The 51,076-nt window shown below is 42.4% G+C and overlaps 1 protein-coding gene and 1 pseudogene across 3 annotated transcripts; one reads left to right on the forward strand and one right to left on the reverse strand.

Moving 5' to 3' along the window:
* Nucleotides 1–129: 129 nt before the first annotated feature.
* LOC115834337 lies at nucleotides 130–8,711 on the reverse strand (annotated as a pseudogene).
* Nucleotides 8,712–17,410: 8,699 nt separating this feature from the next.
* LOC115834336 (RNA/RNP complex-1-interacting phosphatase-like) lies at nucleotides 17,411–37,077 on the forward strand. Of its 3 annotated transcripts, XM_030809089.1 has the most exons (9): nucleotides 17,411–17,811; nucleotides 19,247–19,322; nucleotides 22,576–22,707; nucleotides 25,092–25,215; nucleotides 29,674–29,734; nucleotides 32,073–32,119; nucleotides 32,373–32,448; nucleotides 32,677–32,853; nucleotides 36,417–37,077. In XM_030809089.1, the coding sequence occupies exons 1-9, from the start codon at nucleotides 17,570–17,572 to the stop codon at nucleotides 36,613–36,615; spliced, it is 1,134 nt and encodes a 377-aa protein (XP_030664949.1). In that variant the 5' UTR covers nucleotides 17,411–17,569; the 3' UTR covers nucleotides 36,616–37,077. The 3 variants fall into 3 exon arrangements, with proteins under 3 accessions (XP_030664949.1, XP_030664951.1, XP_030664950.1); XM_030809091.1 differs by lacking the exon at nucleotides 32,677–32,853; XM_030809090.1 differs by lacking the exons at nucleotides 32,073–32,119; nucleotides 32,373–32,448.
* Nucleotides 37,078–51,076: the final 13,999 nt, after the last annotated feature.

The following is a 51,076-nucleotide window of genomic DNA, read 5'->3' on the forward strand; positions in this document are numbered from 1 at the left end:
TGCTGGGATTACAAGCGTGAGCCACCGCGCCCGGCCTATAGTTCCTTCTTTCTAATGCAGCCTTTGATCCCCACCCCCACCAAAGAAAACCCACAGTCAACAGCATCTCAAAACTCAAAAGCCCTTTTTATTACTTATCTATTAATCAATTCTATTACATTTCTTTATTATGTTTTAAAAATATATCAGAATAAATAAATTAGTATCTATCTATGTATGTGGAAAACCAGCGGTATCCAAAGTAAAACCAACAATCTCAGCTCTTAGATTGTGTAGCCATAGTATTTAGCAATTTCCATATCTCTTTCCCTTTCAACGAGAAACTGCACTTTCCCCAAAGAGGTGTATTTGGCAGCATTCTCACGCTCTTGTTGAGCCTTTCTCTTCATGGCCTCACGCTCTGGCCTCTGCTCTTCTGTGATGGGCATTGACATTACTGGCTCAGGAACAGTGGGTTTCCTCCATGGACGGGGTTGGGGGCCGAAGTCTTGGATTAGAAATCGATTTTGAGGCTTGGGCAGTGAACAGAGACTGGTCACAGCAGTGGGAAACAGCCTCCTGCTGCAGAGAAGAACAAAGATGATGTTTTGTAGGGTGATGGCCTAGAAGCAGCAGATTGAGGGACAGTAGGCTGGTAGGGTTGGCTGAACTGGGTTGGGTTGCTTTGGTTGAAATTGGCTGAGCTGGTGTGGCAGGACCTGTCAAAGAATGTGTTGTAGGAGCTGGTTGGGATGGATTGACTGCAGTTGATTTAGCTGAGTTAGTAGAATCAGGTTGAGCACGGTAAGCCACAGCAGGCCTACGTGAGGCCAGACGGTTTGGACGCCGAGAAACAGGTTGAGCTTGAGGTTTGTCCAGGGTCAGAAAGGGCAAAGGTATCAACTTGACCTTCCCCAGGTGGTGGCAACTCAGAGTGGGATGGAGATGGACACTCCTTTTCAGCACTACCATGCTAGTTTCTGGGCCTTGACCTCAAGTTTCTCCGGGCCTTTACCCTCACGTCGGGTATCCAGCCCATGGTTGGAGAGCTGGGAATGGCTGGCGGTTTTGGGTGTTGCTTCCCAGGATCCTGGAGGAAGAGAATCCAGTTTTCTTATCGATCTTTTTCCCCGAGTGCATGGAAAACTTGCACGGACTCTAGCAGGTGCGTGCCTAGGGAGCTTCGGGGCTTTTTAAAGATCTCTTGGCTAAGCTGAGGTTGATTTTTCTTCCGTTTCCTATGGGGAATGGTTTGCTTCTCTTCTACCTTGACTTTGTTCCCTGACTGCTTACTCTCTTCAGATTTCTTGGAGCTGTTCTTTCTGTTCCCTTTGGTCTCTTCCTGCCCATGGCTCTTAGTTTTGCTGATCCTGCTGGATGCAGCTTTGTGAGGTTTGTTGCTAGAATGCTTGGCCTTGTTCACAGAAGCGCTGTCACTGATTGTAGCCTGCAAACAACCACTTCTCCCTCTAATGGAACTCTGGGTTTTTGGCTGGATTTTGGCCTTGGGAGCACCCTGGATAGGCTCGGAAGCTTTATGCTTGTTCTTCCTGACTTGATCAGAGTGACCTTTTATGACATATGACTTTTCCTGTGCCTGATTTACCTTGATTGCACTGGTATCTTTGGCTTTCTTTGCCGAGGGAACTTCGGGTTGGTCAAGATCTTGTAAGGAACTGAAGATCGGGGGGAGGTAAGTATTCTCCACCCATGTAGTGATGTCTGCCAAATCACTGCTAGACTCAATCCCATTTTCAAATATCCCTTGGTTCTCAAGACTCAGGCTGTTATTTCTTAGATTGGCATTTTCAGAACCAGGCTGGTCCTCTTGGCCATGAGGATCAATGCAGCCCAGAAGCGGGTGAATATCGGGGATTTCTAAAAGAGGTAGTGGAGGATCTTGATTTCCTATTAGGATCTGGTAGACATCTAGAGGCTTTGAAAGGTTGGTTTTAATCTTATCCAAATTCTCATTCTCATTTTTTTCCTGGCTTGGAGCTGGAGACAGTGTCAAGAGATTAGTAGGACTCTGGACTGGAGTTATAATTGAAATGTCCCCAAGCTCAGGTGATGGGTTACTCTCAAGTGTCTGGGTATTTCTGCTACTGAAGGACTTGGAGAATTCTGGAGTTTGTGGCAGACAAAAGTCTGGCTTGGAGGTTGCAATCTCAGGGAAGTATCCATCCCCAGGGAAGTTTCCATCGCTACAAAGGAATCAAGGAAGAAATCAGTCCCTGGTAAGTGAGATGCCTCCCCCTATACACCAATGCAGCGATCGGATACCTTTCCAACATGGGCAAGGCATTTCTACTAGCCCATCTTAAGGACCATGGACAAGACCCTGTATTAGGAGACTGACAGTGACTGTTCTCTTACTGGTTATCATTTGATGTGATTGTTTCTTGGTTTTCTTTGTATTTCATAGGGTTGTTGTAAGTCAAAAAGTGAAAGTGATTTTTAAAATAGGAGATGTTTTATAAAGCCTCACATTCTTACAGGGTCCTTTCAATTCTCTCCACTCTCCTGAGAGAATAAGAACACTTTACACCATGGACTAGGGTAGAGAGCGGAGCCCTTCCTCATGAAATAGATAAGCAAGCACAGATTCTGAGCCTGTTTGTTTTGGAGAGGATCTCTGAACACAAGGTCTTAAATCCTATTGTAAGTTAAGGAAAATCAAAATGTCACTGCCAAAATAAGAGTTCCGAAGTGCCTTCCAAAGAGACTAAAGTAATAGATTAAGGAAGGACATTACAGCGTGGTAGTGCGGGGGAAGTGATCAGCCAGGGCACTAAAAAGTGTGTCCGTCAGTATGCTCTTGCGACTCTCTTACATGTAGCATAGATAGCCATTATAGTGTTCCACTTTCCCACTTATAAGGTGTTCTTATATAGAGTCTGAAAATGGAGAGCACTGCCCAAGAATAGTGGTTGAAGTCTCAGGACTTAAATTCTACCTACCCATGGACTCACCACTCAGCTACAGATTTGACCCTCCTTTTCAGTGCTGACATTATTCCTCTCCTTTCTTGATGTTTGTACTCACCTTGAACGCCGGTTTCTGTGATGGGTTGGGCAGACACAGAGTAATACATCCCAGAAGTAGAGGCTGGTGGTAGGACATTTGTGGGCTGAACCTCCTTTAGCACCATCACCATTTCTGGTTGATGGGCAGAAGCCCTATATCCTGTGTATGACACAGAGCCATAGGATTGCAGGCAGGATAGTGGAGGCCCCATTGTGCCTTGATTATGGTAATAGACCTGGCTTCCTATCTGGTAGGGAAGTGACAGGTTATGGCCCTGCTGATTTGGAATTTGAGTTAGTGTCCCCTGAACAAGGCTGGCAGATAGTGATGGATACAGAAGGACCACAGTATTGGTATCTGAAGTTTTATCATACTGGGCTGTCATAGACATGGAAGAGACAGCTGTGTTCTGATCAATGGCAGTCACGGTGAAGTCCCTGAGTGAGGATGACTTCTTTACTGTGCTTGCTATACTATCCCACTCAAAAACGCCTGGATAAGAGGCAGCTGAAGTACAGATATGGCTCTGGCCAGTAACCCCAGACAACATAGTTGTGCTAGAATGTTGGTAAAGGTAGGCACTGCCCATGAGTGGCTGGAAGGAGGTACCAGAGGCTGATGGCTGTAGCCATGCTGAGCTGATGTCTGGAGCAGAGGCTCTGGAGAAGTTGGAGATGCTTCCTGTCAAGAAAGCTGCATTGTTCACCACAGGAAGAGAGAGCTGCAGAGAATGTGCAGTTCCAGGTAAAGATGTATTTTGGAAATCTTCTGTAGGTAACAAGAGAGAGATGAAAAAACCGATGAGATTGAAAAAATTCTCACCTTATTTGAAGAACAGCATTATCTTAAGGTTGTTGCAATCAGGAAGCCTCTAATACCAATACTCACTGAGATACTAAAAGCCAAACAGTTTATGATGGCCTCGAGTGCTGAAGCAGTTTGGTCCTCTTCTGATGAACTGTCTTTGTGTCCAACTTGGACACAGATGTGAAGACCCAAGTGGTCTGGTTTCGTATATTATTTCCTAGGCTAGAAGCAACCTTCTCCCTTCCCTATCTATCCCTTGAATCTGGGCTAGTATAGACTCAAACTATTTCCTAGAATTGGAGCATTTTAGAACTAGGAGGTCCTTAGAGAAGTTCTAACATTTCATTTTATGAGTCTGAGAGGTCAGATTGACCTGTTTAAGTTTTACCATTATGTTAATATCATTACCAGGTTACAGAACCTGACTTCCTTGCCAGGAGTCTTTTCTCTGAGCATAGACCAGAAACCAGGAATTAGAACTTTTAATATGGCATTTTTTTGGTCTACTGGAATATAGTACAGCTATTACCTTTATAATCCCTGGTGTCACATTTTGCTTCTGCAGGTCTTATGATATGTCCTAGAGTTTATATTTAACCTAGGCCATTGGTAAATCTAAAAGGTCATTCTTTGCACTCTTCAAGCCTGGCTTTTTATCATAAGTCAAAATAACTACCTGATAGAAATGCGTTTTTTTTTCTTTTTTTAAATTTTATTTTATTGAGACAGAGTCTTACTCTGTCACGCAGGCTGGAGTGCAGTGGCTTGATCTCAGCTCACTGCAACCTCCGCCTCCTGGGCTCAAGCAATTCTCATGCCTCAGCCTCCTGAGTAGCTGGGATTATAGGCGCATGCCACTCTGCCTGGCTAATTTTTGCATTTTTAATAGAGACGGGGTTTTGCCATGTTTACCAGGCTGGTCTCGAACTCCCGACATCAGATTATCTGCCTGCCTCGGTCTCCCAAAGTGCTAGGATTACAGGCGTGAGCCACAACGCCCGGCCAAGAAATGCTTTTTGAAAGAAAATGTGCAGTTAAACTCTGAGCTTCAGGCTGCTTGTCTATAAAGAAGTTATAAAATAATAACAGTGATAATTCATACATGAATAAAAGTGATAGATTACATATGACTTATAATGAGGAAGATATAGTAAATTCTGAAAAAACACAAAATAATTAAAAACATAAAATCATGGAACTAAAACAATATATAGATATTAATGAAAATTGGGGTATGTAGCTAGCATCAAAACATAGCAAATTACTAACTAAAGCTGTTACCATACATGCAACATTAGGAAACTGAATAGTATCTACTCTTTCTTAGTGAATACTATTAACCAAGAAACAGCCCATAATAGAATGAATTTCTAATCAACATATATAGACAGAGAAACTGTATCAGCAAAAAGTGTGTAACAAACAGAAAAATGCAGTAAATGTGAATGTAAAATAGCCATAATATATGTGGGTACATATTTCAATAAAAACTGGTACAAAATAGAATGCAAAAAATAAGTGTAAAGGAATTCCATTATTATGCTCATTCATATTTCTATGAATATTACGCAGCAAATGACAGGTATTAATCCTAGTATAATATTTAAATTATTATAGCCACATAACAGGCAGAAAAGAACCCTTAAAAAGTATCATGAGAGCTTTAATATTTATCCTCAAAACCTAGATTATAATCATCTCCGACTTCCAGGAAAGTGACATCCCCATAGCTTAAAAAAAAAAACGCTAGAATCCAATTGAAAAATGTTTTGAATGTAGGAAAATTCAAAGGACTCCAGAAAATTTGGCTTAGATAGATATGGAATTAGAGATATGTGGCTGATATGTGGCTTGACTTTTTATTCTTAGGTCTAAAAGCAGTCCATTGTACATCAGTATGTACTCTGTTTTTGGAAGAAAGTATTAAGATATAAAAAGCAGCTTTTACTTGAAATCTACTTTTCACACAAAGGTATTGTTCTTCTGATGCAAATAACGATATTCTTTTTTCCGAAAACTTAATTTTATTGTTAATAGGAGAAACATCCATATAATTTCAAAATTAGAAACAGGACACTGCAAATTACATGTCCTCCAGCTCTCTAGGTAACCACTTATTAGTTTCTTGTTTGTAGGAAGCATCATTTCTTTTCTTTTCTTTTGAGATGGAGTCTTGCTCTGTCATACAGACTGGAGTGCAGTGGCAAGATCTCGGCTCACTGCAACCTCTGCCTCCCAGATTCCAGAGATTCTCCTGCCTAAGCCTCCTGAGTAGCTGGGATTACAGGCACCTGTCACCACACCCAGCTAATTTTTGTATTTTTAGTAGAGATGGGGTTTCACCATGTTGGTCAGGCTGATCTCGAACTCCTGACCTCAGGTGATCCACCCGCCTCAGCCTCCCAAAGTGCTGGGATTATAGGTGTGAGCCACCGAGCTCGGCCTGGAGGCATCATTTCTAAAACATATATATATATTCTTTTTGAGACAGAGTTTTGCTCTTGTTGCCCATGCTGGAGTGCAATGGCATGGTCTAGGCTCTCTGCAACCTACACCTCCCAGGTTCAAATGATTCTCCTGCCTCAGCCTCCCAAGTAGCTGGGATTACAGGCAGGTGCCAACATGCCCGGCTAATTTTGTATTTTTAGTAGAGACAGGGTTTCTCCATGTTGGTCAGGCTGGCCTCGAAATGACCTCAGGTGATCAGCCCACCTCGGCCTCCCAAAGTGCTGGGATTACAGGTGTGAATCATCCTGCCCGGCCTCTAAAGCATATTTCTAAAATATTTATGTCAAAAACTGTCAAGTGTCATCTATGTTCAAAAAGGCAATGGAAAAAAGTAACTGCATGTGACTTCTGATAAGCTGCTTTTCCTAGGGATACTGTATTCTAGCCTGTTTCCTTCCTAGTCCATTGATCTAAGCATTTGCTAAAACCAACTTCATTTTGCCCTACTCTGAATAGATTTCACTCTGTTGTCCTTATGCTTCTTTTTTTCCTTATGCTTCTTTTTTTTTCAAATTTAAAATATATTTTTTTCTTTTAAAATCATTTCGTCATTCTCCAGGGCATATCCCAAGGGAAGAGGAGGGGATCCTGTTTTCTGCTTTAATTAAACTACCAAATTCCTTACTCTAGAATACCTGCCTCCTTATAACCCAGTACTCTCCATTTTCTCTTTCCATCTAGTTTAGATAGGAATGTCCAAACCTTAGTATTACTTTTCTTTGTTTGTTTGTTTGTTTGTTTGTTTGCTACAGGGTTTCACTTTGTCACTCAGGCTGAAGTCCAGTGGTGTGAACACGACTCACTGCAGCCTCAACCTCCTGGGCTCAAGCAGTCCTCTGATCCTCCCACCTCAGCCTCCTGAGTAGCTGGCATACCCCCAATCCTGGCTGAGTTTTAAAAAGTTTTTGTAGAGATGGAGTCTTGCCATGTTGCCCAGACTGCCTGGGAAATCCTAGGCCCAAAGCGATCCTCCTACCTCAGGCTCCCAAGGCATTGAGACTGCAGGCATGGGCTACCACACCCAACTGAATATTAAAAACATCATTACACATCAGTAAACATCACTAAATTTAAAATAGTAAAGTTGAAATATTAGTGAGGGAGATGGCCTCCCAAAGTGCTGAGATTACAGGTGTGAGCCACTGTGCCTGGCTGAATATTATTTAAAACATCACTAAACATCACTAAATTTAAAATAGGAAAGTTGAAATATTAGTGGAGGGAGACCATTACACATGAAACATCTCAGAATATATTGCTAGCTTTCTAGGCCACTTCGGTTTTTTCTCTGTTTCAGTTGAAATGAACACTCTCAGAAAGTCTCTGATTTCATTTTCTATACGCCTACCCTTTAAGACTCAGTATTAGAAAAGAAAAGGGCCAGGGGGAATAACCAATCTATTATCCTAATGTAACAGATGAGGAAACAGAATTTGTGAGAGAAGAAAAGTTATCTAAAGTCACACAGCCAGTAAATGTCAAAGCCAAAACTGAAACGAGGTCTCCAGATTTCTACTTCAATAGTTTCCCTGTTATTCCAAGCTGTTTGGGACTATAGGGGGAAAGAAATCTAAATTTAGGGGCAAAGAAATCTCATGAAAACCGTTTGAAAAAGTTTCTTTCTTTACCTGACATGGTCAGAGAAGAAGAAACATCAACTGCAGATACAACGGAAGAAGAGACGATACTAGCAGATGTCTGGGTGGCTGACGCCAACGAGTGCATGTGTCCAGTATGAAGGCCACTGGCAACTGATTACTGGTCACTGGCCACTTGCGATGATACAAATTTACAGGCCACAGCCAGGAAGCCCCAAGATGCTACCAGGTGGCGGTAGGTTAGGTGGGAGAATGATGTCACAAAGCAGGCAGTTTAAAGGTCTGCGATAGCCAATAGGGAGGTCCGATTCTCAACAAGACGGGATTGGCTGGCAGAGGTGGTCGGTTTAAAGTTCTGCGATAGCCAATAGGGAGGTCAGATTCCCAACAAGACAGGATTGGCTGGCAGAGGTGGTAGGAAAGCTGTAACAGCACCTCTGGGGAGGTGAAATCTACCAGACAGACATGATAGTCCCACTTTCCCCCAGGCTCTCATGTTAGGGAGATCATCTCAATGTTTCTCATAAATGTTCATTAATATAATTAACTAACATTTATATTTTATACGTTATGTTTCATATTATATAATAGTATGCATTTATGATTATACAGTACATATACGATATCCTTGGGGAGAAACGAAAGGGACGTCTAAGTTGAGCAATTATAGTTGTTCTGAAACCATTTCAGTGAATCTGATTAATGAATTTACTGCTGCATTTTAATTTAATTTTATTTTTTTTGAGATGGAATCTCGCTCTGTCACCCAGGCTGGAAGGCAGTGGCGTGATCTCGGCTCACTGCAAGCTCCACCTCCCAGGCTCACGCCATTCTCCCGCCTCAGCCTCCTGAGTAGCTGGGACTACAGGTGCCCGCTACTTCAGCCAGCTAAGTTTTTGTATTTTTAGTAGAGACGGTTTCACCCTTTTAGCCAGGATGGTCTCGATCACCTGACCTCGTGATCCGCCCGCCTCAGCCTCCCAAAGTGCTGGGATTACAGGGGTGAGCCACCGCGCCCAGCCCTACTGCCACTTTCAAGGGCCAAAGGAAGGGATTAAAGAACCCTCTTTTGTAACTTGGTTGAACAGCAAAGTTCGTTGACTGCCCCTTATAGGAGATGATGTGGTCCAAGGCTCTTCTCTTTTAGTTTCCTCTCCTCGAATCCTACCTTCTTGGGCTGGGCCAGGTTGGACTTGGATCTCTCTTCTGCTCTCCTTTTTTTACCCCTTGATTTTAGGCATTGTTTCTGGGCCAAGCCTTGATCTTGCATTTTTACATTCGTGGATATTCCTTCTTGTCAACTTTCAGAGCAGGAGTCTTCTTTCAGTGTCCCGATGTTTGGAAAACGGACTCTGCTCATGAGAGGCAAACACCAGAGAGGTAGAAGACAAGGCTGCCTACAGCCCATCCCTCTTCTAGCCTTTGGTCACAATTCTTTTGCCCACAGTTTGCTACCTCTGGCTCCTTGGGCCACACAGACACCCTGCCATCCTGCTCTTTTATACGTGAGAGGCATTCAGGATACCGTGTTTCTTCTCACATAAGAGGATCCCTTGTGGCAGTTACTGATAGCCTCCTCTCCCTTCCAAACAGCCACTATAGAATCTTGGGCCTTTAGGATTTCCTGTCAGCCATGCTTGGGTGCAAGGGCCAGGGAAAATGAAGAGTTAAAGCATTTAGTGGAGAATAGGAAACAGGTAAGGTGAGGGTACAGGAAAAAAGAGATTTGTGTGGATTTTTTGGTTTCTGTAACAAGCAATTGGACATACCTATTTTGTATTAACAGAATAGACGATTAAATTTTTTTCTTTCTTTCTTTTTTTTTTTTTTTTTGAGAGAGAGTCTCTCTCTGTCGCCCAGGCTGTAGGGCAGCGGCCGATCTCTGCTCACTTCAAGCTTCGCTTCCCAGGTTCACGCCATTCTCCTGCCTCAGCCTCCCGAGTACCTGGGATTACAGGTACTCACCACCATGCCCGGCTAAATTTTTGTATTTTTAGTAGAGACAGGGTTTCACCGTGTTAGCCAGGATGGCCTCCTGACCTTGTGATCTGCCTGCCTCGGCCTCCCCAAGTGCTGTGATTACAGGCGTGAGCCACTGTGCCCGGCCCAATATTTTTTATGTAGCTAGATAGTCCAGCACTTCCATGACTTCTGTACACTGAAGAAAATAATCATAATGTATTTTTTCCATTTTGTTTTATACCATATTAGCTCATTTATGTCATTCACTAGTATGTCTGTAGAATGTAAATTGCTTTTGTTTTATTAATTTTATTTTATTTATAAGAGTGAGACAGAATTTCACTCTTTTGCCCAGGCTGGAGTGCAGTGGCACGATCTTGGCTCACTGCAAACTCTGCCTCCCGGGTCCAAGTGATTCTCCTGCCTCAGCCTCCCAAGTAGCTGGGATTACGGGCGCCTGCCGCCATCCCTGGCTAATTTTTGTATTTTCAGTGAGGACAATGTTTCACCATGTTGGCCAGGCTGGTCTCAAACTCCTGACCTCAGGTGATCTTCCGCCTCAGCCTCGCAAGTGCTGGGATTACAGGCGTGAGCCACCGTACCCGGCCTGTAGATTGCTTTTAAATGCTCTGGTTTTTCTACATGTTTTTTCCTTGTCATAATTTTAAGAAATACAACATTGTAAGACATACTGCATGTTTTTCTCATGATGGTTGTTTATTTTGAAACATCATGAACTATGGTGACCTGATAGGTTTTGTGGAGGAAATTAAAGAGGGGTCTGTGAAAAAGGCACTGTTGTGAGTTGTGCTGTGTGCCCAAGCATAAGGAACAGTGAGCCCAAGTTGACCTGGATTGCTTTGGTTTTCATTTTCCTAGTTAGTGCTTTTCTCACTAACTTCTCTTGTAACTGTGATAAAATGAGTTAGGGCTGAGTTGCTAATGATTTACGTGTGGACTAAGCTGGTTTGGTGGAGGAAATCTATGGATATAATCATTTTCCTTGGTGGTAAGCTTTTAGAGATACCTGCATTGATCATTTGTTTATTTGTTTGTTTTTAGATGGAGTCTCGCTCTGTCGCCGAGGCTGAAGGGCAGTGGCACGATCTCGGCTCGCTGCATCATGTGCCTCCCTGGTTCAAGCAATTCTCATGCCTGAGCCTCCCGAGTAGGTAGGATTACAGGTGCATGCCACCACACCCAGCTAATTCTTATATTTTTAGTAGAAATGGGGTTTCATCATGTTGCCTAGGCTGGTCTCCAACTCCTGACCTCAGGCAGTCTGCCTGCCTCAGCCTTGCAAAGTGCTGTGATTCCAGGCGTGAGCCACCGCACCCCGCCTGGAAGCATCATTTCTAAAACATATTTCTTTCTTCCTTTTTTTTTTCTTTTTGAAGCGGAGTTTCGCTCTTATTGCCCAGGCTGGAGTGCAATGGTGCAATCTTGGCTCACCGCACCCTTCGCCTCCCGGGTTCAAGTGATTCTCCTGCTTCAGGCTCCCAAGTAGCTGGGATTACAGGCATGTGCCACCACCGCCCAGCTAATATTGTATTTTTAGTAGAGATGGGGTTTCTCCATGTTGGTCAGGCTTGTTCACACTCCTGACCTCAGGTGATCAGCCCACCTCGGCCTCCCACAGTGCTGGGATTACAGGCGTAAGCCACCGTGCCCGGCCTCTAAAACATATTCCTGAAATGTTTATATTAAAAACTGTCAAGTGGCCGGGCGCGGTGGCTCAAGCCTGTAATCCCAGCACTTTGAGAGGCCGAGGCGGGTGGATCACGAGGTCAGGAGATCGAGACCATCCTGGCTAACACGGTGAAACCCCGTCTCTACTAAAAAATACAAAAAAACTAGCCGGGCGTGTTGGCGGGCGCCTGTGGTCCCAGCTACTCGGGAGGCTGAGGCAGGAGAATGGCGTGAACCCAGGAGGTGGAGGTTGCGGTGAGCCGAGATCACGCCACCGCACTCCAGCCTGGGGAACAGAGAAAGACTCCGTCTCAAAAAAAAAAAAAAAAAAAAAAAATCTGTCAAGTGTCATCTATGTTCAAAAAGGCAGCAGAAAAAAGTGACTGAATATGACTTCTGATAAGCTGCTTTTCCTAGGGATGTGTATTGTAGCCTGTTTCCTTCCTAGTCCATTCATCTAAGCATTTGCTAAAACCAACTTCATTTTGCCCTACTCTGAATAGATTTCACTCTGTTGTCCTCCTGCTTTTTTTTTTTTTTTTCAAATTTAAAATATATTTTTTTCTTTTAAAGTCGTTTTGTCATTCTCCTTGGCATATCCCAAGGGGAAGAGGAGGGGACCCTGTCTTTCTGCTTTAATTAAAATACCAAATTCCTTACCCTAGAATACCAGCCTCTTTATAACCCAGAACTCTCCATTTTCTCTTTCCACCTAGTTTAGATAGGAATGTCCAAAACGTGAATATTACTTTTCTTTGTTTGTTTGTGACAGATTCTCACTTTGTCACCCAGGCTGAAGTCCAGTGGTGTGAACATGACTCACTGCAGCCTCAACCTCCTGGGCTCAAGCAGTCCTCTGATCCTCCCACCTCAGCCTCCTGAGTAGCTGGCATACCGCCAACCCTGGCTGAGTTTTAAAAAGTTTTTGTAGAGATGGGGTCTTGCCATGTTGCCCAGACTGCCCGGGAAATCCTAGGCCCAAAGCGATCCTCCCACCTCAGGTTCCCAAAGCATTGAGACTGCAGGCATGGGCTACGACGCCCAACTGAATATTAAAAACATCACTACACATCAGTAAACATCACTAAACCTAAAATAGTAAAGTTGAAATATTAGTGAGGGAGATGGCCTCCCAAAGTGCTGAGATTACCGGTGTGAGCCACTGTGCCTGGCTGAATATTATTTAAAACATCACTAAACATCACTAAATTTAAAATAGGAAAGTTGAAATATTAGTGGAGGGAGACCATTACACATGAAACATCTCAGAATATATTGCTAGCTTTCTAGGCCACTTCGGTTTTTTCTCTGTTTCGGGTGAAATGAACACTCTCAGAAAGTCTCTGATTTCATTTTCTATACGCCTACCCTTTAAGACTCAGTATTAGAAAAGAAAAGGGCCAGGGGAAATAACCAATCTATTATCCTAATGTAACAGATGAGGAAACAGAATTTGCGAGAGAAGAAAAGTTATCTAAAGTCACACAGCCAGTAAATGTCAAAGCCAAAACTGAAACGAGGTCTCCAGATTTCTACTTCAATAGTTTCCCTGTTATTCCAAGCTGTTTGGGACTATAGGGGGAAAGAAATCTAAATTTAGGGGCAAAGAAATCTCATGAAAACCGTTTGAAAAAGTTTCTTTCTTTACCTGACATGGTCAGAGAAGAAGAAACATCAACTGCAGATACAACGGAAGAAGAGACGATACTAGCGGATGTCTGGGTGGCTGACGCCAACGAGTGCATGTGTCCAGTATGAAGGCCACTGGTAACTGATTACTGGTCACTGGCCACTTGCGATGAAACAAATTTACAGGCCACACCCAGGATGCCCCAAGATGCTACCAGGTGGCGGTAGGTTAGGTGGGAGAATGATGTCACAAAGCAGGCAGTTTAAAGGTCTGCGATAGCCAATAGGGAGGTCCGATTCTCAACAAGACAGGATTGGCTGGCAGAGGTGGTCGGTTTAAAGGTCTGCGATAGCCAATAGGGAGGTCAGATTCCCAACAAGACAGGATTGGCTGGCAGAGGTGGTAGGAAAGCTGTAACAGCACCTCTGGGGAGGTGAAATCTACCAGACAGACATGATAGTCCCACTTTCCCCCAGGCTCTCATGTTAGGGAGATCATCTCAATGTTTCTCATAAATGTTCACTAATATAATTAACATTTATATTTTATACGTTATGTTTCATATAATAGTATGCATTTATGATACATACACGATATCCTTGGGGAGAAAGGAAAGGGACGTCTAAGTTGAGCAATTACAGTTGTTCTGAAACCATTTCAGTGAATCTGATTAATGAATTTACTGCTGCTTTTTAATTTAATTTAATTTTTTTTGAGATGGAATCTCGCTCTGTCACCCAGGCTGGAGGGCAGTGGCGTGATCTCGGCTCACTGCAAGCTCCACCTCCCAGGTTCACGCCATTCTCCCGCCTCAGCCTCCTGAGTAGCTGGGACTACGGGTGCCCGCTACTTCAGCCAGCTAAGTTTTTGTATTTTTAGTAGAGACAGGGTTTCACCCTTTTAGCCAGGATGGTCTTGATCACCTGACCTCGTGATCCGCCCACCTCAGCCTCCCAAAGTGCTGGGATTACAGGGGTGAGCCACCGCGCCCGGCCCTACTGCCACTTTCAAGGGCCAAAGGAAGGGATTAAAGAACTCTCTTTTGTAACTTGGTTGAACAGCAAACTTCGTTGACTGCCCCTTATAGGAGATGATGTGGTCCAAGGCTCTTCTCTTTTAGTTTCCTCTCCTCGAATCCTACCTTCTTGGGCTGGGCCAGGTTGGACTTGGATCTCTCTTCTGCTCCCCTTTTTTTACCCCTTGATTTTAGGCATTGTTTCTGGGCCAAGCCTTGATCTTGCATTTTTACATTCGTGGATATTCCTTCTTGTCAACTTTCAGAGCAGGAGTCTTCTTTCAGTGTCCCGATGTTTGGAAAACGGACTCTGCTCATGAGAGGCAAACACCAGAGAGGTAGAAGACAAGGCTGCCTGCAGACCTTCCCTCTTCTAGCCTTTGGTCACAATTCTTTTGCCCACAGTTTGCTACCTCTGGCTCCTTGGGCCACACAGACACCCTGCCATCCTGCTCTTTTATACGTGAGAGGCATTCAGGATACCGTGTTTCTTCTCACATAAGAGGATCCAGTGTGGCAGTTACTGATAGCCTCCTCTCCCTTCCAAACAGCCACTATAGAATCTTGGGCCTTTAGGATTTCCTGTCAGCCATGCTTGGGTGCAAGGGCCAGGGAAAATGAAGAGTTAAAGCATTTAGTGGAGAATAGGAAACAGGTAAGGTGAGGGTACAGGAAAAAAGAGATTTGTGTGGATTTTTTGGTTTCTGTGACAAACAATTTGACACACTTATTTTGTATTAATAGAATAGATAATTTATGTTTTTTATGTAGCTCATCCAGAACTTCCATTACTTCTGTACACTGAAGAAAATAATTATAATATTCTTTTTCCGTTTTTTTTTATGTCATATTACCTCATTTATGTTATTCATTAGTATGTCTGGTTACTTTCTATAAACCCCATTCTGCCAAGGTCTGGATTTTCTTGTGTCAACCCTAATGAATTTGTTCTCACCCCAGTGTTGTGTCTTTTAGTGAATTGAAAGTGTAAGCCCAATACAGCTTTTCTAGCTTCTGAAAGATTATGTCACATTTTGTATCTTGTCTTGTCTATAGACATTTGTACCATTTGTAGTTTTGGCTACTATACACCTATTGGAATTTTTCATAAATTCCAAAAGAACCTTGTATTATTTATTTATTTATTTATTTAATTAATTTATTTTGTGATACAGAGTCTCACTCTGTTGCCCAGGCTGGTGTGCAGTGGCACAATCTTGCCTCATTGCAACCTCTGCCTCCCACATTCAAGCCATTCTCTTGCCTCAGACTCCCATGTACCCTAGACTGCAGGTATGAGCCACCATGCCCAGCTAATTTTTGTATTTTTAGTAGAGATAGGATTTTACCATGTTGGCCAGGTTGATCTCAAACTCCTGACCTCAAGTGATCTGCCCGCCTCGGCCACCCAAAGTGCTGGAATTACAGGCATGAGCCACCATGCCCGGCCACAATATTTTATAATTTAATGTCAAATTTGAATGTGGGCTGGGCACGGGGGCTCGTGCCTGTCATCCCAGTACTTTGGGAGGCCGAAGAGGGCAGATGACTTGTGGTCAGGAGTTCTAGACCAGCCTGGCCAACTTGGTGAAACCCTGTCTCTACTAAAAATACAAAAATTAGCCGGGCATGGTGGCACATGCCTGTAGTCCCAGCTACTCAAGAGGCTGAGGCAGGAGAATTGCTTGAAACCTGGAGGCAGAGGTTGCAGTGAGCCGATATCACGCACTGCACTCCAGCCTGGGTGACAGAGAGAGACTCCATCTCAACAACAACAACAAATGCTTAAATGTTCCTAATTGTAGGTTTGTTATGTTCTGCTAACCTGTCTTTTTGTTTTTCCAATGAACAATTTATGAATATTGACACATTTTTAATGATGTGGAAATTTTCAGAATCGTAAATGTTTATGTATTTAAGACTGGTTGGAAAAGTACTGTCTCAAAAATGTTAATAAAGCTAGCAGTCTAGCTTTATTAATATTCATTTATTCAATAGCTCTGATCTTTCTCATCCTTGGTTTACCCAGCTCTAAAATGGTTGCAAAGATTACTAAAAATATAGTTAAGTTACTTTCATAAATTAGAAACTAAAAAGTAAAAATTACTTTCAAAAATCTGCCATTGGCCAGGTGCGGTGGCTCCAGCCTGTAATCTCAGCACTTTTGGAGGTCGAGGAGTGCTGATCATGAGGTCAAGAGATCGAGACCATCCTGGCCAACATGGAGAAACCCTGTCTCTACTAAAATACAAAAAATTGACTGGGAGTGGTGGCACGCACCTGTAGTCCCAGCTATTCGGGAGGCTGAGGCAGGGAGAATTGCTTGAACCCGGGAGGTGGAGGTTGCAGTGAGCCGAGATGGGACCACTGCACTCCAGCCTGGTGGTAAAGTGAAACTGGGTCTCAAAAAAAAAAGTCTGCAATCATAATTACTTACCGTTTAATCTGGAATTCAGTACTCTATTCTATTTTCAAAGCTACTATAGGGTATGCTGTCCTTTGTAGTTCCACTTTTAGCAGAATTCAACGTTTTTCTAACGGGTATAGATCTTTATGCTTGAAACTGTGTGGAAACCTTGGACTTGAGCTCCACTCTCAGTTATTTTTTGTATTTGCTAAAACTTAAATACATTCTGTCCACCTATAACATGATAGCTGGTATGTGATAGGAACCCAATAAAAGTTTGGCTGTGATGGGAATGTATGTTTCTACATTATTTTTGGAGGGTAATTAGGTAGTATCTTTCAAAATTTTAAGTTTGTATGTTTCATTCCAGACATTCTACTTCTAGGAATTTAGATATAGTTGTATATATGTATAAGGATGTTCACATTGCAGCATTGTCTGTAACAAGATTTGAAAAGAACCTGAAACCAACTAAAGGTCCATTAATATTGAACTGGCTAAATACGTTATGGTACTTTTAATTATGTTATTCATAAGCAATTAAATTGCCTATAGCCATTAAAAAATAGGATCTATGTATGCATAAATTGACTGGGAAAATCAGTGTTCAAGGTATATTGTAGAATATGTACAGTTACTCCTTTTGTATAAAAATAGAGGATATACATATATGTGAAAGTAAATATGTATACACAATATGCAAAATATGAATGTAAACACTGGTAAATATCTGGAAGAACACACAAGGAACCGGGGCTGGGGGCGGATCGGGCAGAGGGACTTCCCTGTGCCTCGCTGTTTGAATTCTGAAGGGTGCATACACGCCCTTATTGATCTGTGCTACCGGCCTCTGGCTAAAGAGGGCGCTGTAGCCAACAAAGTCCTGTTTACAAATCAGGAGTCTCAGTAAGCCAGCGTGGTTACGCCATCACGACAGGCGGTGGCACATGCGCAATAGCGAGATGCTGGAGCGCGGCGTAGGTGGCTGTCGAGTCTCTTCCGGTCTCGGGTCTTATCTTGGCACTGAGGGCGCCCGACTGGCGCTTTCGGCCGGCTTGGCATTGGGTGGGCGGCTTCTTGGAACCCACATGAGCCAGTGGCATCATCCCCGCAGTGGCTGGGGCCGGAGACGCGACTTTTCAGGGCGCTCCTCGGCCAAGAAGAAGGGCGGAAACCACATCCCCGAAAGGTAGTATGTTTGGTCCCTTGGCGTGGCCTTTCCAGCTCGTGGCTTCTGGGTCTGGGCTTCATGTTGTGTGGTCTCTGCCTCTCGCTGTTGCCGTCGCAAGCTTGACCTGTCCGCCCGTTGCTTTGAGGCTTTGACCCTCTGCGCCACCCGCTGTAGCCGAAAGGGGGACATCTGTGATGTCCTGTGATTTCTCCGTATTCTTGTGAAAGGGAGGTTCTGGCCATTGCTCTTAGGTAAAATACGGAAGGATTGCTTTAAGGTGGGACTGTTACTGTTGGGGACGCTCCTTAATTCCCAGAATGGAACCTCCTCAATTCCTTGTTACGTTGGCACGGCAAGTGTAATGGTTTGAGTTAGGAACGCAGCAGTAGTAGCGCCCTGAGATCTCACATGGCAAGTTGGTTTGTATTGTTTCCAGAAATCACAAAGAGCATACTTTGTTACTTCCTAACAGGCCTCGTTTGAAAGATACTCCTTTATACGTACAAATGATTAATTTTGAGACTTTGCACGTAGGTGCAGTGAACTGTTTTTACTCTTTGAGACCATCCTCCACCATCTCATACCTCAATAAGTCCTCTTCATTTTATCCACTATCTTTTGACTGTCACTTTCTGTCAGTACCTTAATACAGGTCTTGCCTGACCTATTGCAGTTGGGTTCTAATTAGTGAATCTCCTGTTTTCTTCCAATCCGTTTTTTTTGTTTTTGTTTTTGTTTTTGGGGTGGATTTTCACTCTTGTGCACCAGGCTGGAGTGCAATGGTCCGATCTCGGCTCACTGCACAGGCGCCCGCCATCACACCCGGCTAATTTTGTTTGTATTTTTAGTAGAGACGGGGTTTCACCATGTGGGTCAGGCTGGTGTCGAACTCCTGACCTCAGGTGATCCACCTGCCTCAGCCTCCCAAAGTGCTGGGATTACAGACGTGAGCCACCGCGCCCAGGCAATTCCTAGCATTATTAAGTGAAGTTCACAGTCCCTCTTCTAGCAGGTTTTCTCTTAAAATATGAACTTGAAGTTTCCTACTAATTGAAATTGATGGCATGAGTCGTATGAAAACTAAAACCGTGAAGTGAAATAGTTGAATTTAAATTATTTCAGTGAATATGTTTGTATTAATGGCACTTTAGTATCTGGTACTGGGCCAAGTTTAACAGAGATACAGAAGTTCTGGGTATCTCCGGTTTTATATAGGCCTTATTTGAGTTGTACTGTTGTGTTGGCTTGTGTTCGTTTTCATGATGGGGAAACAGGAGAGGACAGTATAGGTCGTTACTTGGTGGGGTTTAATAAGTGGAGTGGCAAAATGCAAAGCAAAGAGAGAAGAGAGGACATGTTGTGCGGGCTGTGATTCCCATTTTCAAAAAGTCTTATTCTATGCAAGGAAACAAGGCTAACATACAATTTGGCTAACAAAAAATACATCTAATAGGTGGAAATACTATCTCCCAGTTGGACAGCGGATGCCTGGGACTCATTTCATTGCTTTCAAAGTTCCTTTGCAAAAGGTAAGCAAAAGTTAATTCAGTATTCTTTCAGGCATCTGAGTTCACCATGCAGAATACTGTTCTCCACTCTATCACATTCCATTTTCTCTTTTTATAGCAAATACTTTGTAATGACCGCTTTACTATTCTGAAATGAAGTTCATAGGTACATACAACCTACTTCATATTTTAAACAGAAGTACCAGTGAACACCCTAACTATAATATAAAAAATAAAATAAAAGTAATTTATAATAAAATAATGTTCATTTCAATATAGAAATGTTTGGACATGACTGCATTAAAAGACATAGAGTCATAGTTGCCTGCGCCATGAATTCAAGAATTACAAATGTAGACTGGTCTAGGTGGCTTATATTGCTTTAGTGGTAGGAGTTTCTATAATAGATTTCCAAACAGAACAAAGTATAATCTTCATTTGGTTGATAAGGTGATTATTATCCTGGAAAATTCAATAGATATTAGTATTGTACAAAAAATACTTTGTGTTTATTTGTGAAATGGAGTTAGGTTCTAAGGCCAAGCTAAATATGAACAGCTTTTTATCTATATTAATGTTGAATAGGACATCCAAAAGCCATTCAGGATGTGGGACACATTTGTAGGACTGTCTTGAATTCGGCAAGTTGTTTAGAATTTGCAACCGTTACCCACTGAATGCCAGTGGGACTCCTTTCCTTCCATGGTCACAATCAAAAATATCCCCTGGGTCATCAAGGTCAGGATTTCAGTGGGGAAAATCTGAAGATTGTGTTTTTGTTTAAACTAGGAAAGGAATAGGAGCAATAGGAGGGGAAAGCTTTTGACAGCCATAAAAAAGATGAGAAGGTGAAGACAAATAATTGTTTTCTAGATTCCATGTCTTTCTTATTAGACTTCCCCAGCATAGCTCAGATTAGTATCAGGAGAAGCCTACTTGAAACGTTTTGGGAATTTAATTTGTGACTCATAGATCAGATTTCCTTTTTCAACTGCTGTGTCAGCTTCTCTGCATGTCTGGGCTTAAAAATGAGTCATTTCAGGCCAGACCTGTTGGATCATGTTTGTAATCCCGTACTTTGGGAGGCAAGGTGGGTGTATCGCTTGAGCCCAGGAGTTTTAGACCAGCCTGGGCAACATTGCGAAACCGTGTCTCTACAAAAAATACAAGAATTAACCAGGTGTGGTGGTGTGTGCTTGTAGTCTTAGCTGCTCAGGAGGCTGAAGTGGGAGGATCGATTGAGCCCAGGAGGTGAAGGCTGCAGTGAGCCGTGGTCATGCCACTGTACTCCAGCCTGGGCAACAGAGCAAGACACTGTCTCCAAAAAGAAGGTGTTGGAGACACAGGGAATTTTTAGGGAAGTGAAACTATTCTGTGTGATACTGTAAGGGTGGATACATGTTGTTATATATTGATCAAAACCTATAAGAGGGCTTCACGTATATTAACACATTTCACAACAATCCTGTGCTGATGAAGTAGCAGTAGTACTAATATCTCTTATTGAGTGCTTATTCTGCACTAAGCTCAGAGGATAGATGATTACATCTAATAAATGATTTTGTAGATAATCAAACAGGCTCAGAAAAGGAAGAATCAAAACTTGAACTTAGTTCTTTCTCTCATTTTTTTTGTGGCAAAATATATATAACATAATATGTACATACAATGCGTAACATAGAATGAACCATGCACACCTAACCTGTAGGCTTTGGTGATAACGATGTGTCAGAGTTGGTTCTTCATTTGTAACAAATGGACCACACTAGTATGGAATGTGGATAGTGGGGGAGTCTGGGTGGGGTGGGGAAGGCAAAGTACGTGTGGGAACTGTCTGTCCTTTTGGCTCAGTTTTCCTGTGAACCTAAAACTGCTCTGAAAACTAGTCTATTTTTTTTGTTTTTAAAGATGGCATCTGGCTCTGTCGCCCAGGCTGGAGTGCAGTGGTGTGATCTTGGCTCAGTGTAAGCTCTGCCTCCTGGGTTCACGCCATTCTCCTTCCTCCGCCTCCTGAGTAGCTGTAACTACAGGCGCCCGCCACCTCACCGGGCTAATTTTTCTGTTTTTTTAGTAGAGACGGGGTTTCACCGTGTTAGCCAGGATGGTCTCGATCTCCTGACCTCGTGATCCTCCTGCCTCGGCCTCCCAAAGTTCTGGGATTGCAGGCGTGAGCCACTGCACCCAGCCAAACTAGTCTATTTTTTAAAAAGTACATTGCTGGCACCTAAGTAGCCAGACAGATTGAAGGAACAGAGCATAAAGTTCAAAAATAAACCACATACATAAAAGAATATTCAGCAATGAAAGCCATCCTTTATATGTGTAGACATGTAAGAAATATTTATTTGTGAGGCTGAGACAGGAGGGTTGCTTGAGCTCAGGAGTTTGAGATCAGCCTGGTCTACATGGCAAGACGGCAAGACCCTATCTCTTTTTTTATTTTTTTATTTTTTAAATTATTTTTTTTTTTGAGGCAGAGTCTCGCTCTGTCACCCAGGCTGGAGTGCAGTGGTGTGATCTCGGCTCACTGCAAACTCTGCCTCCCGGGTTCACGCCATTCTCCTGCCTCAGCTTCCCGGTAGCTGGGACTACAGGCGCCTGCCACCACGCCTGGCTAATTTTTTGTATTTTTAGTAGAGACGGGGTTTCACAGTGTTAGCCAGGATGGTCTCAATCTCCTGACCTTGTGATCTTCCCGCCTTGGCCTCCCAAAGTGCTGGGATTACAGGCATGAACCACGGCGCCCAGCTGACCCTGTCTCTTTAAAAAAAAAAAAAAAAAAAAAAAAGGCCAGGTGTGGTGGTTCATGCCTGTAGTCCCAGCTACTTGGGAGGCTGAGGTGGGACGATTGCTTGAGCCCAGGAGGTGGAGGCTGCAGTGAGCCATGTTTGTGTCACTGCACTCCAGCCTGGATGACAGAGCAACACCCTGTTTCAAAAAAGAAAAAAGAAAAGATATATTTATAAACACTAAATATGATAAGCACTCCACCTGGAGCTGGAGATACAGTGGTGAATAAAATCTGGAAGTTTACAGTCTGATTAGGAGACCAACATGAAACAAATACAGAAATACATATATAGAAGTGGGCTTATTTTTTTCTTTCTGACCACTCTGGAAGAAAGGATTGTTACAATATACCTTCTATGGTCCAGGAGAATGGAAACTTTCCTTTGAATCTCGTTGTATGTTAGCATCACAGGACTTGAATAAATGCCTAATGTAGTACAGGATTTTAAGCACATATTTGCTCTTATTTCATTCTTTCTGACAGAGTTTTGAAAAGAAACTTGCTCCAGAAGAATGCTTTTCCCCTTTGGATCTTTTTAACAAAATCCGAGAACAAAATGAAGAATTTGGACTGATTATTGATTTAACATATACTCAACGCTATTATAAACTAGAAGTAAGTGGAACCCTTCATTGAAAAGAACTTTCTTCATTCTGATCCTAAAATAATTTACAGTAATTCAGTAATCATCTTGTGCTAATATGAAGCTTGGCCTTCTTTGATGGGTAGTAAGTTTAAAAGAGAACCAAGTTATTTCTCTAATTACATGTTTTTAATTGCTGTCTTAAATGAAATCGAAGACATGAATTGAACTAAAATATTTGGCAGTAGGCTGCGTGTGTGCCTAAGAAATTCTATAAGCTTCCATATTCTATATTTTGAAAATGAAGTAAACTTATTAATACTAGCAGTGGCCTGAAGGAAAGAAAGGAATATCCAGTATTTCTTAGCACTTATTTTAACCCGTTGCCTGAGCATGTGTAAGCATCATGTAAAAGAACGTTCTCTAAGTTTATGATTTCTTTTCCCAGTATCTGTTGATACAATACAGAGATTCATATATTCTGTTGGCCCCATTTAGCGTCTCAGTGGGAAAGAATGATCCTTCTTCTGACCAGTTCCATGGCTTTTGGAAACAGTAACACCTAATGTTTGTTAATATTTGTACAGCAGTTTGCTATTTAAAAAGTACTTTCAGCCAGGTGCAGAGACTCACACCTGTAATCCCAGCACTTTGGGAGGCCAAGGCGGGTGGATCACCTGAGGTCAGGAGTTCAAGACCAGCCTGGCCAACATGGTGAAACCCGTCTCTATTAAAAATACAAAAAAAAAATTAGCCAGGTGTGGGTGGTGCACACCTCTAATCCCAGCTACTGGGGCAGCTGAGGAAGGAGAATCGCTTGAACCTGGGAAGCAGAGGTTGCAGTGAGCCACGATCATGCCACTGCATGACAGCCTGGCGTCAGAGCAAGACTGCATCTCAAAAAAAAAAAAAAAGTACTTTCACACGTATTAACTTAGTTAATCCTCTCAACAATCTTGTGCTGATAAAGTAGCAATTGTGCTAGTATCTCCTATCGAATGCTTTTTCTTCGCTAAGCTCAGAGGATTAAATGGTTACAATTAATACATAATTTTACAGAAGATAAAACAGGCTCAAACAAGGATGACTTAAAACTTGAATTTAGTTATTTCTCTTTTTTTTTAATTGAAGCACAAATTGAGGCCCTATCTTTGGAGAGTTGGAGCTTCTTAGATTGTCTCCTGAGTCCTTTTGACACAACTCTAGTAATCTTTGATCACTCTTTTTTTGCTATTTATATGAAAAAAAATTGCAGGCTTATCTTGTACATTTCCTGCCCTACCCTGAACTCAGCCATTTTCCCAAGGAGCTTTGATTCCTTTCTGGTGGGAACACTATTTAAAGATTACAGTCTGAGTGCTAGAGGTGCTCAGTGCTCCTAGGCTCATTGTTACTAGTCTTCTTCTGTGGATGGTGCTAAGAAATAATGTTTGTTTTTAAAATACATCATGAGTTCATGCTGATACTTTCCATTTGAACTCAGAACTTCAGTTCTAAAAGAACTGATAGCAAGGATTTAAACAAATACTTGTACACCAGTGTTCACAGCAGCATTTTTCACAATGGCCAAAAGGTGTCCATCAGTAGGTGAATGGATACACAGAACATTATATGCACACAATGGAATATTATTCAGCCATAAAAAAGCATAAAATTAATACATGCTACAACATGGATGAACCTTAAAAACATGCTTAGTGAAATAAACCAGACACAGAAGGACAAATATATGATTCCACTTGTATGAACTACCTAGAATAGACAAATTCACAGAGACAGAAAACAGACTAAAGGATCTACGAGGTGAGGAGAAGGGAATTATGGTTTAATGGTCAGAGTCTTTCTGTTGAGGATGATGAAAAAGTTTTGGGTATAGACAGTGGTGATGGTTACACAATACTGTGAATGTAATGCCACTGAACTATACACTTACGGATGGTTAAAATGATTTTGACTTAGCCTCTTCTGTCTTTTATCTGTATCTACTTTTCTCCCACCCCAAGAATATCAGTTCTCAATAGTGCCTGGAATTCCCTCTATCTCACAATTCAAATCCAAGTTCTTCTGACTCTATTCTCTATTCTTCTACTTAAATCGTAGCTGCTTTATGAAGGCACTGGCCCTTGAATTGTAAAATATTAAATGGAACTGTTTATATAATTTATAGTTAAATATGCATTCATTCACATGGAATTTGCTTTCAGTTTTGTATACCTAGTGACTATTTTGTAGTTTTATTGAAAATCAAGTGATACTTCCTGGTTGAAGCAGTGTTGGAAGAAATGGCTCTTTTATCAGAATTGCATATACTGATATTGGCATATTAAGTTTGTTATAATCTCTTGGCTTATATTCTGGGTCCCCTACTCACTCTACAAGTAAAATAATACACATCTTTTATGGTTTTGCTTTCTAGGATTTGCCAGAAACTATTCCTTACTTAAAAATTTTTACAGTTGGACATCAAGTGCCTGATGATGAGACTATTTTTAAATTCAAACACGCTGTTAATGGGTTTTTGAAAGAAAATAAAGATAATGGTGAGTTTTTGTTCTTACCTGAACTGTGGTGTGCATTATGAATGGGGTTGGGGATTTTTGGTATTTTTTATAGTTCTAACCTTAGACCTGTTGTATTTAATGATGCTAAGGTGATGAAAATGTCAGATGGTGCTAATAGGGTAAGATGTTTTTCCTTTTGTTGATCACAAATAATTTAACTTTGGAATGTTAAATTAGTTTTAGTGCAAAATATGAACTGAACTAACTCATCTTTCTTTTTTAATTTGAATGGGAAATATAAAATTAAAATGTTAGTTTTGTCTTATATATTGGTTAAGAAGTGAGGAGTAGAAGAAAAGATTAAAAAACTCTGAGTCTTAGAGTTATGTGAAAGAGACAAAGGGCAAAGAGTAAGAATGGGACGGACCCCTAGAAGCAAAACAAGAAAGTGCACCAGTGGAATTGCCCCTTTGTCCTATGTATTTAAGATACACGTATACATATGTAACAAACTTGCCATTGTGCACATGTACCCTAAAACTTAAAGTATAATAAAAAAAAAAGATATTTCTTCTGTTTTTCCGCTTTAAGTACAGATGGGGAAGGATACCACCACCTCTTATTCTTCACACGAGAGAACTTAAGCCAAAGGCTGGTGCTTTCTTGTTCCTGCTTTAAGATTTACCTTACTCTTTTGAAAATAGAACTTAACAGCTTCTTTATCTTAAGGATCCAGTTGCCTTTTTCTGGCATCTCTCTGCCAGAAAGAACATGATATTTGCCATATTTTAAGATTGAAGAAGCTTTTATCTTTGGAAAGCCACTGACACCCACAGGACAGAGGCTTCATTTGCCTTCTTTCCAAATTTAGCTTGAGGAGTGTACACTTTATTACATAAATCTGACAGTAAATAGTCCTTTTTAAAAAATGTGATGGAGTAGTGGAGAAAGAATAGAGACAGAGGTGGGAAGATAGGGAGTGGAAGGTGAGAGATAGAGACTGGATCAGTGGGTTTGAAGATAAAATTTCAAATTGTAACCCAGTCACTCACTTAATGTGGACACTAGCTTTTAATTATGTTAAACCTTGTTCACAGATCTTCCCTTGTACTTTAACTTTAAAACTTGAGAAGTTTGGCTTTCTCATTTGTATAAGCTGTTGTCACAGAAATACTACCTTTTAAGATATGAGGGTACAGGTGATGGCCTATTCACTGCTTCTAGGCTCTTTTGTGTGAAATTTTTATATAGCGTTTCATCTGTTCTGTGAGGGCTAGGAGGTCCTTATGAATACATGAGAACACATTTTTAAATCTTCGTTGTTCACATGTTACACTGATTGTAGTCAATTGGATAGACTGAACTCCATGTTGGTCTTCTGCCTGAGTTGTGCTAAGTCTTGCAGTACTCACTGCCATAGCAGGCTTGGGACCTTGTTTGTAATCAGTTTTGGCTACCTCTGCTATAATCCCTTCTCACAGATACCAGGCTCACTGATAAAAAGAGGACACTACACTCTCCACTGTCTCCTAGAACTAGTAGGGACTGAGAAAATAAATTGATTCAGTAAACACTGAGATCCTTTTAGATTTGTTGTTAGAGCACGAAGACACAGAGGTGATAGCACTCTTTGTTTTTTATTATAGCAGTTCACAGTTACCTAGGAAAATAAACATGTAGTGCATGTGGTTTAAGATGTGGGTTAGGCCGGGCGCGGTGGCTCACGCCTATAATCCCAGCACTTTGGGAGGCCCAGGCGGGCGGATCACGAGGTCAGGAGATCGAGACCATCCTGGCTAACACGGTGAAACCCCATCTCTACTAAAAATACAAAAAATCAGCCGGGCGTGGTGGCGGGCACCTGTAGTCCAAGCTACTCAGAAGGCTGAGGCAGCAGAATGGCGTGAACCTGGGAGGCGGAGCTTTCAGTGAGCAGAGATGGCACCACTGCACTCCAGCCTGGGGGACAGAGCGAGACTCTGTCTCAAAAAAAAAAAAAAAAAAAAAAAGATGTGGGTTAATTATAGAACAAAAAAGCCGGGCGTGGTGGCTCACGCCTGTAATCCCAGCACTTTGGGAGGCCGAGGCAAGGCAGATCATGAGGTCAGGAGATCGATGCCATCCTGGCTAACATGGTGAAACCCCATCTACTAAAAATACAGAAAAAAAAATTACCCGGGCATGGTGGCGGGTGCCTGTAGTCCCAGCTACTCGGGAGGCTGAGGCAGGAGAATGGTGTGAACCTGGGAGGCAAAACTTGCAGTGAGCCGAGATTGCGCCACTGCTCTCCAGCCTGGGCGACAGAGCAAGACTGCGTCTCAAAAAAAAAAAAAAAAAAAAAAACCACAAAAGACGGTTCATCATTTCATCATAATAAAAGAATAAGTACAGTGAGAATATAGAGGAGAGATTGAGGAAGGCCTGACGGGAGACAACATTCGAGCTGCAGGGATGAGAATTTTGCCAGGATGAGAAAAGGGCAGCCCAGTTTTGGGGATTAGGCACAAAAGGCACAGGGCCTAAAGCCATGGAGAGGCAGCCTCTTGTGTGACTAGAAATAATGTGAAAAGGCATGGAATTCATATGTTCATTTGAAACAAATAATTATATAACCTATGTCGAAGTCACTTTTCTAGAAAGTGGAAATAGAACAAAGTCCTTGCCCTTATATACTTTACATTCTAGTTGAGGAGAGAAATAAGCAAATAAATACATGGAATATATATGGTGATAAGTGCTTTGGAGAATAACAAAACACAATAAAGGGATGAGGGAAGAGGTGAGTGATCAGGAAGGCCTCTTTATGAAGATGTCATTTGAGCAGAAACTTAAAGGAAGTAATGAACCAAGCCATTGGGTGTCTGGGGAGGAGCGTCCTAAGGCAGAGGGAACAGCAGGTGCAAAGTCCCTGAAGCATGACTATGCTAGGCATGTTTGAGGAATGTTAAAGAGCCCAGTGTGGCTGGAGTGGAGTGAGTGAGGATAAGAGCAGGAGAAACAGGATCAGAGAGGTTGCGGTTGGGCAGAAGGGAGGTGGATCATATCAGCCCTTGTAAATCATAGTTAGGATCATTGTGGACTTAGATCGGTTGGAAAGACAGATTGATATCAGTTTATGAAGGATTCTAAATGCCATGCTAAATTTGGGCTTCATGCTATGCTAAATTGAGATTTTTAAGGAAAAACAACCCAGCCAGGCTTATGTTTTAGAAAGATAACATCTGCCTTATGGAGGATCAGTTGAGATAGAGGTAGGGAGATTAGTTTGTTGTAGTAATCCAGGCTGGCAATGATGAGGGCCTTCTTTTTTGACATGGAGTCTCACTCTGTCGCCGAGGCTGGAGTGCAGTGGCACCATGCTGGCACACTGCAGCCTCCGTCTCCTGGGTTCATGCAATTCTCCTGCCTCAGCCTCCCGAGTAGCTGGGATTACAGGCACCCACCACCACACCCGGCTAGTTTTTACATTTTAGTAGAGACGGGGTTTCACCATATTGGCCAGGCTGGTCTGAACTCCTGACCTCAGGTGATCCACCCACCTCGGCCTCCCAAAGGGCTGGGATTACAGGCGTGAGCCACCACGCCCGGCAGAGTGCCTTCTTTTTTCTTTTCTGTCTTTCTTTTTTTTTTTTTTTTGAGTAGCTGGGATTACAGGCTCCCACCACAATACCCAGCTAATTTTTTGTACTTTTAGTAGAGACGTGTTTTCGCCATGTTGGCCAGGTTGGAAAGTGCTGGGATTACAGGCGTGAGCCACCACACCTGGCTGATGAGTGCCTTCTTTACCAGACGCTACCTAGTCACGGACACAGATTTTGCAAAGATAAACTACACTTTTTAAATTTAATTCCTCATGTAATTTTTTAAAAAGATGGACTAAGAAGTACTGTGGTGTAATGGGAAAAATCTTAGACTTGATTCTAGTCTTGTACTGTTTGCCTGCTTTGACTTACATCTCCAAGCCTTGCCTTTTCATTGTAAAATGTGAATAGTGCTATTTACCTGAGTACTTCACAGGGCAAGTAGACCTGTGGTATGTGTGGAGCACCGAACAAGAGAAGGAATAGAAGCTCTTCGGGAACTCAAGAGTACTATGGAAACTGTCCTTAATATTCAATATCAAGAGTGAAGGCCTTTTATTTGTTTCATTCAGAAACAAATTTCATTCTTCTTTTAGCCTGTTGTTGCTTTCACTCCCTTTTTGTATAATTAAATCAGTTGCTGATGGGCATTCTGTTTTAAGATAGATGGGTTTGTCTCATTGCAGTTTTAGCTGTTAGTGTCTGACCAGGCCTGCAGTTGACATCATTGAGTCTAATTAGGACTATGCAAAGTTTCCCAGAAGCAGTGAGTTTTGGCTTTCTGTTAGATGATTCTTTATAGTATGTTCCTAGCAAAAACAATTCCTCTTAAGAGTTATTAATTTTCAGGGCAGTGATAATGTTATACACTTGTGTATCTACTTCAGTTACTTAATCCTGTATTTTCTTTTTATAGACAAACTTATTGGTGTCCGTTGTACCCATGGTTTAAACAGGACTGGCTACCTCATTTGCAGGTAAGTTGCCAACCCCAGAGGCAGACCATTTTAAAGTTGTTTTTGTCTGTTTACAATGGTAATGTAAGCTTGTTGTAAAAAATGGAACCGGTATAGAAATGCATGAAGTAGAAGGCAGTCTTGCTCCCCACCCAGAGATTACCACCATTAATAATTGAGTACACATCTTTTCAGACTCTAAAAATGCAGATACAAGCATACATGTTATTGAATGGTATAATAGTTAGACATTCTGGTTTTTTTTTTTTTTTTTTTTGAGACGGAGTCTCGCTCTGTCGCCCAGGCTGGAGTGCAGTGGCGCAATCTCGGCTCACTGCAAACTCCGCCTCCCGGGTTCACGCCATTCTCCTGCCTCAGCCTCTCCGAGTAGCTGGGACTACAGGCGCCCGCCACCACGCCCGGCTAATTTTTTGTATTTTTAGTAGAGACAGGGTTTCACCGTGGTCTCGATCTCTTGACCTCGTGATCCGCCCGCCTCGGCCTCCCAAAGTGCTGGGATTACAAGCGTGAGCCACCGCGCCCGGCCTGTTTTTTTAATTTAATACGTGATAGACATCTTTCTTTGAAAATACTTGGACTCCTTATTCTTTTTTGAGACGGAGTCTCGCTCTGTCGCCCAGGCTAGAGTGCAGTGGCGCGATCTCGGCTCACTCCAAGTTCCGCCTCCCAGGTTCACGCGGTTCTCCTGCCTCAGCCTCCCAAGTAGCTGGGACTACAAGCGGCCTGCCACCATGCCCGGCTAATTTTTTGTAGTTTTAGTAGAGATGGGGTTTCACTGTGTTAGCCAGGATGGTCTTGATCTTCTGACCTTGTGATCCACCCGCCTCAGCCTCCCAAAGTGCTGGGATTACAGGAGTGAGCCACCGCGCCTGGCCGGACTCCTTGTTCCTTTTAAGGGCTGCGTTGTTCTTTGCACACCGATGAACACAAAAGTCAGAAGTTTTTGATATTATAAAACCTTGAAGTAGTGAACATTTCTATGTAAATATTTTTGAATACGTATCCCTTAGCCCCGGAGGTAATTTCACTCAAAATAGAATTTCTGAATCAAATAGTATGTGTCCTTACGCTTTTTATGGATGTTGCCACACTGTACTGAGTTATGTTTGTTCGTTCAGAAAATATCTCCTGAGCATCTATTATGTGTAGGCCCTGTGCTGGGTGTTAGCAAAGAGACTTGAGCTGCCCTTTGTGCATCCTAACAGTCTAGGGAGGGAGTAGATATTAAAGAATCACACAAATGCCTATAGAATTACAACTCCGACAAGTGCTGAGAAGGGGAGTGACGTGGTACAATGAGAGCATAGAATAGGGAGGATTTGACTTCAACAAGAGGACTAGAGGTTTCTGTGGGGAGGTCTGAGCAAATATCTGAAGTATGAGTAGGTGTTAACCAGGTAGGGATGTTGTGGAGAGAATTCTGAACATAAGGATCAGCAGAGACCATATAACAGGAAAACATATACTGTGTTGGAGGAACTGGCTAGGGAGACTGGGCCATGGGTGTAGTACGGCATTAAAAGGGAGCTGGAAATATGGATAGGAGCTAAAACCATGCAGAGCTATGTTTAAGGTTTTAGTCACTACCTTAAGAGCAATCGAAAACCATTGAATTTTTTTTGTTGGGGATGAGTGTGGGGAACATTCAAATTTGTATTTTCAACCTATCATTTTGCTGCTGAGTGGAGAATACACTGCAGAGGGAAAGAGGTAGAAGCAAGGAGACAAGTTGGGAGGTGTTTGTAGGAATTGAGGCATAATGGTGGATTGGACCAGGGCATGGTGGCCATTTTGGTAGAAAGATGCAGATATACTCTACAGAGATATTTAGGTAATATTGTTGTCAGGAGTTGGTGGTGAATTGAAGATGAGAGTATGGAAGAAATGGCTGACAGTGATGGTGACTCCCAAGTTTCTGGCCCATTCTGTTGGTTATACAGTATTTTTTAGATATAATGTTAATATTTTTCCCAGTTTGTCTTTTGTTTGTTGTTGGTTTCTGATAAATACTCTGTTATATTAAGGAAGTCTCTATTTTTAGTGTATAAAGCATTTTGGTAAAAAATGATTCTGCATTTTCTTTCCTTTTGTTTATTAAATTACATTAATGTAAATAAATATATAAATAGATTTTGTGGAGTTGGGTCATCCTTGCATTCTTGAAAAACGTCTTTTTGGTCATGGTATGTCATTCTTTAATAACTGCTGGATTTGATGTGCTGATATTTTCTTAGGATTTTTATATCTATGTCTATAAGTTGAAATTGGACCTTTTTTGAAAAAACTTGATTTTTTTTCTTTTCATATATAAATGACCCAAATTATGTGGTTTTGTTAGATATTTGATTGATGTAGAAGGCGTGAGGCCAGATGATGCAATTGAATGTAAGTGTGAGGGTTGTCACTATTTTTCCCTTTTTATTAAAGTTAAAGGTGGAAATGTAGAAGAATTTCTCAAATTTTGGAAAAAAGTTTGTAATTTGTTTGTCCAATATAAGATAGTCTTGCCAAAAGTCTATAGATGTATGTGGAAGTAGTGAGATATAACAGCTTGAATAGTGAATTTCAGCTTAATTTGCTTTTTCTGGAAAGATTTGCTCTTTGTCCAGTTATTTCTTACAGTTTATCCTCTCCTCAGTATTCAATAGGTGCCGGGGACATTGCTTAGAAAGACAGAACTGCATCGAAGACCTTCAGAATGGTCCTATCAGAAAGTAAGTCGTATGTTATATATGTGAGATTTGTGGGTCAGGGAGATCTCTGTTTATATAATTTAAATTGCATATGTTCATTCTTCTGGTAGCTTGTTTATTTGTTGGGGAGAGACGTAAACAGGAATGGGAGAAGGAAGAAACTGTTATTTTCATATGCCAAAATAGAGTCACTAAATTGACTACTAAATCTGGAAACCAGTAATATTGTGTGGAAATATTCTCTTTAAGGAATTGGAATTCCAGTGTACCCAGGTCAAGTGGTTTTGAAGACTCAGCACCTCTCATGCAACCAGTCCACAATAAGCCTGTTAAGCAAGGACCTAGGTATAATCTACATCAGATCCAGGGTCACTCAGCTCCTCGACATTTCCACACCCAGACCCAAAATTTGCAACAATCAGTCAGGTACCTCTCTCTGCTTTCCCTTTTCTAGAATTGAGATAGAAATCAATACCATAGTTAATGAAAACACATTATGATACTGATGAGGAATTCTTTGTTTTTTCTTTTTGGAGACAGAGTCTCGTTCTGTCATCCAGGCTGGAGTACAATGACGCGATCTCGGCTCACTGCAACCTTCACCTCCCAGGTTCAAGCAATTCTCCTGCTTCAGCCTCCCAAGTAGCTGGGACTACAGGCACTGCCACCACGCCCAGCTAATTTTTTGTATTTTTAGTAGAGATGGGGTTTCACCGTGTTAGACGGGATGGTCTTGATCTCCTGACCCTGTGATCTACCCCACTCAGCCTGCCAAAATGCTGGGATTATAGGTGTGAGCCACCGCACCTGGCCGATAAGGAATTCTTGCTGTTTGGTTTGAACCAGGAGATATTATTCTGCTCTGTATTTTGCATTTAGCACTGGAAAATCAGTTACAGGACAAGGAATATGTGACTTTGCAGAGGCAATTCGGAAAGGGACTTAGAAATTTTCATTGATTTTAAACTTAAGCGAAGAGTTTGATGTGGCTATCAAAAAGGATCTTATATTCTTAGGCTACATTAATGTAGTATACTTTTTAGAATAAGGAAGATTGTTATTTGAGGAGTTGATATGAATTATAAGAAAAATAATAAAATCCTAATAGAGAAATTGCAAAGGATCTGAACAGATAAAACAACAAAAGTATTTTCACTTGGACAATGGGGAAAACCTCAGTATGGTTAAAGTGGTACATTAGTATGAGTTCTCCAGAATGATAGAACCAGTAGGATGGATGGATGGATGGATGGATGGATGGATGGATGGATGATGGATGGGTAGATGGGTGGGTGGATGGGAGGAGGAGCTTTTTTATTTGGGGTATCAGCTTATGCACTTATGAAAGCTGAGAAGTTTCATAGTAGGCTGTCTGCAAACTGGAGAACCGGGGAAGCTGGTAGCATTCAGTCCAACTCAGAAAGCCTCAGAACCACGGAAGCCAGTGGAGTAACTCTCAATCCAAGGCTGAAGGCCTGGGAATCTGGTAAGGGTTGGAGGACACTGGTGTGAGTCCTCAAGTCCAAAGGCCATGAAGCCTGGAGTTCTGATGTCCAAGAGTAGGAGAAGGTAAGGTATTCCAGCTCCAGGAGAGCACAATTTACCTTTCCTCTGCCTTTTTGTTATATCCAGGCCCCCGGCCTATTGGATGGTACCTACCCATCCTGAGAGTGGATCCTCCCACTCAGTCCACCCACTCACACACCAGTATCCTCTGGACACACCCTCACAGATGCTCCCAGAAATAATACTTTACCAGCTATCTAGATATCTCTTAACCCAGTCAAGTTGACACCTAAAATTAACTATCACAAATAGCAAGGCATTATTCTTTGACTATTTGACTACTCATTTAGCAACAGTTTTATTAGCTTCTTTTTTTTTGGAGATGGAGTCTCGCCCTGTCGCCCAGACTGGAGTGCAGTGGTGCAATCTTGGCTCACTGCAACCTCCACCTCCCAGGTTCAAGCAATTCTCCTGCTTCAGCCTCCCGAGTAGCTGGGATTACAGGCACTGCCATCACGCCCAGCTAATTTTTGTATTTTAGTAGAAATGGGGGTTTTACCATGTTGGCCAGGCTAGTCTTGAACTCCTGACCTCAGGTGATCCACCTGCCTCGGCCTCCCAAAGTGCTGGGATTACAGGCTCGAACCACCTTGCCCAGCCAGTTTAGCAACAGTTTTTGATAAGCACTCCGTTGTAGTGGTTGTCAGGCTGGACCTGGATTTGCATCTTGGCTTTGTTACTCGCCTGCTTTGTGATCTTGGATAAGATACTTAGCCTATCTACATTTCCTTTTTCCCATCAGTCAGATAGATATTTTAATAATACATACCCCATAGTGGTTGGTATTGACAGTTAACATGAATTTAAACAGTTCAGCACATTGTAAACACTTTGAAAAATACATTGCCATTTTTAGGCCAGGTGCATTGGCTCACACCTGTAATCCCAGCACTTAGGGAGGCTGAGGTGGGAGGACTGCTTGGGCCCAGGAGTTTGAGACCACCCTGGGCAACATGCTGGAATCCTGTTTTTATTAAAAAAAGGAAAAAAAACTTAAGAAAAGCTGACATTTTTAAAAGATGTAAACATTTCAAAAATATGTCGCTTGCGGCATTAAAAATTGGTATAAGCCTTTTGAAGCACAATTTCAAGAGCCATAAAAATACTTTACCTAGTAATTTCATTCTGAGACTAAGGAAATACTTCAAAGTACAGAAAAAGCTATATTTACTTAATGATTTGGCACATTTCTCAAACTCCTTTCCATGTGTCAGATGCTGGGCTAGCTCAGGATACAGTAGTATATGTTTTGCATGTTAATCCCAGCATTATTTGTGGTTGTGGAAAAACTTGTAGCTGCTGTATTTCTAACAGTGGAGAATGTAGCTAAATAATTAATCCATACTATAACATTTTGTAAAGCCATCGAAAGTGTTAGCTCATTTATGATAAGTGAAAATAATAGGCTGTGATTCAATAGTCAGAAAAAGATGCTGGGGAAAAGAATAAAAGGAAATACTAACTAATTGAATTATAGTAAGTGGGATTGAGGGCTGTGTAGCGGGGGTTAGTTTTTCTTTTCTCAGATTTCCAAATTTTCTTTATTATTTTTTTTTTTCAAGACGGAGTTTCACTGTTGTTGCCCAGGCTGGAGTGTAATGGTGTGATCTCGGCTCACCACAACCTCCACCTCCCGGGTTCAAACGATTCTCCTGCCTCAGCCTCCTGAGTAGCTGGGATTACAGGCTCCCACCACCACACCCGGCTAACTTTGTATTTTTAGTAGAGATGGGGTTTCTCCATGTTGGTCAGGCTGGTCGCAAACTCCCGACTTCAGGTGATCCACCCGCCTTGGCCTCCCAAAGTGCTGGGATTACAGGTGTGAGCCACCACGCCCAGCCCCAAATTTTCTTTTGTATAATTACATGAGATTTTCTGGTCTTGCTTTTGAAACAAGTAAATTTAAATCCTAATTTTTCGAATTTGTTGCATGTACCATCATTAAAGTTTTTCACACTTTATAATTAATGTATGTATGTTTGTTTATAAAGTGGAAGCAGCTATCTGTTTTCAGTACTAAATAGCTTATTCTGTCTTATGTCAACCCTGCCAGACTTTGGGAGAGAAAATATTTGATTAGAATAGTATGGGCATGCATTTATCTCTGTAGGGAAAGGTGGAAAGGCTTCTGGGAATCCACGGTGTGCCAGGGCATCATAGGTAATTGAAATGTATTTTCTTAATTTAGCTTCATAACAGCTCGTGAAGGTGAAAAGTATTATTAGCCCCATTTTATAAAGAACTTATGGAAATAACAATTAAGTATTTTATCTACTAAGGTCACACAGGTAGGAAACAGTAGAATATATATTATTTTGTAAGTGTATAAATTTAAAATATTTTATGAAAATATAAATTTAAAATAAATAAAAATTATTGCATTAATCCTAGTAATGGCTTATTACTTTTTGTTTTGCTTTAAGAAAATTTTCAGAGAATCCTCATGTTTACCAGAGACGCCATCTCCCTCCTCCTGGTCCCCCTGGAGAGGACTGTTCACACAGGAGGTACTCTTGGAATGTGAAGCCCAATGCCAGTCGGGCAGCCGAGGATAGAAGAAGGTGGTATCCTTACAATTACTCCGGACTCTCCTATCCAGCCTGTTGGGAATGGACCCAGTGATACAAACCTGTCCTGGAATTCTACCTGGAGACCAGAGCTGGCCTGAAGATTACTGGTGTGACTTTAATTAGTTCAGGTCTAATCAGGTTTCTTTATTGTTCCCTTACGTATTCAAGCTTAAGGAAAAATTGCATTGCTGTTTACTTCTTTGCTGATAAATTTGCAGTAATTACAGCATTGCAGGAAAAACAATCTGTTATTCCAGTCTTAAATTTTTCTAAAAGAAGACAATATTTTAGAACTGAAGCATTAAGAACTTCCCTTGCAAATTATTTTTAAAATTCTATCTTGTTTATCTATGTATTTCTTTCTGACTAGACTTGTGATATGTGTGTGTTTATGTACAGGAATTTTTAGTGTTTTTGTTATGTTCTGTTATTGACCCAAAGGCCATCTTTATTTGCTATAACTGTTCAAAATTTATATTAAAATCTGCTTAGGACATAATTTCTTTAGAACCTAGTTACTACCTGTAATTAATTGTGGTATTTTTGTGATTAGGTATTACTTTCTTTGGCAGTCAGTTGTGAGATTTGACCAACTTCCTTTGACTGAATTGTCAGATATACCGTCTCACACAGGAATGGATGAACTTTTAGGGATTGTCAATTGAGCAAGAGAGACTGACTGATAAACCAGATTGCTGGTTTATTCAATTATAGTGAGTAATTTACCTGGCAGGGTAATTGCCGTCAACTGGGTAGAACTATCCAGAAAACTTGAAAACTTTTATAAAGGTGGTGAACAGAGTAGAATATGTCCATTTAAAGGTTGTGCATATCTGGCAAAACTACTGTGTTATTGCTCCGTTGTTGAATATAACCTCCTGGGATCTTTCTCCAGTTGCCTCTCCTCTTAAGTGGAGTTGTGGCTTACCTTTTTTTTTTTTTTTTTTTGAGACAGGGTCTTGCTCTGTCACCCAGACTGGAGTGCAGTGGTGCCATCTAGGCTCACTGCAACCTTCGCCTCCTGGCTCAAGTGATCCTCCCACCTCAGCTTCCCTAGTAGCTGGGACTGCAGGTGTGGACTACAATGCCTGGCCAATTTTTCGTATTTTTGTTTTATAGAGACCGGGTTTTGCCATGTTGCCCAGGCTGGTCTCAAAGTCCTTAGCTCAAGCGCATCCGCTCACCTCAGCCTCCCAAAGTGTTGAGATTATAGCCATGAGCCACTGTGCCTGGCCTACCTTCACTTTTTCCAAGTTGTCTCTTCTGCTGCTATACCTGTGGAACACACAGACCCATCATTGGGGAGGGCAATTATTTTTAGTTGCAGAGGAAGCCAGAAACCTTTGATGGCTCAAAGGTTTTTTTAATTATTTTTATTAATTAATTAATTAACTTTTCAATTTTTGGTAGAGATAAGGTCTCACTTTGTTACCCAGATTGGTCTTGAACTCCTGAGCTCAAGCGATCCTCCTGCCTTGGCCTCCCAAAGTGCTGGGATTACAGGCATGAGCCACCATGCCCAGCCATTGGCTTCATTTTTTAAAGCATCTGATTTTGAGGATTTGTGTCATTGAATGTCTGATGTTGCACGTGATAGTTATTTTCTCTTCTCTCATCTATGAACAACATCTGGACCCTGATCTTAAGGAGCTACTGTAGCTCAGCTGTTCTTGGCTGTACCTGATTAGCTCAGTCAGGTTGCTGTTGTAGAACCCCAAAAGTTAGGTTCATGTACCTGGTGCACAGTAAGCCAAACACTGACATATTAATGCTTAGAAAGGTTTATTCAATTTGGCCAAAGTATGAGGGCGGGAGAAGCAGATTCTCAAATATGACCTTCCTTTGCACGTAATTGGGGGCTTTCCCTGATGATCAAAGCTGCTCGTGTCCCTTGGCCAGTCAAACTTCTGGATGCCATCAAGGAGGTCAGTGTGACCTAAGGATCATTGTTCTTTAAAAGAAAGACAAGTAGATTAATCTTGCAAGCAGCCCCTGAGGGTCAGGATATACAGTTAATCACTTGTTAGTGACTACCCTCTACCAAAATGACTATGTGCAAGCAATCCTGCCTGGAGGAAGCTAAGGACAGAGAAAGAAAAATAAGTAAAATAAACACCTGATGATTTTTATAATATAGGCTGGGTTACAGTATCCCCACTGACACTGTTCCTTTCCTTAATCTTAAGTTTGGGTGTTGACTCAGTCTTACTACTTCCCGCTGGCAAGGGGCATTCCTAGGGGGCTGAGGAATGGAACTTATTTACCTGCTGTTGAAAATACTCACATGTCCCGGGACTCAGGCAATTTTGTTGTAACATTGTTGAACAGGGTGTCAGGAGCTTCAGAAGGGCGATCTTGCAATCCCACATACATGGTGCCACAGCAGTATAATCCACAGGCAAGGAGTATTCCTGTTTCTATAGTCATAGCTAGAATTACCAGTAATTTTTTCCACCAAGAGGGTACTGACTGGAAGTATGAAGACAATCATTGGTTTAGTGACATCATGAGGTTGGACACAGCATTCAGTTTGTACATATCTTGAAGGGCCAGGGTGATGTTTCCTGAATTGTCTGGAATGTATACATAGCATTCAGTTTTCATTATGGCACAAGTTCTCCTTGTGCAGCCGTGAAGACATCAAGGGCCATGTGGTTCTAGAAAACTGCTTTTTTCACCATAGTCATCTGAGAGGTGATGAAAGAGATGCCTTTGAATGCATCCTTCAGCACATGCTGGATATAATTTGTTAGGATCTCAACATGTCAGATAACATTTTCTAAACTAACTTGGGGAACAAAAATGGAGAGGGGATGGTCATACCAGTGGAAAACTGACTTGGTCCATTGGTGTAACACATTTGGGAAATTTCCAGGTTGTCCGTTGGTTTTTTGCCAAATGGCCCTGGACCTGTGGGAATCCCAGAGCATATTGTCCTATCCAGCCAATGGGTAATCAGGGCCAAAGATTAGTCCCACATAGCCATTGCACTCCATATGAAGCTAGCCATTGAATTCCTGGCCTGTGTCCAATCGGTAGCAAACCAGTCAGTTTGTTGCAGCCCTGGAGTATGTTCACATTGGTGGGGGGAGCAACCAGCCCATATTCTTAGTGATATTTGGCCAGTTATCGTAAGAATGCTGGTTTTGTTTTGTTCCCAACATAAAGGGGCAATTTGATTTATGTGGCCAGTGGCAGGTTAAGGGTAGGGGACCACAGTCATTCAAAGATAATCATCCCAAGCTTGATAAAAACCTTCCTCAGTATAGTGGCTGTTAATAGTCAAAATTTGGGGGGCTGCCGAGGGAAATTCCTTCAGGAGAGGAGGAGGAGTGTATTCAAAAGTTTGTTGAACAGTCTGATTTATAGTAAAAGATTTTCTGTGACCTGGGTTGTGAAGCGTTATATTAATGCCAGGCCATAGCCTTACATTTCCTCGTGTTAGCACACCAGAGACCTGATTTTCTTTGGAATAATTTTTCGTAAAAATTTGTTACTGTACTCAGTTGTTTCCTTGTAAGAGCAAGACCCACCAAGGTAATACCAAAGTGCTAGAGATAGGTAACAGCCCTCAAACCCTACGAGCTTCTGTAGGCTGTCTGCATAATGCGCCCATTGTAGGATAAGATTGGTTTCAGCAGCCACCATAAGCCATATAGTACTGTGGTGCTTAGCAAGAAGGCTTTACTTATCTGTGGATGTTTTCTTAAAAAGCAGCTTCAGGTTTTTAGTTGGTTCACATGTCCTTTCAGGTCTATTAACCTGATAGGTCAGGCTGAGCGGGGGCAATTTTTATCCAGGTATAATGTACCCACGGTTTAACTCCTGCCCAGTTGATGAATGCGTGGTCAGAAGGACCTCATAGGGTCTTACCCTTTGAGGGGCTAGTTGGTGATCCAGTCCAGTCTCCCTCCAGGTTTTAAGTAGGACTTGGTCTCTAGCCTAGAAGGGGTGAAGTGGCCTGTCCGTGGGGAAGAAGCAAACTCATGAACAGAAGTCGGTATTTCATTTAGCAACTTTAAATAATGTCTAATAGCTCCTTCCCTTTCTAAGAATTTATAGCCTGATCTTAGCCCCAAGGTGGCTAGGAAAGGTCTCTCATACATAATTTCTAAAGGGCTCAACTAGAGCCTGTTTCAGGGAATGACCCAAATCGTCAGCAGGAGAGAAGGTAGTACTTTGTCCCAAGTTAGATTAGTTTCCTGGCACACGTTAGCAGCAGTTGCTTTTTTTTTTTTTTGAAACGGTCTTACTCTGTCACCCAGGCTGGAGTGGAGTGGCATGATCACAGCTCACTGCAACCTCTACCTCCCGGGTTCAAGCAATTCATGTGCCTCAGCCTCCCAAGCAGCTGGGACTACGGGCGTGCGCCACCATGCCCAGCTAATTTTGTATTTTTAGTAGAGACGGGGTTTCACCATGTTAGCCAGGCTGATCTTGAACTCCTGACCTCAGGAGGTGATGCCTAGAAGGTGAAGTTCTTAATCTGAAATGTAACATCGGGGTTTAGAAAACACAGGCCTGGACCAGGTGCGCTGGCTCACGCCTGTAATCCCAGCACTTTGGAAGGCTGAGACAGGAGGATCGCTTGAGCCCAGGGGTTCGAGGATATAGTGAGCTATGATTACACCATTGCTCTCCAGCCTGGGCAACAGAGTGAGATCTCTAAAAAACAAAACAAAACAAAACAAAACAAAACAAACAAACAAAAAACCCAGGAGGATCACTTGAGCCCAGGAGTTTAAGGCTGTGGTGTGCTATGATCTCACCTGTGAATAGCCACTGCATTCCAGCCTGGGCAACATAGTGAGACTCCTACTGCTAAAAAGCAAAAAGAAGAAAAGGAAAAGAAAAATACAGACCCAGCGGAGTTCGGGGGGTGGGGAGGGTAAAAACAAGGAAGACTCCAGGTGTATTTCACTTGCAAGGTTGGTACTCTTGTGTTAAGTGACATACCTAGAGGGACAATTGCATTAGTACAGGAAGGGCATTCATTCTTACCTACTACAATGCATTCTTACAACAGCAGCTGATGATTTTTTTTTTTTTTTGAGATGAAGTCTTGCTCTGTCACCCAGGCTGGAGTGCAGTGGCACAATCTCGGCTGCAACCTCTGCCTCCCAGGTTCAAGCAGTTCTCCCTGCCTCAGCCTCCTGAGTAGCTGGGATTATAGGCGCTCACCACCAAACTTGGCTAATTTTTGTATTTTTTAGTAGAGACAGGGTTTTGCCATGTTGGCCATGCTGGTCTTGAACTCCTGACCACAAGTGGTCCACCCACCTCAGCCTCCCCAAGTGCTGGGATTACAGGTGTGAGCCACCACGCCTGGCCACTAATGATCTCTTTAAAGCAAAAATCAGATTCCATCACTCCTGGGCTTAAAACTCTTCAGTGAATTCCCATGGCACTTGGAATAAACATCCACACTCCTTACTGGGGATTACAGAGTGACTCGGCCCCTGTTGCCTTTCTGACTTCATCGCCCAATCTCCTTGCTTAATGCTCTCCACCGACACCATCCAAACATCTGCTTTTCCACTCAAGACCTTTGCATAGTTGACTCCTTTTCCTGGGATGCTTTTACCCTCATCTTCACTTGGCTGGCTCTGCCTCATCATTCATTTCTTAGTTTACATGTTACCTCCTCCAGGAGAACTTCTCTGACCACCCATTCTAAGGAGCCACCCAGTCATCCTTCATTAGTTGGTCCTATTTTAATTGTCTTGATAATCCTTCCCACTGTCTGATATGATTTGGGTTTCTTATTCTCTTTCATTCCCCACTAGAATATAATTTCCAGAAAGTTAAGATCTTCTTCTGCCTTGCTCACAGCTCCATCCCCACCGCCTAGAATGGCTTGCGAACCCAGATGTGACACTCAGTGAACATTGTGGAATGTTCAAATGTTGTTGAGATAAATATTGTCTCACTGTCCCCAAAATGATTTACAGGAATGTAATCAGCCAGTTACGCTGATTACTGAGATGAACAATGAAAAACAACGACCGTTATGCTTTTGGGACCCACTCTTCTCTGCAAGGCACTTAGAGCTAGAAGCAGAAAGCCTAAAGGCTAGATGCCTTTATTAATTGAGCAAGTGTTTATTGAATATCTTTCATGCTCATGGGTCTGTGTCTGGCCTGGGTCTACCACAGTGAAAAAGAAAAACTGGGCGGGGCATGGTAGCTCGTGCCTATAATCCCAGCACTTTGGGAGGCTGAGGTGGGCAGATCACAAGGTCAGGAGATCAAGACCACCCTGGCTAACATAGTGAAAACCTGTCTCTACTAAAAATACAAAATTAGCTGGGCGCGGTAGTGGGTACCTCTAGTCCCAGCTACTCAGGAGGCTGAGGCAGGAGAATCACTTGAACCCAGGAGGCAGAGGTTGCAGTGAGATGAGATCGTGCCACTGCACTCCAGCTTGGGCGACAGAGCGAGACTCCGTCTCAAAAAAAAAAAAAAAAGGAAAAAGAAAAACAGTTCCAGTTGTTTTAAGGCTTCCGTGGATAAAGGTTTAGAGCCGTTAGAAGGAAAAAATTCTCTAAAAGATGAGCAATATTCTCAAGGGGAGGCTAGGTGAGCTCCATGCATTGAGACACTAAAACAGCCTATCTTGAACATTGCTTGGGAATGGAGGGGCTATGAAAGCAGAAATGGAGTGTGTACTAAAGACAAATTGTTCACATTGTTAAAATTTTTGCTATGAGTCCATTGGGGATACAAAATGACAAATAGATTTGAAAAGTAAATACTTGGGAAGAAAAAGATATAGAATGAGCTGATTCAAATAAAGGGAAATGTAGCAAATGCACTGGAATCTTTTAAGTTTGTGCATTATGAATGAATGCATATATGTTCCTTTTCAGCTGGAGTTGGAATTACCCAATGAAGTTGTTCTTTTTTTTTTTTTTTTTCTGAGACGGAGTCTGGCTCTGTCCCCCAGGCTGGAGTGCAGTGGCATCATCTGGGCTCACTGCAAGCTCCGCCTCCCGGGTTCACGCCATTCTCCTGCCTCAGCCTCCCGAGTAGCTGGGAGTACAGGCGCCCGCCACCACGCCCTGCTAATTTTTTTGTATTTTTAGTAGAGACAGGGTTTCACTATGTTGGCCAGTATGGTCTCAAACTCCTGACCTCGTGATCCGCCCACCTCGGCCTCCCAAGGTGCTAGGATTACAGGCTTGAGCCACCGCGCCTGGCCTGAAGTAGTTCTTAAGAAGGCTACTTAAAACCAGTAACATGAAGGTGAATCTGTGGTTTGGAGCTCCCCCTACAGTTTGTTTGAAGACTGGTCTCTCCATCTCCAGGAGAAATGACCACTTTGGAAAATGAGTTCTTACGCATGCTTGGAAATATTTTTAATGTGTATATATTATTTAAATTTATGTTTAAATGTGTACATGAGGAATCTGTTTTATGTTAGACATATTTTTTTCTTTTGTTACCTGCTTGCCAGCTGTGGACGTATAATTTATTTTCCAATAAGTCAAAGTCTTTGTTTTAGGTCAGTGCCATTTTCAAGGTTGCGAATTTCAACAAGAGTTAAATGACACACGAAACTTTATGGCTATTTGAGAATTGGACATTTTGAATGAGAGATTTTGTCATTTTATATTTGGTTTACATATTTCTTTTCAAATATAGGGCCTGAATTATGACCAAGCACTATAACTTTTAATGAGGGATAAAGAATTGCATGCCACTCTGAAAAATACTCATTTAGTTAGTCATTTGACAAATATTAATTATCATCTATGTGCCAGACACTGTTTAAGCATTAGGGATAAAGAATTGCATGCCACTCTGAAAATACTCATTTAGTTAGTCATTTGACAAATATTAATTATCATCTATGTGCCAGACACTGTTTAAGGCATTAGGCACATATCAATGAACAAAGCAGACAAAAATTTCCCTGCCCTTGGGGATCTTGTAGTTTAGTGATGGATGAAGGAGTGGTGGATTCTAAAAATTATCATGATAAAGAAGTCAATTACATAGTGTATGAGAAGGTTCAAAGTACTGTGAAAGCAATGGGCCCTGGCACAGGAAATCAGATTGAAGGAAGGGAGAAGCAGTGAGGCAACTGCAATTCCAAATAGTGTGGTCAAGGAAACTCCCATTGAAAAGATTTGAGAAAAGACTTGGAGGTAAGAAGAGCTTTCCAGGCAGGGAACAGCAAGTGCAGAGGCCTTGAATCAGGAGCTTGCTGGTGCATTCAAGGCACAGTAAGGGGGCTCAGCGTGCCCTGGAGTGGAGTGAAGGGGAGTGTAGCAGTAAATCATGTAGGGCAAGAGTCAGCAAACCAATGCAGCCTGTTTTTGTAAATAAAGTTGTATTGGAACATGGCCATGCTCGTTTGTTTATGTATTTTCTGTGGCTGCTTTCATGCTACAACCACAGACTGGAGTTGTTGAGACGGAGATGATCTATCCCACAAAGACTAACATATTTAACTGTCTGGGTCTTTATAGAAAATATTTGCTGACCCCTGCTGTAGGTAAGATTTCACAGGCCACTGTAACAATGTTGACTTTGACTCTGAGAGAAATGAGAAGCTATGGGAAGGATTGAGCAAAAGAGTGACAGGATCTGATTTGTGTTCTGAAAGGATCATTATGGCTGCCATGTTGACAAATTTTAGGGAAAAGGCCGGGAACAGGAAAACCAATTAGGACTGTGGTTCAAAAGGTGTACCAACCAGGCACAGTGGCTCATGCCTACAATCCCGGTGCTTTGGGAGGCTGAGGTGGAAGGATCTCTTGAGGCCAGAGTCTGAGATCGCAGCAGCGAGCTATGATCACAGCACTACACTCTAGCTTGGGTGACAGAGTGAGACCATGTCTTTAAAAAAAAAAAAAAAAAAAAAAAAAAGTGCACCAATGTGCTGCCAAGACACTACAGCAGATTAATCTGGGTGCAGCTGGGTATTTTAAATTTGTGAAGGATTCATAGCAATACCCAACATCTGTTAGATATTGTATGAGCTTCTAGCTAGTAGGTATAGTTCACAGTTTCAACATCAGATCATGCCACATTCCTTTCAATGATACTGTGTCTTTGTGAAGCTGGGTTTTTGGCAAGTGCCCTATGCAAATCAGTGTGGAACAGGAGGTGATGCTGGTAGTATCCAACTTGATTCTAAGGTTTGAGATGTACAGTACCCAACTGGCATACATATCCCATTAGCAAGTGATTGTGGCTAAGAGTAAAGTTTTCTTTTAACTTAATTATATTATTTTTCAGATGGCACCTTACTTGTTAGAGCGTTGTATTAGTTTCTAGTCGCTGCTCTAACAAATCACTACAAATGACTTCAAAGGTTTCTGCCCCAAGCAACTGAGAAATGGCATTACCCTGAACTGAGATAAAGAAAATTGTGTATGAAGCAGGTTTTTTTTTGTGGGGGTAGGAGGGCAGATGAGAGATTCAATTTTATACATGTTTAAGAAAGAAGATACAAAGAGAAGGAAATGATACACATTCTGACCAGGGCCTTTCTCCAGATTGTCCACCCATGAGCCCTTTAGGCTGTTGTGTTTTGACTTCTCACTCAAAACATGGACTGAGCAAGTACAGAGGTGCCATGTTAGAGAGAGGAGACTCAGCAAGCCTTGTCTGACTCAGAGTCTTAACTAGTTTGGGGCAAATGGAGCTCTGTTTAAGGGAACAGAGAACTACAGGGTTCCCATGTTAAAATAATTATGTCAAAAGATTGAGCAGGATTTTAGAAAGATGGAGGCAGCAGTGTAGTTTTGAATCTCCTCAAATCCTCTCGTGGAAATAGATCAAACCAAACAAAAAACCCGTAAGTAGCCTTTACCACAAAACTAGAGGACAATTTTCCCTATGAACCCCAAAACAAGAGGGTGGGGCAAACCATCACCAGTGGGCACCAGACTTGCCTGGTATGGCATCCACACAAGAGGGAGTGGTAGACAGTATGCCTTCAAACTGCCAGCAGAAGTTCACTGGAAAGTACCATGGGCCAATGTGAGAACAGCAGCTGAAATTGAGGGGTTTTGCCCAGTCACAAAGTAAGTACAAGGGACCTGTGATAGACTCTGAAGCACTGAAGCAGTCTAGTCCCTTCCCACTCTTGGGCCCGAGCAGCCAGAGCTCCTTTCCAGGATGCGGCCCTGGAAACACAGAGGAAAAACTACTGGGAGGAACAACAGATACAAAGGATAAAAATCAGGGAGGAAAACAGAGCTAGGAAATGTCAAAAAGCAAACCACCATGTCATTTGATACTACGTTGTATAAAAAGGGAAGTTTGGGGAAGTTTTAGAAAAGTTATCCTTAACATCTCCTTTTCAAAGTGCAGAAACACTAATTTCACCTAAAAATGAATAACAAAAGGATCGTAGTCAAATCCCATACCAAAGGTATTATAAGAAAAAGAGAATAAGCAGCAGAATAGCATCCCGTCAGACAATAAAAGCAAGTCAGAAAAGACAGGCCCACAAGCTGATCCGAAGAGTAATCTGCTATTTCAAAACCAGCTAAAAGACATTAGGAAAAGACAATGCAAAAGATGAAAGGACCATGGGGGGCAGGATGGGAAGTTACTGAATGAGTACTGTACAGAGTTTTTGTTTGGGATGATGAAAAAGTTCTGGAGATGGATAGTGGTAATGGTGGAACAACAGTATGAATCTAATTAATGCCACTGAATTGTACACTTAAAATGGTTAAAATGGTAAATTTTACATTATGTGTATTTTACTGCAATAAAAAGGATGAGAAAACAATATAAATCAAAATTAGGTGAGATGGTAGAACTCAGAACAGGATTAAAAACAAAAGAAAAACTTCAGAAATGAAGACTAAAGTAAAAAGAACACAAGAATGAACAGGCTGGGCATGGTGGCTACATTTTAAAAAAACACCTGTAATCCCAGCACTTTGGGAGGCCAAGGCGGGTGGATCAGTTGAGGCCAGGAGTTCAAGACCAGCTTGGCCAACATGATGAAACCCTGTCTCTACTAAAAATACAAAAATTAGGCCGGGCGCGGTGGCTCACACCTGTAATCCCAGCGCTTTGGAGGCCGAGGCAGGTGGATCACCTGAGGTTAGGAGATTGAGCCCAGCCTGACCAACATGGCAAAACCCCATCTCTACTAAAAATACAAAATTAGCCAGGCATGGTGGTGCATGCCTGTAATCCCAGCTACTCGGGAGGCTGAGCCAGGAGGATCGCTTGAACCTGGGAGGCAGAGGTTGTGGTGAGCCGAGATCGTGCCATTGCTCTCCAGCTTGGGCAACAAGAAGGAAACTCCGTCTCAGGAAAAAAAAAAAAAAAAAAAAAAATTAGACAGGCATGGTGACGTGCACCTGTAATCTCAGCTACTCAGGAGGCTGAGGCATGAGAATCGCTTGAACCCAGGAGGTGAAATTTGCTGTGAGCCAGGTGGCACCAGTGCACTCTAGCCTAGTGACAGAGTGAGAGTCCGCCTCAAAGCAAAAGAAAAAAAAAGAAAAAGAAAAAGAAAAATGAATTAGCATAATGGATAATGCCTTTAAAAAAAGAAATTTTTAAAAATCAAAAAGAAGATGATAAAAAGAATTCTGGAGAAATGGCAAATAACAAAAGATAGGCAAAAACGTCAGGACGGTTCTGAAAAGAGTAATGCAAACACATAGAAATGCAGTATACCATAAAAGTGACATTTCAAATCAATGGGACAGATTATTCAGTAAATTGTAATACGTACATGTTGGGGTAAAAATAAATAATTTATCTGGAAGAATCCTTAAAGTGGCAAAAGTAGATGCCTCTAAGGGCGGGGGTAGGTGGTAGCTGGGAAACTTGGGGAAAGGGTGAATTTCCATTGTCACCATTTTGTATCTTTCCAATGTTCTGTCATGTGAATCTATTACCTTTTAAGTCTAAAATGCCTGTGTTCAAATCCCAGCTATTGCTAGCCGTTGCTAGCTAGCTCTTAATCTTGGGCAAATTCTTCAGATTCTCTACCTCCTTATCTGTGAAATGGGATGAATAACTTAGCCAGGTGCTGCCTAGCACACAATAAACTCTCCACAAATATAAATTGCTGGTGGAAACAACCCAAATGTCTAGTAATGGATGAATGGATAAGCCAATGTGGTGTAGTCATACAATAAGAATACCATGCAGTATGAAAAGGAATAAAGTTCAGACACACACTACAACATAGATAAACCTTTAAAACATAGTACTAAATGAAAGAAGCCAGATACCAAAGGTCACATGTTGTATGATTCCATTTATATGAAATGTCCAGAAAAGGTAAATCCAGAGATTGGTGGTTGCCTGGTGTCAGAGGGAGGAGGGAATGAGGAGGGACCGCTAATGGGTAGAGGGCTTTTTTGCAGGGGATGATGAAAAGGTAATGGCTCAGATAGTTGTAATGATTGTACAACCTTGTGAACATACTAAATGCCACTGAATTGTACGATTTTTGTTTGTTTGTTTTTTGTTTTGAGACTGAGTCTCGCTCTGTTACCCAGGCTGGAGTGCAGTGGCACGATCTCGGCTCACTGCAACCTCCCCTTCCCGGGTTCAAGCGATTCTTGTGCCTCAGCCTCCTGAGGAGCTGGGATTACAGGCATGCGCCACCACGCCCGGCTAATTCTTGTATTTTTATTAAAGACGGGGTTTCACCATGTTGGCCAGGCTAGTCTGGAACTCCTGAGCTCAAGTGATCCGCCCGCCTCAGCCTCCCGAAGTGCTGAGATTACAGGCCGCTCCCGGCCGAATCGTACGGATTTTGAACAGTGAATTTTATGTTAGGTGAACTATACATCAGAAACTATTTTTTTTGTAAGGTAAATCACTGATTTTCCCATGGTGACCATCCACTGCCCCCATCTTCCCTTCCCCCACCCATTCTTCTCCTGCCCTCCCCCCACCGCCCCCAACCCTTTCTACCTCCCGCTGTGCCTCGACGGGCTGACGCGGGGAGGGGAGAGGAGGCTCCCCATAAGGAGCCTCTGTGGACAGTTGGGCGCCTGTGTCTTGCGGCTTATGGAGGGGGACCCAGGGCGCGCGCGCGCCCACCACTCATCCTGTGAAAATGGACGCTCCGAGCCGTTTTTTCTCGGGTACTTCAGTTAATGGTGATGGCCGAGAAGGTTGCACGTGCTGGAATGGGTGGAGGAGGACCTAGCGGCCTCTTAATATTTAAGTCCCTCCAGAAGCTTGATTTCGCATGCCTGTAACCTCCGCATGCCGCGGTCTGGCTGCCTGCAGGCGCTTGCAAACGCTGAGGACTTCGGAGACCCACAGGCCTTACCCCTTTGCACGCAGTGTGACCCAAGCCCATTGCTGAACCTCACTAGTAAAGTGGCACAGTGTTACTGGTCTTGTGTGTTGTTGTGAAGGTCAACTGAAGTAGTGCGTCTCATTGCCCCTTGCATAGGTGTTGGCTGAGTAAATGGAGATCTGTACTCTGGGGTCTGTTCTGGGCCAGCTTCATGCTGCTGCAGTTCATTTGGCTGGGCCCCGGGTTATCAGCTGCACCTAGGAGAACTGCGAGCCCTTGCCATTCCCCTGGTAGATTTCCCCTATGTTTTGTACCTCTCTTTCCCAACTGTGATCGTGTATGTATAAGGTAACCCAAACCTGTTGATGAGTCCTGAATCTTATTTTCTAAAATACCTAGCTGATAGGCCATGAGACATAAGGCCATCATCCATGGGAGATTTTGTACGTTTCTTTTGGTCCACCCAGCCTCATCTTCTGCCATCTTCAATTTATATCCAAATTTTATTCTTGTAGTCCTAACCTCAGATTCTGCATCTTACTTCTGCCATTTTCCCCACTTCTGATTCTTTGTATAAGCCCATAAAATCTCTCCCCATTTGACCTTCTTAGTCCTGGAACACGTTCCTTCCTGTTTCCTCAATTCTTATCCCTTTCTGTCTATTCTCCCATCCAACTTTTAGTTCCTTCATTTTTTTTTTTTTTTTTTTTGAGACAGAGTGTCACTCTGTTGTCCAGGCCGGAGTGCAGTGGCAGGATCTCGGCTCGCTTCGAGCTCCACCTCACGGGTTCGAGCGATTCTCCTGCCTCAGCCTCCTGAGAAGCTGGGATTACAGGTACCCGCCACCACACCCAGCTAATTGTTTGTATTTTTAGTTTTTAGTTTGTATTTTTAGTTTCACCATGTTGGCCAGGCTGGTCTCCAACTACTGACCTCAGGTGATCCACCCACCTCGGCCTCCCAAAGTGTTGGGATTATAGGCATGAGCCACCACGCCCGGCTATAATTCCTTCTTTCTTTTTGTTTTTTTTTTTTTTTTGAGACGGTCGCTCTGTCAACCAGGCTGGAGTGCAGTGGCGCAATCTCGGCTCACTGGAAGCTCCGCCTCCCGGGTTCACGCCATTCTCCTGCCTCAGCCTCTCCGAGTAGCTGGGACTACAGGCGCCCGCCACCACGCCCGGCTAATTTTTTGTATTTTTAGTAGAGACGGGGTTTCACCGTGGTCTCGATCTCCTGACCTCGTGATCCGCCCGCCTCGGCCTCCCAAA

Source organism: Nomascus leucogenys, unplaced genomic scaffold (assembly GCF_006542625.1).
Source record: "Nomascus leucogenys isolate Asia unplaced genomic scaffold, Asia_NLE_v1 2720_50883_qpd_obj, whole genome shotgun sequence".
In the NCBI taxonomy this organism is placed as follows: Eukaryota; Metazoa; Chordata; class Mammalia; order Primates; family Hylobatidae; genus Nomascus; species Nomascus leucogenys.

Excerpts from the sequence above, each read along its gene's own strand:
- LOC115834336 (XM_030809089.1), top strand. The coding sequence starts at position 17,570 with ATGCGCAATAGCGAGATGCTGGAGCGCGGCGTAGGTGGCTGTCGAGTC. Across the intron at positions 25,216-29,673 it reads GAAAGAAAATAAAGATAATG|ACAAACTTATTGGTGTCCGT; the intron begins GTGAGTTTTTGT and ends TTCTTTTTATAG. Across the intron at positions 32,449-32,676 it reads CAGAATGGTCCTATCAGAAA|GAATTGGAATTCCAGTGTAC; the intron begins GTAAGTCGTATG and ends ATTCTCTTTAAG.